Source organism: Melanerpes formicivorus, unplaced genomic scaffold (genome assembly GCF_026170545.1).
Source record: "Melanerpes formicivorus ecotype bairdi unplaced genomic scaffold, bMelFor1.0.p_v2 SCAF_1, whole genome shotgun sequence".
Classification (NCBI taxonomy): domain Eukaryota; kingdom Metazoa; phylum Chordata; class Aves; order Piciformes; family Picidae; genus Melanerpes; species Melanerpes formicivorus.
Window position 1 is genome coordinate 18,303,107 of NW_027142353.1, and position 72,089 is coordinate 18,375,195.

The 72,089-nt window shown below is 42.1% G+C and overlaps 1 protein-coding gene across 1 annotated transcript; it reads right to left on the reverse strand.

The window, feature by feature from the left end:
- Window positions 1-21,272: 21,272 nt before the first annotated feature.
- Window positions 21,273-55,118, reverse strand: RAP2A (RAP2A, member of RAS oncogene family). The gene is made up of 2 exons (XM_068167805.1): window positions 54,632-55,118; window positions 21,273-25,314 (listed from the first exon to the last, which is right to left on the reverse strand). Exons 1-2 carry the CDS (start codon window positions 54,943-54,945, stop codon window positions 25,077-25,079), a joined length of 552 nt encoding a protein of 183 aa, XP_068023906.1. The 5' UTR covers window positions 54,946-55,118; the 3' UTR covers window positions 21,273-25,076.
- Between the last annotated feature and the right edge of the window lie 16,971 nt (window positions 55,119-72,089).

Here is a 72,089-nt window from a genome sequence, read left to right on the forward strand (position 1 = left end):
AATTGACTAACATAGCAGTTGAAGATCATACAGTTCATTTTGGCCTGCACTTTGTTGAACAAGGGCCAAAGTATTTCAGCAGTAATGCATAATGGGATTTGGGGTTGTTGATCAGCTCCATGGAAGTGCTGTGACATACTGATAGTCTCTATACAACTACATCAAGCTGTAAATACCACTCTCAGTTAAGGTTTTTTTGGTAAATAGTTATAAGGCTTGGAAAATCTTTTGTTCAGACTGTCTTGGGAAATTACTATTAAAGCCTCCAAAATGCCTGCTGCCACTCTGTGCAGCAATCGTGGCATGTGGGAGCTGGGAAGGGACTGGGCTATGGGCACCTTGTAAGGACAGTGGGGGCTGACAGTATTTTACCTTCTCCTGTCACTCCTACCTGCCACTTCCCAGTGCTGGTATCTGTGTGGCTTTGCAGTGCCATCAGTCTCACAGGAGACCAGCTAAGAGAAGTGTTTATAAATCTACAGAAGTTGAGTTAAGCAAAATTTTCATGTTAAAACAATGTCACCTTAAATGCTGTCTGCCAGTGGCCTTTGAGAATGAAAGAAGAAAAATCACTCCTTAGAGTGGAGAGAAGGAAAGTGTTGCTAAAATTTTTGCAAAGCTTGCATATAAAATCTGTAGATTGCTCGTGCTGTCAAACACCAAGAATAAGTATATCAACAAAGCTTTTCAAAGTTGAGTTACTGAGAACCAAATACAAAGCAAGCTTCTTGACCATAAAGCATGTCTCAGCCTTTCCTCCATGAGCTTGGACTCTGCAGTGGCACACTTGCTACAAATACAGACCCAGGTTTCCTTTTCTTTTTTTTTTTTTTTTTTGACTCATTAAAAAAAAAAAGAAAGAAAGAAAATAAATTACCTTTGAGATGAGAGTTTTTATAAAGTTTTAAGCAGCACCTTTGCATTTCAGCATTAGCTCAAAATGCTCTTGGGCTTTCTGATCAAATTGCTTCATTTTTTTGGAAGGTGCTTTTTCCAAGCCCAAGTTGACTGGAGTAAGGATGCTGATCATTTGCACAAGGTGGTTAAAGTGGCCTCTCTCCTGCTTGTCAGCTACTAGTTCCTGGCAGGGCCAGTCTTCCTCCCTGGAGTGAGTTATGTGCCACCATGACTCTCTTTCCTTGACACTAAAGCTTAGGAGTCGAGGGACAAGCAACAAGTTTTCTCCTGCATTTACAGCAAATAACCTGTAGTTATCCCTCATCTTTATGGACACAGCCGGTATGACTTCCATCCCGCCCACCTTGATTGGCCTATGCTATAGTTAAGCCTTACTTTCTGTCACATCTTCAAATATTTGTTCACTCCAAATTCATTTTACAAGGTTGTAAACTGATGAGATTGCATTAGTGTGTAAACATCTTGGATCACTGTTTCCTCTCCCAGTTCTTACACTAGCTGGATTCCTGTGTTATGGCACCTATCTTCGATTTGGTAGATCAGAAATCCTTACTATCACACTAGCAATTTCATGGGCCAGTTCCCTCAGTAGTGGGAATGGAGATTATCTGGTCTTTCTAGCTGGAATATATTAAACTCTGAGTTTAGCTTCAGTCTGTAGCAGTGTAATTTCCATTTCTCTGAATATTTCCATTAGTCATCCTGGCTCTAACCCTGCAGTCTAGATAATAATTCTTATTAAATTGCAGAGGCAAGTTAGTCTCTTATTTTGTGAGACCTAAATAAATTGTTACTCATTTTAACCCAAGCAGAAAGCTGGATCTCAGAGATAATTTCATTTAGAAGGGTAAATCAACAGGAGGAATCGAGTGGCTCTGAAGCGGTTTTGTTTGCTTGCTTGCAGGGATGTGTGAAGTTCAGAACAAAAGGCTCTGATGGATTCCTGGCTGCCTGGCCCTAACCCAGATGGATGGTGCCAGAGCTGCCAAGCCCAAGCAGGGCTTCCCACAGAGCTGGGGGCCACTGTCGCTGTGGTCACCACATCCCACCAGCAGCCAACTGCAATGCCTCTGGTCCCAAGCACTCAATCTCCCACACAACATATTGTCTTTGAGAAAATTTGCTTATTAGCATCTTCTTTCAAGCCCCTTAATTGAAACATTAAGCTACTGATTTCAACATGGGTTAAGAAAACCCATAACCCTAGCTTTTCTCTGATCCATCCCTTAGTTTTTCTCTGATCCGTCCCTTGCTGCAAAAGTAGGCCACTTCTTCTTGCCCCCGTTGAATGCAGCATTTACACATTATTAAATACCTCTGGGAGGAAGCAATGGCTTACAGAGGTGTCTGCTATTTCTTTTTGTTTCTTTGCAAGGTCTAACCAGATTCAACTGTGGTTATTTCTTGCATTAGCTGTAGACAATCTGATCTCAAATACATGGTTTCTTTCTTCTCCATTTCCTCTTTTATTTTTTTGTCTCCACTCACAAGGAGTTTATGAGATAGTTATGGCATGTTCTGCTAAACTTGGAGTCTTTCTATACCCCTTTCCCTCCCTGCCTGGGGTACCATATCCTGGTGGCCTCTGGTGGGTTGGCCAGGACAGAACACAGAGGGACAGGCATGGTGGCAATGATGCATTCCCCAGCCACCATGTGCCATTCCTCAACCTCTTCTGACTGTCATAGCCAAGCCAACCTCAACAACTTCTCACTTTCTGCTGAGCACTCTTCTTCACTGTGCTGTGTCTTTGGTCCAGGGCAATGGTGTGACCACACAAAGACCGACAATATGATGGGAGAGGTAGCATACGGCAGGAGCAGGAGACATGTCAGGATACAACAGCCATCACCACAGAAAGTCAAAGTCCCCTTTTCCATGTTGTCTTGTCATAGTCTACTGTTATTTTTCCATTCACTTAAACAAATCTGCTCATGTCCGCTTGGCCTAAGGTCATCTTCTACAATGAGTTTTTCTATAACCAGCTGTATGGCTATCAGAATAAGTTCAGGTAATGTCACCCTTGATTAGCTTAATGGCAAGTGAGCTGCTGCATTCAAGAATACCTGGGGCTGCTGACTATTAATAGGACTATTTTCCAGATAGTAACTGTGAACTTGAAGTATTTGCCATGAGGCAGTTCCCAAGAGCACGTATTTCTGATGAAACTGCAAAGCTTTTTTCCATTTCTGAATCCAGCACTAGGACTGTGCAGCAGAGCATGCTGAACCCCTTTCACAATCCCTATTTCCTTAATCATCACTTGCAAAATTAGCAGATAATACTGCACTCCTCTTTTTGCTTCAGTTTCTCTATTTTCTTAAAAGCCCCCAGATTGGTCACTTGCTCTTTCTATACATCTCTCCATCTGTCTATTATATTCCAGCTACCTGTCACAGATGTTGCTGTTGTTCCACTGTTGTCTGTACAATTTTACTCTGCCTCTTTAGTAAAACCAAACCCATGACTTCCCCTACCTCTGACCTAACATTCTCCTTTGTTGGTTTTTTGGTGTTTTGGTGGGGGCTTTTTATTGTGTTTGGTTTTTTAAATTTTTTTAATTTAGTTTTGTTGTTTGTTAACTCTTCTGTTTACAGAATGCTTGACAGCATTTTGGTAGCTTAGTCATGCAGGTGAAGTCTATTTGCCAAGAGGAGTCCTATTCCTGGAAACCTCTACCATTGCCACAAGAATGTTATGATGTTCAGCTAGTGCCCTGCTGCCCTGAGGGATGACACACCAGTTTTCTTTGTTGTGGATGCCTGGGAAGAAGTGCAACTATTTCTTTTCAATGTTAGATCAGTAACTTACAAGATTTTGCTGTTAATTTTGTGGGAGCTAATCAAGTGAAAAAGTAGATTAACTGTATTAATTCATTTTCATTGAGCTTTTACTGGAATTTCCTTGTTTAGCAGTTATTTGCTGAACTTGAAGACTGCTGTTGTATGTTGAGGACCATAGAGATTTTCCTCCAGAGTACTGGACGGCCTCCAGGAGGTGGACACAGGAAATTGTAATCTTTGTTATTCCATCCCATCCTGCATCTCCATATATAAGGGGAGTTTGCAGCCATTTCTCCCTCTTTATCCCTTCTCTCTGCTACTGGACCTACTGAGGCTTAGTGTGGAGGTGAGGTTTTGGGGAAGTTTGGCCTCGTGAGGCTTGATAGGCCCAGGTAGAGAACTGGGATGAGGCTGATTTTGATCCGTGGATATATTTCCTTTGTGTCTTTATATCTTTTGTATTTTTGGTTGTTGTTTTTTTCTGTAAAATTGGCTTAATGACAAGCTGCTGTTGCACAGAAAAAAAATTCATCAGGAGAGAAGACTCTCTGCTCATGCCAGAGCTTACAGAAGAATAATAGGCTTGGAGTTTGGGTTTTAATTTTTTTCATTGGGAAGAGGCCCAAACCAGTCACAGGGCTCCTAATTTCTGTCACTGAGCCTGCAAATAATGCCCTCTGAGTGATGCAGGCTGGGAGCATAGGCCTTTCCATGGTGCAAACCATCCATTTCCCAGCCACCTGGCAGTGATGCAGCATTATTGGGGAAGGATGGCAGTAGGAACTGTCCCTGGGCACATTCATCTGTCTGGAAGGTTGTCCTGAGGCCACACAGGGACTAGGATAGCCAGAAGTTGCATGTGTACCAGCCAGCTTCATGCTGCTGCACTGAGTGCAGCCCAGGGCCATGTGCCACATGTCCTAGTAGAAGACATCCATCCCAAGGGGCAGTATGTGATTGGCACTTTACCATTTTCATGTGTACCTTAAACAGTACTGATTGCAAATTGACAGTCTTTATCTTAGAGTATTGTCATTGAATAACTGCACAGCACGAAAATTGCCATTGATGACAGGGGAATTTAAAGATGAAAACAAGTGCCCTTTGAAGCAGCATATGTACAGCTACATCTTCTGCAAGCCGATGGCTTTACCAGGGTAGCTCAACCTGGGCAAATAACCACTGATTAAAAACAGGTCAAACTGTTTTCAGCAGATGCTAGAAAGAATAAAACAAAGAAATGCTCAGGATTGTTTGACCAAGCACAGAGCTTGGCAGTATATTCCAGGTACCAGCATGGCCAGTTCTGGAGCCAGGCTGAACTGAGACAATGTGCCTTGGGGCCAGGAGCCAGGATGGAGGTGACTGCACAAGTTATGGTGCTTCAGCCAGCTCTGTGCTATGAAACCACTTCAGGCACCTGAATTTGTTCTTCTGGAGGGGTGTGACAGGCTGGGTGCAAGAGCCAGCCTGTACCCCCCCCCCACTGCCACTGAATATTTCAGGAAGACCCTTATCCCTGCACAGAGTGCCTCAGGAAAAGGGTGAAACACATTCCTCAGAATGCACATCAAGCTCATGCAAAGCACAAAAAGGGGGTGGAGGCAGGAGAGAAACAGCTGCCTCACATAAGAAAAGATTTGCCAAGCTCCCATGGTTAGATTTAATAGCTGGGTGCTGCAAGCCCAGGAGAACAATGTAATTTATGTCATTACTGCTAAAAGGCTGGCTTGATGGCAAGGGCTTCATTTGAGTTGCCTAAAACGTTTAACAAAGGGGAAAGTGAAAACAAACATGAAAGTTGTAATAAAAATGATGAGGATTTTGAGGAGACTGCCAGGCACATTTTTGCAGTGGTACAAAATTCTATCCTAAAAAGCAGATAATTTTGTCTATTTTAACTCTAAGACTTGAAGCTGGAGTTAGAGGTAGAAGACAATAATTAGGTTTGCTGGAACAATAGTTAAGTCACCCTGTTGTGCTTGAATAGAAGAAGAAATGGTCTGCTTTTTCACTCAGAATTCATTTCCTCTTCCTGAAAAACGACTTCATAGAATCATAGAATCAATAAGGTTGGAGAAGACCTCAGGGATCATCAAGTCCAAGCTATCACCCAACACCTCATGACTAACTAAACCATGGCTTCAAGTGCCATGTCCAATTCTTTTTTGAACACCTCCAGGGGTGGTGACTCCACCACCTCCCTGGGCAGCCCATTCCAATAGCAAATAACTCTGTGAAGAACTTTCTCCTCACCTTGAGCCTAAACTTCCCCTGGTGCAGCTTGAGACTGTGTCCTCTTGACTTCTCAAGCATATTTTTAAAGTATTTTGGGGATGGGAATGGAAGGAGACAGAATGGGTCCAACGGGAGGAAATCAGGGTGCCTGTACTAAACCCAGCACATTGAAGACGACAATCCCATCCTTGCAGGAGCAAAAGCGATGTGTGTGGGTAACCTTATTCTTCTTCCTGTTTCTGTACACAGTGCTATTTTTAATGCATCATCTCGTTCAGCATTGAGTGGAACGTGGCAGGAGCTTGAGTTTATAAAAATGCAATCAGCAAAGCTGTAGCCTCATTAAGGCACCACTGTGCTGCCTCCACTTACTTCTGGCTGGTGTGAAGCCATATAGTGCTGAGTGCCACTGGTCCTCTCCCAGTGCCTTGCACTGTATGCTGCAAGGGGAAAGGTACCTCACAGGCAGTAAATTCACAGGTTAATTTGTTGATGTGTTGAGAATGGGTCAGGATGCCTTCCTTGACCACCTGCTCATCCTCTGCCAGTAAAACACACAGGGGGACTCACACAGCCTCATAGTGAAAACTGAGGCAGAATCAACTTGATTTACTGTTAGGGCTAGAACACTTCTCTGGAGCATTTTTGCCCTGAGCAGCCAGTTGGTGCCAGCTGCTATCATAGCCAGTTTCCTCCTGCAGCATCTCTTAAGGTGGTAGTGCTTAAATTAGTCATATGAGGAATTCACTGCAAAGCTCCCCATCCTGCAAACAAGGCTGTGCCTGCCTGTATTTGCCCACCATTTGGTGCTGTTGGGACCACTGGGAACAGGTCAGGTGCTGCCAACCTCTTCCCTGAAGAGATGTGTGCTCCTTACACCGCTATCCACTCTGGCCTTAAAGTCCTTCTCTCTTGCACATACATGGACAAGGAGACATTTGAGATGATGGTCATCCCACCTCGATCTAGCAAGGCTGCTCTGTACTTGCTGCTAGTTGCAACCAAATCGGTAGCAATGAGATTGCAATAGAACTGCCACTAAACCATTCAGATTTATCTGCTCCAGTGTTTTTGAGGGACAGCTGCTAAAGCACAGAGTAACAATCCAGAGAAATAATCTTTATTTGTCTGTAAACACAGCGTTGTAATGTGAGACCCAGACAAGCCTCTCTTTTTGGCATGTGAGGTCACTACTGCCTTTTGCATATGGCATGCATTAGAATAGTCTCAGCCAGACATGTCGTCTCTTTATCAAGAAGCTGTGTTTAAAACTTCGACACATTTTGCTGCCCTTGTCAGAGATCAGCTTACAGAATGGGCTGGCAGTGAGCTTTCCAGTTTTGTGTGCAAATACTTGAATACTTTGAGATGGCTTTTAAGAATACATTCTTTTTCTTGCTAGACTTGTTGATGCATCAGAGACAGTCACCAATTTCCCATGAACTGTAAGGGTACAAGATGAAGGCTCTGCACCCCAGAAAAACCTACCCAATTTTCATGATGTTGTGTATCCCATTCCCTCTTCCTTCCCCCACTCCCCCCCTGCTAATGTTACACAGCATTTTCTTATAGCCAAAAATAAACCTTCTGTTGAGCAAGCCACAGACTCTGAATATTTCTGTAATTTAAAGGTTTGTAATTGGTTTTCTGTGCTTTTCTTTGTACTGGTGTGTACTTTGCAGTCCCATTTTCCTCTGCCACCCAGGTAAATACGGTGGCAGGAGGGGGGTTCTGCAGACAGTACATGCAGGCAGTGATGCAGCTGCCAGGGCACAAGCATCTTCAGCTATTCGCAATGAACCATAACTAAAACCTCTACAATACCAAGGCATTTGTGTCAGGGGTGCCTGGAACACCTCTGAGTATTACCAAGGGCATTTCCCAGCTGCAAGGGCTGTGCAAGGATGGGCAAAGTGCATGCAGCCAGCACTGCGTCAGTCTGCTTGTGAGAAACTTCTCTTTCAGTCAGTAGACCTGCAATCTGTCCTCTGGCTGGCTCCTCCATGGAGGTTTCCAAAAGGAGATGGTTTCAGCATTGCAGCTAGCTCGGAGCAGGCACTGCACAGAGATCTGACTCAGACATGCAGGTTGCCAAATACCTACCAGCCAGCAGAGTATTTCTATCATCCATAATCACAGGATTAAATGCAAAGCAGCAACTGTGCTTGCAGAACAAGCCAAGGCTCTCAGCCTTACTGCCTCTGAAAACAGGTTGTTTTTCCCTAAAGGATCCCTATCCAGCATATTTTAGTGCTCCTGGAAGGACTTCCACTCTCCTTCATGTTCTTGTTGTCACATTAGTACCATACCTGCACTGTTCTGTAATTGGGTGAGTACATCATCAGGAAGGGGCAGAACTATTCCTGGCATCAGCATATAAAGCACATTTAACTGACTCCTCTGGACGATCCCAACAAATACACAGCATTCCATGCACCTTGTGTTCTACCCTTTCCACAGCAACAGGAAATGAAGTTTCAAGGCACTGTTTTGGGCAGCTCTGGAGTACTACGGTGGCATTGCACTTTTATTCCTCTCCATCACCATCCATTTAATTGTATTCATTTTACCATTATGAATTTCTTGACTGTGGTTATCACATGCAGTAAACTCCACTGCCTTGTGTTTATGCTGGCTTCAGATGTTTTTGCCTTTGGTGTTGCTATGAGAAGGTGCATGGACATTGCTGGACCTGCATTCACCATACAACTCACTAAGTGTCACATCTTCACCTCTCAATCTCATTGTGTTAGTCTCATCACTTGATCAAGCAATACTCATTTTATTACTGCTGACTGCAGAAGTTTTGTGTATCACTAATAGCTGTCATTCTTGTCTCAGGCTTGCTGTGCTGTTTCTGATGCATACTATGAAATGGAGTGCTAATGACACTACAGTATTTTGATACATTCATAAAGATGCTCAGTAGTTCATCAGTTTTCAGATTCGCCATCCTCTTTGAGGCCAGGTTATTGAACACAATAAAGTGCAATGATGCCTGGGTCAATATGTGATGAGAGTTTTCAAAACATCCTTTTCCACATGCATCTTGAAGAGCATTTCCACCCACTATGTAACTAGTTTTCCCATTTAGCACCAGACACCCCACCCCCACCCCTCCAGTCTTCCTTGGAATTTGTGAAGCCAAGTGTATACTTTGCTACCAGCCCATTCTGCCCCTGCACTGCTGTTCCAGGTCATTAACAGCACTATTAATCATTGTTGCCAGTTTGGAAGGAGAGCATATCCAATATCTCACCTTTCCCTACATTAAAATGAATAATTGCCCCCTCATCCTTGTTCTCCTGTCTGTTTCAGTTGCTAATCAGAAACATCTTTTTCCTGCTCTTGCCATTTCACTGCCTTGGGTACCTTTATTAAGTGAGCAGGAATGACAGATTTGACAGTGCCAATGAGCTCTTCCACTGCATGGTCAGCAAAAGTTGACCAAATCCCAGAGTTGTTATTGTTAAAGGGGGCTACAGCAGGGCACAGTGCAGAACAGAGTGGGGACTAGCAAGAAGATAAACTCTCCAGCAGATTTCTGCAGTGTAAGTATAATGGCATTTAATTAAGGCACTTGAATGCATTCCCCATCTACCAACAGCAGTAATACCTCCTGCGCTTACACCTGGGCAAGAAGTCTGACAGCCAGACTTGAAGATTTGATGATCATACGCTCAGTCAGGGAAATGATACACCCCATGGCCTTGCATCCCACCACCACTGCCCCAGTGATGTGAATCTCAATTAGCACTGGCAAGGCTCATGGCAAACATTAAATGACCATCTCCTGGGCTGCACCAACTCATTCAAAATCTACTGGGTGGAGAAAGGAGAGAGAGCATGTAGTTGCTAAAACCTAACACCCATCTAAATGCAACAGAGTCTGTGAGGGTTTCGATAGAACTTGCTTTTAGCTTGCAATATGTGCAGAAAAGGAACCTAATGAAAGACAAAGCCCAGCTCCTGTCATGCATTTAAGGAACTCTTTGCTGACTCCAATTGAAAGAGGTCAAATGGGGAGGCCATGTTTTGCTGCTTCCAGTTTGAAATAATTATTACCTGTTTAATAGGTGATGAGCACCGGTTTTTCATGTGGCCTCAGAGGAGCTTGTACATACTCTCTGTAAACCAAAGGTCTCTCTTCACTGAAGAAGAAGGAAGCAAGGACGTGCCAACACACTTTTAAAAAAAGCCAGGTCACTTGCTTAGGCTGCAAGTACAAGACCCATCCTGATCACAATTTCCACAACTTTTACAAGTTAGAAACAAAACTGTATTTGGCAGACAAAGCTTTCATCACAAGTGGCACATTAGTGAGCATCCCAGAAAATGGTGGAGTGATGGTGCAGAGGTCTCACCAGTCTTTCTTACACTAGCAGAGAGGACCCCCTGTTACAGCTCTGTGAATGACCAGTCCCCAGCCCCCCTGCTCCTGGAGCTCTGGCATGGTGGCCAGTGGAAGCAGCTGGAAGCCTCCACAAACATGGTGGCTTTGTCTTGGTGCTCACTCACGCTGGCCCTCTGGGACCTTGCAACTTCAGTGTTTCTTCCCCTTTTGTCTTCTCTGCACAGCCCGAGGCCAAACCCTGCCTCAGGATGATTTGCCATGTCTCACCAGGCCTGGCTTGCAAACATCCACATTCTTTCACGGCCCTTTCTGGGAAGACACTTCTGCATGTGTCTTCCTCTCCCTCACTAAATTCAAAGGTGCATGGATCTGAAACAAAATGGACGGTGTTTTTTTGTTGTTGTTAATTTTACTTTTGTTTGGTTTTTCTCTCCTTGGAGGCCATTTTGCTAGGAGATGTCAGCTGGCCTCAGTCTGACAGTAATTTTTTTAAAAGAATTGTTTGTAGCAGCTCTAAGAAAACATTTCCCTACAGGTATGTGACAGTGGAAACTGCTTTAATCACCTCACATAGATCATTCAGAGCACATCTCAGACGTTGCCAGTTCTGATGGTGAAAACTAGTATTTCAGTTATCGCTTTTGCTTTCCTTTTTAGGAAGGGAGGAACATTTAGAAGGGATATTTGGTGGATTTCATTGGATTGCCATCGTTTCTGTCAGGGCAGCTCACTCACCGACTTCTGTTGCCATTTTCTTACTGCTCCGTATTCAGCTGCAAATTTCTCTACCAGTAAAAGCAGTTACAATTATTAGAAACTTTGTTCCACATTTCTCCTGGGTTTTGCATGGCAAACTAAATCTGTCTGCAGGATCACTTTTACCTCAGTTCATCCAGGCTTTCCCATGCACTCATAAGCTGGAGAGCATCATGTTTGTCACTTAAACAATTGGCTTGAGAGTGCCAGAGGGGCTTGTTATTCATAACCATACTGCCAAATGTTTGGCAAGCTTGCTTTTACATATGTACCTTCCAAGATCTGGTTCATAAAGTACTGCTAAGTTTTTTCCCTTCTTTCCCACCACTTAAAGATCACAGAAAACCTCCAGTGTCCAGAACCAAGACGTATGCAAGAGGCAAGTTCCTTCTTTGCTTCCTCCTTTTCTGTCTGTCAAACCTGAACGTGAAACACCCATTCCCCCCCCAGTCTTATATTCCCTCTGACCACAACAGTTATGAGCAGAAATGGGCAGTTACACAAAAATATTTAAAAGTAATTCTAGCCAATTTACTAAGCCTGGCCTCCTGTTTCCCTGGCATTGCAAAGGCTAGCTCTATTCAGACTGACCTTTTACATGAGAATTCCTATTTGAGTGCTTGAAATGCTTTTTGTCTCTTTTGCCACATACAGGACTAAAAGGACTGGAGCAGAGTTTATGTTTACCCAGACTATTTTTATAAGTACAAGACTTAAAGAGCTACTTCTTACTTCACTGGGATTTTTCAAACATGGGAAGAGGACTGATTGAATCTCTGGGGTTTTATAACAAACAAAATTAGTAAAAACTTCCTTTCCTCCCCTGCTGCCTTACACTCTCTGTATGTTGATACACTTTGAAAGCGCATGGTTCCAAATCAAATATTTTTTTGAGTTCCAAAGTTTTGAGTTTCAGTTTATTTTTTTAATTGTCATTTATTGTTACTACAGGAGGGAATTTCACTCAGAGACATGAGTTTGGGACTCCATTTTGCCATAGAGTGCTCCTTGGGGTAAATAATTGTCTCTACAACTTCCTTTCTGTAAGTGTGAAATGAGGATGTAACATATCCATTTTATTCAAGAGTTTAAAGATCATTGCCTGAGAGAAGAACAAGGAGAAACCAAAAACTTACAGGTTTTTAAATATTTTTTACCATGAGAGATTGTTAGCCTGTTAAAATGAGAGGCTGATGATAAAGGTTAATGAGTCTGTTAAGTATCAGCAGAAGAAAGGATTTCTTATTTCCAGACTTGATTGTGACACATGTGCAAAGGTATCTCCCTGAAACAAGAGGAAAAAGCTGGGAAGAACAGGTCATTTGACTTCCTTTGCCCCTAGGGTCTTAAGTTTAACTCACCTCTGATGCACTCACCTGATAGAAAAGCAAGTGGTACCTTTTAGAAAGTCTTTTTACAATACTTGTGCAGAAGAAAGAAGTCAGAAAAATCAGTTTTAGCTGGAAAATGGCTTTGCTTTAACTCAAGATCTACTACTATCTTCATAGAAGCGTTCAACACACAGTACCAGAGTATTTGATGTTTGTTTTTTTTTTAACAGACTTTTAAGATAAGCCTTCAACAGCTGTTTTTACCATCGGAATCTGACTGGTCCTGGTAGAGCGTTTTAAATGCTCTGTAACTACTAGATGAGGAACTTCGCCAGGTTTCACTCGCTTTTAGTTTGGTTTTTTAGTAGGACCCTCAGAAATCCTCTGGTCGCCATAACTGTTCAGTTAACTACAACAAAAACTTCTGCTCTGCATTCTCAGCTAGTTGCTTCAGTCAGTATTTGAATAGCCAATACTGAGTATTTTGCCAGTGACAGCAGTACCTTGTGCCTATTGAGAGACGAGCAGGGAAGAAATACCCCATCCTATCAAGAACCTCAGATGTGCTGATAAAAGAGACATACAGACAGAGGGAAAACATCCTACATGTTACCCTGACACAGCGTCCTATATTTCCTCCTCTGCCTTCAGTGACATGCAGGTGGATAAGTGCATTTTGCATGCCCTGAATATCTCCAACTACAGAACTGCCCTCTGCATCTTGCTTGATGTGTCTCTGGAGAGCGTTCCTCAGGACTGCAACACACCATTTCCAGCACCAGGACACTTCAGCTCTGGCTTGGACACCCTCAAGGGCTGGGGATTGAGGCAACCTGCAAAGTGGTGTCATTTGCAGCTAGACCATGGGAAGCAGCATATGGATTCTGTTAGGGTTGTTGTCAGGGTGGCATGAAGGAAGCACATTCTGGAGAAATCCAGCTAAAAATATGTCCACAGTACAGCACTGTGGGCATTTTATAGTGCTGGAAACCAACACAAGCAGGCCATCACTCTGTGGGGCATCAAGCTGCTTTGCTCTTGGTGCAACTCAGTGAAATTAATGCATCCAAAAATCCTAGTGAATCTGACACCATGGATGCTGAATTATCACACTGACATAATCATAGAATCAATAAGGTTGGAGAAGACCTCAAAGATCATCAAGTCCAACCTGTCATCCAAGACCTCATGACTGCTAAACTATGGCACCAAGTGCCACTTCCAATCCCCTCTTGAACACCTCCAGGGATGGTGACTCCACCACCTCCCCAGGCAGCCCATTCCAATGGCTAACAACTCTCTCTGTGAAGAACTTTCTCCTCACCTTGAGCCTAAACTTCCCCTGGCGCAGCTTGAGACTGTGTCCTCTTGTACTGGTGCTGATTGCCTGGGAGAAGAGACCAACCCCCTCCTGCCTACAACCACCCTTCAGGTAGTTGTAGACAGCAATAAGGTCTCCCCTGAGCCTTCTCTTCTCCAGGCTAAACAACCCCAGCTCCTTCAGCCTTTCCTCGTAGGGCTGTGCTCAAGGCCTCTCACCAACCTCATTGCCCTTCTCTGGACATGCTCAAGAGTCCCAAGGTGCTTCTTAAATTGAGGTGCCCAGAACTGGACACAATACTGAAGGTGTAGCCTAACCAGTGCTGAAACACCTTTGGCAGCGTGTTTATCAGAGCTGCTTCATCAATCAGGCAACAGCCACACAAAGCTCTAAGGGGATTAGAGGGGATCTCTGCTTAATTAGTCTGAGAGGGCTGATCTTAAAGATTATTTCTTACATAGAACCAAAAGAGTCCCCAAGTGATCTTTGGGCCAGTTAATTACTGCATTTATTGGGTGATATGACAGGAAACAGCACTGGTGAAGATGTTCAATCCAGAAGTCCAGTAGTGTAGATACTTGGGACCATACTAACATGCAGCTGGTCCAGAGGAAGCACAGGCCATAGCCCTCTCACAGGGTGGCAGAGGAGTGACCTCTGAAATCATGGCAGCCCAATTAACCCAGTTTATCTAGAAACATCCTCTGTGGTGGCTTCTGATATCAGACCAAGTATTTAGCACTCACTGCTTGTTCAATTCCTGTCCAACACCTTGAAGAGAAGGATGGCACCCCACCCTGCCTCTGTGCTGTGATGGGAAGCACCTGAAGGTAGTTTTTTAAGGAAAATGTGAACTTAGGAGCAATTACATGATCAGTTACAGTAGCTGTGTGTTTCTAAACATGGTAAGTCTCAGCTGTGGTCTGCAGGGAAGCTTTGCGAAAGAGGGTGAACCCAGCAGCTGCTGCAATGCTAATCCAGCTTTTGCAGTGTTCACAGCACTGCTGGGGAAATGCTGCTCATCACCCAGTGTATATACAATGTAGGAGACTGTTTGAACACTTCCTTGGAGGGAGACTTGTATAGATATAGAACAGGGAACATTTTTTTCCCCCTTGAACTTTTCTTATCATTACTACCATCGAACCCAGTGTGATCATCTCCTTCCATCATCCTTTTATGCTCGATCACAGATCTGTATGGATTATTTTGATATTGCCATCTAAACTTAGTGAGCAGTCATAACCCTCCCCTCCCCCATCTTCCATCATTTGCATTTATAAATTTCTGGACACAGAAATGTGACAGAGGTGAAATGTCAGTAGTTGGCTTATGGGTTTTGGTTTTGTTTTGTTCGAATTGCCAAGATAAGGAAATTGGGCTTGCATTGTTTTGTGTCTTGTTTGCTTGAGTTTTACTGTTTGGTATTTTTTGTTTGTTTGTTGGGTTTAAAACAAAACAAAACACAAAATTATAGACAAACATTCCAAAATTTGGAACAAATGAAAAATCTTAATAAGGAGGCAGCCTTACAAACTTTTTAGGAAGTGTGGTCTTGCAAAATTTTGCCATTATAAACAAACAAACTAGGTTTATAGAATTAGTGATTCATAGGCTCTCTACATTTCTGAGTGAGAATGTCTCTTGAGAGCAGGGGATAAGTGGCTTCTGCCAGGAGCTATTGATTGAAGAACATAGAATAGCTGCTACATGTGAAGTCCCCCCCCGCTTCAGCCTCCCCCCTCCCCCCAAAAGAAAAAAAAAAAGAAGGCAAGAGGAGGAAAAAAAAAAAGTGAAAGAATCTCTTATTCCAAGTGAAACTTCTTATCCCTCCCTGCCCCCAAGTAGAAAAAAACTGACATGAGGAAAGGATGTGGCTGCCTCGATGAAGACTTATGTACCTTGATGAGCAGTTAAGTCTTCCCTGTCACTCTTCCTTCCACACTCAAAAAATATTTATTTCTTATCAATGTAAGTTTCTGGATAAACCAAAGAGCTCCAAAACTGAGGCCAGCTTCTGGTCACAGGGAGGAAATGTTTATTACCACACAATGTAAATGCACACCTATACTTCACAGTCGCTGAATGTTTGAATAAGTATGTTCCCAGAAATAACCACAAATACCATCCTCATCAAGAGGTGGTGCTTGAATTCACCTAATAAAGAGGTATCAAGTCTTATGAAGACTTGTGGAAAGCCTTGAATCCCTCCCTGAAAAATTAAGCAGAACCAGAAAAGGTTTTGTTATCTCTCTCCAACACACAAAGCCATAGATATGTATATAAATACATGAGGGCTGGGTGTCAAGAGGGAAGGGACAGCCTCTTCTCACTTGCACACCCCGTGACAGGAGATGGGGCAATGGATGTAAACTATAGCACAGGAAATTCCACCTCAACATGAGGAAGACCTTCTTTACTGTAAGGGTCACAGAACACTGGAACAGGCTCCCCATAGAGGCTGTGGAGTCTCCTTCTCTGGACACTTTCAAGAGCCATCTGGATACGTTCTTGTGCAACTTGCACTAGATTCTATAGTCCTGCTCTAGAAGGGGGGTTGGACTCGTGTATCTCCAGAGGTCCCTTTCAGCTCCTAACATCCTGTGATAGTGAAATCATCTGATTCAGTCTAAGGGTTGCCTTTCCCAAAACAAATTTACAATAGAACCACACGGGAAAAAAAAAGTAGGCTTTAGTTACAAACATGTTAGAGGAGTACACAGATATGGAAAGAATCCTACCCTGTTACAGCAGCACCAGATACAACTCTTGAGGCATCATGGAGAATTTGAGAAGTATGTTAATGCATATTGCTTTGAGAGTGCTCATCAATTTACCTTCTATGAATAGGACACTTGTGTGTCATTTGTTTTGCTTTGCAGAATCCCATTTTCTTTGGATTAATACATTACTTGTGTTCCTGCAATTAAAATCTCACAGAGCAAATACTGTAAAGGTCAACTTATTATTGCCTTATGTGGAGAAAGAATTCAATGCAAAATTGTATTAACATTTTTGAGATGCTTTTCTTGTGTCACTGCGTTAGTCATAAGCTATCAGGCAGGTTATGACATTCATGCCTTCAGACAGTCCTCTATCACTGGTGTAAATGAAGTCTGCCTCCAAATCTGCTCCTAAAGGACTTCCTTGTCAGCAAAGCTGACTTCTATTTCTTGAACAAGTTACACCAAGATCTACAGTTAGAAATCGTCCCTGTTGAACACTCTCATCCTACTTTAACCCATTGTTTCTCAGCTCCAAGTGTGCACATATATATACAGACACACGCAGACACACAGGACTGTGCCTTGCAACTACTTAGCAGTTACTATATATGAACTACAAAGGGCCAAAAACATACCCAGTGGCAGCCAAAGTTTGGATGACTTCTAACTTTCTTCATACTGGGTAAACCATTTCTTCAGAGGTTTATAGCTGGGCCAAGTTTAGATCCATGTCAAGATTTTTTATTTTCTTTGGTTTTGGCCATTGCCTAGATTTTCAAACCAGGAATGTCCTAGGACTTAACACAGTATTTTCAAGAATTTAGCACTTAGAGAATAATGGTAGATTAATTTTATCCTTAGAAACAGCTGAACCATTAAAAAACACACCCACACCCACCCTCCTCCCCCCAAAAACCCCAAAGAACAAAACACCATACCCAAATATGGGACTGATAGATCACCAAGAGATGGGATGGCATTTAACAAGTCCAAGTGCCGGGTGCTGCACTTTGGCCATGGCAATCCCATGCAGAGCTATAGGCTGGGGTCAGAGTGGCTGGAGAGCTCCCAAACAGAGAGGGACCTGGGGGTACTGATCGACAGCTGCCTGAATATGAGCCAACAGTGTGTCCAGGGGGCCAAGAGGGCCAATGGCATCCTGGCCTGCATTAAGAATAGTGTGGTCAGCAGGAGCAGGGAAGTCATTGTGCCCCTGTACTCTGCTTTGGTTAGGCCACACCTTGAGTTCTGTGTCCAGTTCTAGGCCCCTCAGTTTAAGAAGGACATCAAGACACTTGAACGTGTCCAGAGAAGGGGAACAAGGCTGGGGAGAGGCCTTGAGCACAAGCCCTATGAGGAGAGGCTGAGGGAGCTGGGGTTGTTTAGCCTGGAGAAGAGGAGGCTCGGGGTGACCTCATTGCCCTCTACAACTACCTGAAAGGTGGTTGTAGCTAGGAAGGGGTTGGTCTCTTCTCCCAGGCAACCAGCACCAGAACAAGGGGACACAGTCTCAAGCTGCGCCAGGGGAAGTTTAGACTCGAGGTGAGGAGAAGGTTCTTCACTGAGAGAGTCATTCGTCATTGGAATGTGCTGCCCGGGGAGGTGGTGGAGTCACCGTCCCTGGAGGCGTTCAAGAGGAGATTGGACGTGGCACTTGGTGCCATGGTCTAGTCATGAGGTCTGTGTTGATAGGTTGGACTCGATGATCCTCGAGGTCTCTTCCAACCTTAGTTATACTGTAAAACTGGAGCTTACTTGATACTTCAGAAATCATAAAAACACTCTGATCACCATGTCTCCTCTTGGAAAGTGCCAGGTGACCTTTATTTGATTACCTATTCCATCTGCAAGAACAGAGAATGAATAGTAAAAAGAAGCCTATGTAATAACCAAAAGAACTATAATCTAGTGTATATTCTCAGCTTTTTTTTCGACACTGTGTTGTACAACTGGAAAACTAAGCTGCCGTACCTCCAGTATTTGGGGATGAAATTTGGGAATAACATCCTTCAGTTACTGAACTGTACAAGGATTATGAAAGTAAAAAAACCAAACCAAACAAAACACAACACAAACAAACAAGCACCAAACCAAACCAACAAAACCCAAAACCAAACCCAAAACCAAGCACTGAGGAGCCTTCCCTTTAACATCTCAAGAAGCAGCTTTATATTTCTTCCAACTAAAAGAAATGTAGAAGATATTTGAAATCCAGTTTTGATTTACCTAGTAACTTTAGGTAATAAGCTTTTTTATGTAGCAATACTCTTAACCTTGGTCTGTGATAAAAGCTGTATTTCTCTCGATGTAACACTCTCAGTCTACCTACATATTTTTCTGCAACATTTTTTCAGTTTTATAGTTTCACCTCCTTACCTGGAGCTATTCCCATTCCCCTCTGCTACTGCCAGCTAACCACCTCACTTCTCCATTCTTCAGTGAGATTTGTGTGTGGCTGTCTGACCTTGCAAACACTACTAAGAAAAGCAGGTATGCTCATTATTCAGTTGACTATATATGTGGTCACTACACTGTGAAAAGTTTGAAATAAATCCTCAGTGCTCCCTAAACTATTTCACATTCCAGTCAAACCAAAATGTGTGTGCTTCAACGTACGCAGAAAAACAGTTCTAGCAGAGTGGACTGAAGATTGCTGTTAGCAATTCCAGCATCATACTGGGCTTGGTTCACAGCAACACGGCTTTTCCTTCTACCTGCTTGCTATCCAGCCTGTAGATGCAATCCTCTGAACGCTGGTGTGGGCTCTTGCCTGGTCTGTGCCTTGGAGACAGAACTAGGGCAACGCCACGTTGTGCTTTTCAAACTGGGTTGGTTTTGCTAGGCAAGTAGGCACAGTATTTAGTAAAGCTTGAAGAGGTACAACTCTGTATATTAGGTAGTCCAACCATTAAGATAGTGCCTTTATGGTCACTTTTCAAGTGAAAGTTCCATCTAAAAATATTAGAAGACCACATGATGAATGTAATAATAGGAGCTGAAGAAAAGAAACCAAAACAACATTTAAAATATTAAACTAACTCAATAGTTTTTACTTGCAACGTGAGAAGGCTAGAAAAACATGTTGTGCCGACCATCAGATAACCAAAGGCCAGATAATTAACAACCGGGCTCAAAATCCAGATGTATTCACACAGGCATTAACTGACCTCCCTATGAAGAAAGATGAGAAATCCACAGCTCAAAATGTCTGCAAACCCCATGACTGCAATTAACACAAAAAACCAGAAAGGTTTTATCCAAAGTTTTTACAGCAAAGCAGGAACTATGTGTAAGGCAACTGACTAGGGAACTAGTGCATCCAAACAGTGCCAGTGGAAGCTGAACATTTATGCTTGTTACAAAAGAATGATCAAGTTGGTGCCTGCAAAACGAAGACATGACTACATACTGAGTACATTCATAGGAGCCAGAGCAATAAAAACAGTTGTCAGCAATTTCAGGATAATTCTTCCTGTTCTCAGAAAAAGAATGTTGTTTCAGTGGAGAAGAAAATACAAGGTAGGAAGTAAACAGCAAAGGAGTGAAGGCTATTGAAAGGAATCTGGGACAGAAGATGGAATCCAGGGACTGCCTGGTCAAGCAACAGAAGCAGTGATGAAAGATTGGATACCTGTGGAGGATCAATAAGAAGATGTTTATTTCCATTCAGAATATTTCACAAAGCTTTCTCAGAGAGTGAATGAGTTTCCTGCAGTTGCTGAAGCAGGAAAAAAGAAAATAAAAAAAAAAAGAAGAAGGGGTGGGGAAGGGAAAAAAGGGCCCCAGAGCAAACATTTGTTAAGAGTACAATATTCAGTTTTCTAGTTGTTCACTTAATTGAAAAGAGCATGTTGCACACTAGCATATGTCACTGTTCAGAACAGCCCAAGGAATTCCCATGGTCCATGTATAGGTATCTTCTCAGGCAAAACAAAAGGATATTACTAAATTAATGAGACTGCAAGAACCCGCCAGCAATAGTTCACCTGTAACTGCTTTACAGAATGAATGGGCAAATCAAAACCATAAAATGAGCAGCATGTGTCAGCTTTCCATAATATCCATAGAATCCATAATACCCATAAGATGTGCCAACCTCAGGCTTCTTGCTCATTATGGCATGCATGGCCTGCAAACAAGGGACCACCAAGCAACCATCATTACTGAAAATGGTATTTCAGTGATACTGGCATGAGCAAAATGTAACTGCTGATCAGTTGCAATTAGCTAGAATAATCCTGTTAGCATTAGCTCAACTGTTCATTTATAAATCTCTGCAAGCTAATTGTATTTGAAATTCTTTCTAACACTAACTCCTTTTGTATGGTGGTGAAAGCCTGCAAAACACTCATCAATTGAACAGCTGATATAACAAACAATCCTTTTTTTCTTAACCCTTTGCAATCTCAATGTTATAAAAGCAGTTCTGCGTATCCACTGGATCAAACACTGACCAAGTTAACACATCATTTTGTTCTATTTCACAAGAAGATCTATTCTCTTGCCACGGCAAGAGCCGTATCTTAGCAAGTACTGAGTCTTACTTTTTCTTGTCAATATATATCCCTCTAAGAAGACTGAAGGAAGAAAAACCCCAAATTGCTATGGTTCTTTGTCAAGCTTATAATTTAAATTACAATATGCATCCATCCATAAAATTTAAAGTATATTTTCTTTCCTACTTATTGCTCTTTAAATTGTACCAGATGAGTATTTTGGCAAGAAATACTTAGCTGAACCACAAATAGTTGGCCACGTTGTTTCAAATTACTGGGCAGTCCTTTTCAGCTTTGGATGAACTTTTTGATGAAATTAAAATGGACAATACAGGAAATGCAAAGAAGATTTCATTAAATAAATTTATTTGTTAAAATAATTTAACTCCAAATACAACTGCTGAGTTTGCATTGAGTTCTATGTACAATTCTTGTTTTATTTGAAACATCAAGGTTTAAACAACTGACATCGTTACAAAACAAACTGTTGCCCCATTTTAAGTTGCCAGTTGTATTAGAGCTCAACAATTAACTGTGAAATACATTAATTCACCCCTAGGAAACTCCAAATCAACAGCGTTAAGCCTGATTCCAGAAACCACTTCAGACTTTCTTCAAACCCTGATCAAGAATTAACAGATGCACAACAATGCAGATAAAAGCCTCCTGCAGTTGTCAAACATTTACTTTTGTTGCGGAGTTTCACAATTAAAGCCTAACCAGTGCTTTGACAGCACACTGGCAAAACAAAAAAATTGATTAAAATAAAAAAATAACAAACATGCACAAAACCCCCCAACCAAATGGCTGACATCTTTAGGCAACGTTCTATACAGGAAAGCAAATACCAGTAGTTTTCCCACAGAAAAGTAATGGCAACTGTAGCACTGGGGTTAGGGAGAGGCTAAAACCAGAACAGAAAATGTCACCAAAAGCCTTTTGAAGCTCTGAAGGGGTGGGCGAGGGGATGGACACAAAAAAACCCCCACACCAAACCAAAAATCCCAAACCAAAATCCAATGTCATTATGTGTAAAACCTTTATCAGATTCTGATTTGATTGCTTTGACTTTGTGCATTTTTAAGGGAAGGAGGAAACAGTTGCTCTCACTATCATAGCTTAAAAGAATAAAAGTTGCAACGTTTCTTTAAAAAAATAATAATAGAAACAAAACCAAACAACAAAACTGGAGGAGTGCTGTCTTTGCAGAAAAGTACAATGCTCTACAAGAACAGCCAAAGGAAAAGTGGGTCTTTGGAACAAATCATAATATTTTAAGGCATGTTATAAGAAACTTTCAAAGACTATAATTGGTAATCCTATCAGGGTACAAATGAAACAATGACCCGAGACCAAGGGCTCCTGCAGGGCGGCCACGCAGCTGCCGCGTGGCTCACGCACCTCCCTTGCTGCTACCCCTATAGAATTGGAAAAAATCTCTGTCGAGTGCAACTGTCATTGATTCAAGCTCCACTATCTTCATGTTAGTGGAAATACAAATAGTGCATAACTACTTCCTCGGAACTATACAATGGAAAATATCACTTATGCTTTCCCCCCTGCCACGTTGTGTGGTAGCTTACATATGGCCTATGTTTTTGAAAATAGAAAAGTGTAACGAAGAAACAAGATTCCTGCTAAAAAATTTACTGTGCAATTTCTCCTTATATTGAAAGCCCATCTGTTTTTCATTACAAACTTCATCTTAGGCTGTTCATATTGTACTTCGTGCCACTTTCTTGGTTGAACAATCTGTGAGGCAAGATTTTAACATCTCTGTAAATAACATTGCATAACGTGTGCTTCCATCCAAATCAGTTTCAATTTGGGATTTGTTTTTTGTTTTGCCTTTTTTTTTTAAGTGCTTGTGCAGTGGATCTCACACTGACAAGCTGTTTTACAGATAGGTTGTACTACTCAGAATATCATTTCCCAATCCAGATATTTTAAGCATTGAAATATCATTAGTATGATATCTCACATCTTGCTTAAGCATGGTGGCTGACAGAGTGGGTGGGCAGGGGGTAAGAGAACATTCATACCATCTAGTTTAGGCATATAAGTCGTGTGACTCAGAGGACCAGAATTAAAAGCCTAAGTCTGCTATATAGTCAATGGAAAGAGGTAGGTGCCTCTAGGAGGGCGATTTGGAGCACCCAAAATGGGCATTCAGATGCCAGAAATAAATGGTGTGCCTATCTCCCTAAGAGAACAAAGTACAGTAACGGAAGCTGAGTAAGGTAGATGGGAAATGGGCTACATTGACGTTCCTGTAAGGCTTCATGTTTTGTGACATCTAATGCCCTTTGATACATCAGCTGCGGAAAGGTCTTGAAAGATTAAGGGCAGAGATGGCCAGTTCTCTTCCATTAGTACATGATTTCCTTTACTTGTCATCCACTGAACTGTAATTACAAATGTTAAGGATATTTATGTATGAAAATCTGCAAAGCATTTTGTATTCAAGTTTCCTTTGTAGCAGATGAGAGAGTTTTTAGGCAGTTCTGCAGATGGAGGCAAAACTCTTGAACCTAACTCCAGTTACGGCATTTCTAAGGGCCATATACACGCACACATACACGCTGAACACACATACACACACACACACACCCCAGTACCCCCGTTTGCACTCAGTTAAACACAAGGAACTACACTGTTACTGCACAAGATTGAAAAAACTCATGAATGCATGGTGTTATTTAGACCACAGGCTCAGTGACTCTGTATTTTTATGGCAAATTTTACCTATAAAAGATCCATCTCAAGACAATCTCTCCAGCATTTAAAATCTAAACATTGTGATTGAAAACTTGTCTATACTTTGATTGTAAGACTTCAGAATAGGTATTTCTGTGCCATTAGTCATGCAAATGATAAATACTTCACTGCTATGAAACTAGCAAGTCAGAGCTCGAGCATCCTTTCAAAATAAAACATTTGCTCCCACCATGTAACACTCCAATAATTGGGGCAACCTTTGAATAGTGTGCCAGGCAAGTAAAGAGCCATTTCCACACTCACCTAAGGAATTACAACCATAATTATTTCACCTCTGAACCAAATGATTTCACATGGCTATTCAATCTAAGTTTCCAACATTAAAGCTATCAAATAGCAAACTCCATTTTTCAAAGGTTAGTTAGGGATCACACCAGAGAACATAGCCCTTAAAGGCAAGAAAAACTGTTGTCTTTAATAAACTTAAAAATGCAGGATGTTCACACTGTCCCACGAGGTTTCTGCAGAAGGGAACATATGGATGCAACATGGCTTAATTTTCCTTACAAGATGGTACTAGTTAATCTATTAAAGTGTTCCTTGTTAGTAAGGCTCAGCAATTTTTTTTTCATCACAGTTGCTTCCTCCTGGTTCAGTAAAGTGATAAAGATGCTTCCTGCTTTGTAAACAGAGGGTTTGTTTGGCATTTGCAGACCAAAACCTGAAGTGAGCCTCCATTTCTGAGCAGCAAAATGAAAGATTTAAAACATTACAATGCCAGACTCTTTCTCCACCCGTTATTTGTTTTCAGATCTTGCCTCTCATTCCACACACTGATTCAATGTTTTCCATTTTGAGATGTGGGATAAAGTGTAGAAATAATAGTATCAATTTGGAAAAAAAAACCCAAACTATATAGGTCTCTGGTAGCCTCTTCCTCTAACACTGTCAAAAGTTCTGGTGAAATCAAGGTATTTGACTGAACAAACTTGGCCACAAGTGATAGCGCACATCCCGAAGCACAGTAAGTAGACACTGAAGGACTGGGCTCTCCTTTTGCACATATGCTAGCTGTGAATGGTCTTCAGAGGTATTCTCTCCATCGCTTTTCTTTCCCATTTCCCAAAGTGTTCCAAGCTTCTTCAGAAGTGGTTGATGTTGGTATCTGACACAACACAGGTACACTTGACTGGAACAACCCTGTAGATCAGCTGGCTATGCCATGAAATTGCAGGTGCTCAAAGGGAAAAACTGGGTGAGATGTGGTCATATAATCCAATTATATTCAGAGTCAGTGATTGACTTTCAATGCTCAGCTCTGAGTTAATGTTGCTACTTCACTACAGATGTATTTCAAGTGACCCACAAACCAGGAAGTGAAGTAGACAGTTTTACCACCTTACAAAATCAAGTCCAGGTTAGGTCGTTTTCACTGCTATTGTATATTACATGCAGAACAGCATGGATCATCTTTGTCTGGCTGTGCTGCATAGTTCATTTGTCTAACTATTTCTGCAAAGAGCTCATCCACCATTGTTTTACTTTTAGCAGAGGTCTCCATAAAGGGGCAGCCCCATTCTTCAGCTAAGGCTCTGCCTTCACTCGATGATACTTCTCGTTCACTTTCCAGGTCCACCTTATTACCAACCAGGATTACTGGCACCTTCTCATACCTACAATTTAAGACAAAAACAAAAGCAAAAGCAACAGTTATATTTTAAAGGTAGTAACATCCTAAATGTAATCCTCTCTTTGCAAACAGCATAGACCCAACAGGAAAGATATGTGAATGATTTTACAATTTTACATTGAAATAATGCTTTGCATATGTTGCACACTACCAATTTGTTGCACATCTCTTCCCTTTTCTTAGAGTTCTAGGGAATGCTTCCTCCCCTGAATTTTCTCTCACCAGGCAATCTGTCAGCAACACTTCCACACTACAAAAGTTAGGAATAATAATATTTTACACTGACAGTCTCAGCTAGGGTGTAAGAACCAGATGCACATCTAATCCTCCCTCCAACATTAAGTTTTCCTCCAAACAGGGATGTTGCATTTCCTGCTTGAGATAAGGATGCATCATTCTCCTTTTCAAGGGTACACTTATCTTTGGTTACTATATATGGAACTCTCAGATTAGCAATCAAAAGGAGGAAAGCAAAAGGACTTACTAAATTCGTTGGAAATTTCAGGAAATATAGCCTACTTCAAGTATTGTATACACATGAAAATATTGTTATATAAAAGCATGTATTAGCTAATACAGAACATTTAACACTCCCTTCCAACATTCACATCATTATGCCTATTAAACAAACTGAGAAGGAAAAAAAAAATAATTTCTGGCAATGCTATTATAGCTCTGCTTCACAATCAACTTGGACAGCACAATAGATCATATAAGCTACAAAGGAATGCATTACTTTGCACCTCCTTGTGAGGGGATCCTTGCCAAATGCTGTTAACAATTAAAATGACCTTTTTCTTTTTTTATCATCTTCGCACGCATAAACCTTCAGACATGGAACTAAGTGAATGTTCAGTCAGTCAGGTTTAAAATTTACATATTTGCAGCAGCAGAGGAGAAAACACTGGGCTTATCTCCAAAATACTCTTACATGAGTTTTCTCATGAAAGAAAGCAACAAGGACTGAGACAAAAACCGATCATGGTTTTTAGCACTTAAACTAAAGAAAGATCTAAGAGAAACAAGATGGTTCCCTCTTGACTTAAACTTGATTTTCGACTTCATAGTAGCTTATTAGTACTGCTTGGAGTCAAATCACTTGAGTAAGACTGAGCTGTGGACAGACAACAGTCCTAGTTGACACTTGCATCAGTTGAAAGTGTCACTGTCCTTAAGCCACCTATTACTCCCATTCCATCTCTCCCACTTGCCCTCCCTGCCTCCCAGGCAGGGCAGCAGAGCAAACCTGGTGCATGTTTCTCATCTGATTGAGGAAAACATCCAGCAGCTTGGACTAACCTACCAGGCATGAATAAACTCAGCAGTCAAGATCCTGCACTGGAACAGAGAATCTATGTGTTCCTATTGCCTCTACTGTAGGGCTGGTGGGATTCCAGAGTCAGAGAGGATACAAGGGCAGTAACTTCTCAAACCACCTCAGCAACTCTTATAGTACCACAGTAGTATCAAAAACTGTGCCATAGAATTTCAGCTGCATCTTATATTTTGTTATATCTCTTTGCTAACTACGGGAATATAATTTAATCCACAGTTTAGGGCTGTGGTAAAAATTGTAGAGGATTCCCTGCACTATTTATTCTATCCTCTTTTACCATCTGAAGAGACACAATCCATTTCTTACTGTGGATACACAGTATTTAGCACAATGATACATTTGGAACTCCTGCAAAGCTAAGCTGCCATCAATTAAGTTCCAAAATACACACAAGCATCTTGAAATCTGTCCTCCTGCATTTAAACACATGACAGCATAGTCTTTAATTACATAAAATGGATGGCATTCAACAGATAAGAGATCAATTCAATATTTCTTTTTATCTTTATTGTTCAGATGCATGGGTCCTGTTGTATTTATTGTCCGGCACTAAGAATCCTTCAGTGACAGGGGAATCAGATATGCCCTCACTGTACTTCTTTATATCTGAGGTCCCCAAACTTTCCCTCGTCAGCTCCTTCAGCTATTCTGTACCTTCTCAATTTTACCAGTGGGAAAACTGGACAAATTCAAAACAGCAGTGAAGAAGTAGGTAAGCCAAAATTAAAATGCAAGATTGTCTTTCTACTCGTTCTGCAAGATCACTCCAATGTACTGAGAAGCATCAGGAAAAGAAAAACCCACACTTGCTGCAGATTTATAGCCAGTTCATCTGGAATGTTAGAGTGCTTAAAAAGGTTCAGGAACCCTAAAAAACCTGAGCAAGTAAATATCTGAGGATGTGTCTACTGTAAGTACTCAGCCACCTGGGAAGTGGAGCAGAGGAAATAGTGAAGTTTTGTACCGCAGAACAAGGAACTGATGAGCTGACAGGACAGATATGAAAAGTCTAATTTAATTCATTTGCACAGAAACATCGAGGAACTATCATGTGGAACAGATAGAAGCACTGCCCTATATTGCTTTTTCCTGCTTTGCCTCTTGCATTTATCATATTCAATACCTATTTCACCACCTAAAATGAGATGGGAATTCTACAGTCAATGGCCTTATTCATTTTATAATCTAGATTCACCCAATAACCACTTTACAACATTAAATTGTTTAAGAAAATGTTTCTGCAAAACTCTCATTATGTCAAATACCTCCTCACAGGACAATAATAAAAGTCACTCTTGCAAAATACATCCTTGTATTACCTAAATTTTGAGTAGTCAACTCTACAGAGAAAATACTTTTAATATATGCATATTCTGTGTAACATATATTTTATATTTATACAATTACATATAAAAATATTTATATATATATATATATTATAGGCAGGCATAATGATAGAGAAACTAATATACAAATACATATAAAAGTCAGTATCCACTACCCAGAATAATGGAAGTTGGAATATGTCAAATAATGGGAAAAACTGAGCAGAAGACTGGCTCCAGTATGGTCTACAAGCTCTGGAGTTCAAGATGGCTCTTCAGCCATTACCTCCCAACACTGTCAGAATTTTCTGCCCTAATTAGTACGCTGGACAAATTTATTTTTTATGAGTATGGGCAAGATCCCTAGCTCAACATTGTCCTTGCTATAGCTGCTGATCTTGCCACAGATGACTTCTGCCTGCTTCTGGAGGCTCCAGTTCAATTTGCAGAGCTTTGGACTGGCCAGATACTGGCACACCCATTGCTGAGATGGTGTGGCACAGCACAGGCCCACAATGGGAAAGGACAATGTCTCAGATGATTCTAATGAATTTTGAAGGGAATAACATAACCTCTTCCTCACAGACTCTTTACCCTGTTGAATTGCACTGACTCAAGAGGAAGATAACTTCTGTATGATGGGAAATGGCCTTGCAATGCCCAAGCAGCAATGCAGAACCCTTCCATGAAACCATAAAAATCAAACACACTAATTCACAAATCCCTCCAAAAGCTTCAAGCAGAATTTTAGCTACTCACAAATTCTTTTAGAATAGCAAGAGAGCCTAAAACCTCACCATCCATGCTAGACTCCTGGAAGCCAGACTGTTGCTGCCATCACAGGATGTATGAAAGCACAGCTCAGCCCACTACAGGAACTGGGTTGAGGTCTTGCCCTTCAGTGCAGCCCATTGCCCCCTGCCTGTCCCCTTAGTGCTGGAGAAGTGGTACAGCTCTGCTCATTCTTCCTGCAGCAGAAAGATACAATTTCCTCAGTACCACTGAAAAGCTTTGAGCAGCATGGATCATTCCTAATGAAAAGCATGAGGGACACATGAAAATGAGAACTGCTGCCAGCTTCTTCTGTATCAGTGCAGTGCATATTCTAGGGCAAACATCATAGCAGAGCCTGTAAGAAATACACTCAAATGTAGCACAGGAAGGTTTTACTTTTCAAGACCCCTTCAGGACCAAATTTTCACAAGACCAATTACACGTGTTTGCAGAACACGTTTAGAGAACAACGGACTTCACCCTATTTGAACAATCTGTCCTAAGCTCCAATATGAGAGATACCAAGCAGTGGTGACACCTGAAAAGATAACACAACTGCCCTCATTTACGACCCTGTAAAAGACACTATCTAGGATACTGTACTGGTGCAATACAGTCATTGCTCCATGTATTTCCCAGTCCCAGATAACTATTCAGTGCTAAATCTCACCCTGTTATCCATCTTAAACAAGCCTCTGGGCCCAGCAGGCCACAGTAATCCCTCAGTTTTCCTGAGCATGAACACCATAGCCATGTGGAATCAATAAATACTGACTGTAAATGTTTTATGTGGCCCAGCTATGCACCACTGACCACACAGCCTTTCCATGTCACGCAGCAATAAATAGCTTCTAAATTTTACCCTCATACACCGCATACACCATCCACATTTCTGCTCAGATTACTATGTGTATTTTGAATAACACCTTAAATCACTTGGAAAACCTCAGTGTGAATAGCATGTAAATAATGTCCAGAAATTTTTACTTCTCTTCCTACCTCAGGTTTTCAAACTCAGTCAGTATTTGACATCCTATCTGAATCTCTTTCACAAGGTACTTTTCAGATTTCTGGTTAGAGCTGTCATGGGATAAAGATAGAAATAAAGATGATATGCAGTGAGAACACAATTAAACTGAATAATGGTAAAAACAAAAATGTACACCAAGGCAAATAAAAAGATCCAGTTCCCTTAAACTGTACCAGAGATGGCTCAGCATCCCTTATTTGGGAGTGCAAGGGAAAAGTGAGTTGAGCCAGCACAGAAGACGACATTAGAAAATTTAAACAGGTTCCTACTTTCCCATTTCACAGTTGTATCTTTTCTAGAATTTTTTCCTGAGCTTCCCATCAAAGCCAAATATGTTCAACTAATGTGCCAAAACTTCCTGTGTAATAAAAACAAATTATAAGGAAAAAACAAGTATATACTTAAAGACTACTTCTTATAACTAGCTTAAGTTCCATTGAAAGTTTATGGAAAGATGTATGATTTCTGGCTTTACATGTTAGATACTGGGACCACTGAAATGTAACTATGATAACTATGCCTAATCATCAAAAGGTGTCTCCGGTACTCAACCAACGTTATCACCTTCTTCCACATGCAGGGTGTCTTTTTCTTAAGAATATATTTAAGGATTCAGAGATTGCCTTGGGTTGGAAGGGACCCTTGTAGGCAATCTTGTCCAACCCCCCTACAGTGAGCAGGGACACTTCCAACCAGATCAGGCTGCCAAGGGCTGCATTGAGTCTGAAACTACCACTTTTGATAGCATTTCAAACAGCAAAACAATCTAAGGGATAAATATATTATGGACAATGATGCAAATAATATCAGAAAGTCAGTAAAAATAATTATTCTTCATTTTAGACATTAAAAAAAAATCTTTGTATTTTGGTAGCCTTAAAAATGTCAATATTAGGAGTTAAATTAACATCAGGGGCTCTGTTTACAGAGCTATACCTTCTTCCATGGAGTCTGGCAAATATACAGCAATGAAGATGTGCCTATGCTTGTATACATGTATAAAATGTATCAGGAGATAGATATGCAAATCTAAAAGTAAGTAGGTTTCTGCAAAGTTTGAGCACTTTGCTAATGAAAATTACTACAGAACACCTGTAATCCCCTCACCATTCTGAAGCAAACAAGTCATTCCAGCTTAACAATTAACTGCATTTAATATTCAGTTTTGCAAGCTATATCATGTAAGGATTTAACTACTTAAACCACAACTCAACTAAAAAAAGAGTCTTAAAATAATTTTTATAAATAAGTAGGTGTTAAAGAGCTTATTGGAAGTCCCACTGCAATTAGGCGGATGAGTCACGAATTAGTTTGCTATAAAGAACAGTGTATGGCCTAATTGCAGGACTGGGGATCTAATATTTTGTTCTGAGCTTTGACATGAACTCCTTATACAGCCTTTGGGAAACAAAACTCTTCAAATGGATAGACTGAGGTATATAAAGTCAGGATAATTGAACTTACTCATAGGGCAGCAAATTAAATAGTAATTGTAAACCAACATGAAGACTAATATTAGAATAATAAACAACCACCACAACATATCTCTTTTGAGGAGGTTTCAGAAACTGTCTTTGTTCTTACACATGAAACTTTCTGGAAATAATCACCTTACTTTAAATAAAATACTTGAAAACCAGCTCAGTTCTGTGGTTCTTATAGTAAGCTCACAATTTGCAGTTTGGTTTCAAGGTTTAGGCAAAGCCTCAACCAGTATCAGTTTTGCTGAAATTGTTTGGCAGGCTCACCCTTGGTACTGTGCCTGTAAGAAATTAAATAGTTCTCTTTCAAGTGAAAGCCCAACAACAACAACAAAAAAAGACACCCAGTGTAAGGAGCACTATACATACATACACAAACACACACACATATTAACTTCCATGATGCTACTATAAATAATTTTCAACCCAGGCATTTGACACATTATTTCCAGGCATCTTACAGCTTCGATAATCCAAGGAACAAGAACTGTGTATGGTACTATCCCATACATATATGCAAAGGCCATATAATACACCTATATTTCTTTGCTGTAACAGAGGCAACAGAATGATGCACATAATTTCTCTATGGAAAACACCAAAGAACTCTCCAAGGCATTGCCAATCACTTCAGAAAAAAATCGTATCTATAGAGGATTTTCCACATTTATGATCTCATGGGGTGCCAAGAACAATGATAAACTCCTGTGTTCAACTTGCTTTGGCAATTCACTGCTTCAGCTATGTCACCCAATTAAATGGCACAATAGCAAGAATATCTGAAAATGCAATGGCTCACCTAACTACGGGATAAGAGTTTGCTATTCACTAAAGGGAAGCCCTAAAGAAAAAACCCTGGTCATCAAGATGTTTGGAAGATCTTTGCTCTGAAGGTCTGCAGAGCTCCACGAATCTTTAAACTATGTTTAATGACATTATCAGTTCCCCTCAAAGTAAGGCTCTGGCCTAGGAAGTGACATCTAAACAGCACTTCAAGTGCTGGGGATGACAATAGAAAGCCAACAACATGATTAACAGCAGTTCTCATATACTGGCATTTAAGATACCTTAAAGCCTTCACAATTGAGATTAGCTCTCACTTCAAGCAGGTGTGACAGTTTCAGGCTATGCCTTTAAAAGTTAGCTGCAGGTTTTCGAGCAGAAGAGTGAAGAAGTATAAACAATTCACAGTTGGGTGTAAAAAGGAAAACAAAAGGTTATTCTAAGTGAATTTCATTGGTCAGATGTGAGATGGACCCTTAGAAATATCTCACATCCCACTTCATTCCTCTCTGTCACTGGCTGCTTTCTGCTCTGCTGGGAAAGGATCTTATTGCCACTGACCTTGAGATAAGAGCACTAATGATGCTTTTTGAGCTAAGAGAACTTTCTAACATCTCTTTCTCTTATCTTCTAATTAGACAAAAAGGGGAGGGGAGAAAGCACAGCAGTTACCCCTGCTCCTTTTGGGGTCCCAGAAGGTTCAGGGGGGTTTCCATGCAAGACACCACTCCCTAGTATCTATCATTAAAATTTGTATCTAACACTGAAGTCTATTATCAAGCCTCTAAGTTAGGTATCTATTGGCCTAACAGCAGGTTTGCTGTGAGCATACCCCAAAAAGTATTTTAATACTTGAGTTACCTCTTTATGCCAATCAAAATTCTCATAAAATCAACCACCACATTCACCTTGTTGGAATCCTGAGGTACTTGTCACATTTAGCAACAAAAAACACTGGAATTTGCAAAGAATTTTCTATTCCTTGGTATAGTTTAGTATTGATAGCCACAAGTTTCAATGCTACATAAAATGCAAAGCAAGTGTTTCATCCAACTTTTTCCATCATAACTAATTCTCTTTCTGCTAAGTGCAACAGGAAAATCAGAATGTTCTACAAAACAGAGATTCTTAAAAGTCGACTAATTTTACTTAGTTCCTGACTCTTTACTTAGTTTGCATTTAAAAAAGCTTAGTTGTCAAGAAAACCATGACCAGATTATGAGGCAAAGTACGACTGCTTTCCTATGAAGTTCTTGCTCAAAATTTTCAGACACTGAAGATGAACACCTGATTTATTTTAAAAACTGTTGCTACTGGCTGTAGGAATGGCTGAACATCTTGAAAATTAGGCCTCCTATTTAAGTACTTCAAATTTGTGTCTGTAATTGAAAAACATTTTTAATGACTGTATAGCTTTCAGACCTTCAGTATTTTTTCAGCTGTATGCCATACTAAAGTTTATTCCAATAACATGAGCACAACTGGGTATGTCAAGGTTTGCAGCACCTACCAAATGGAGCCACGGAACACATGGAAAATACTAAAATTAAGATTTTCAAGCCTTTAAAAAGACAATTCTTTAAAGTAACTGCTTTTGCAGACATAAGCACTTACTAAACTTCATCCTCTGAAACACTGCAGAAAACATTAAACATCAAGTGAGAGGAGAGCTGACAGAGATGCGGGCTCAGTTCCATACCCTGGTACAGACTTCCTGTGCAATTTCTAGCAAGTCTCTTGAACTCTGTACCTCTGTTCTCCATCTGAAGAAAACGACCGTTGTCAGCTTTAACCTCTATGACAGGTAAACACTTCTGAGATCTTCCATTCTTAGCAATGGAGACAATCTGAACATCTGTTGTGGGTTTAAGAAACTGGGATGTCTTAACCATAGAGACCAGGGGCTAGAAAGGTCCAGAGATGGACGTCGCAAAGTGTCATCTATGTTATTCCCATCCTGTAATGCCTGCATCTTCCCTTTATAAAGGAACAGCACAAGCTGTTCAGCCCTTTTTATCCCTCTCTCTTCTCCCAGCTGGGTGCAGACAATTATATCTGGGTTTTGGGGGGGCTTGCTGCCTGGCTTGGCCTTGGGAAGGCTAATATTTAGCTGTGCCATTTGGCCTGGTGGGGAAGAAGGCAGGGAGGTATGGGGGGCATTTGAGGCCTGGATGTTGGCCTGGTTTGGAGGGAGGCTTTGGAAATTTTTGGCCTAATGAGGTTCTGTGGTAGGCTCAGATAAGGGAGATGGGCTGAGGTTGAATATGAATTTGTGTACTGTGTATGTTTTTCTATTGTGGTATACAATTGTGAATAGTACTTCCATTTACATTTCCAATTCTTTCCAATCCTGTGTGGAGCATTTTCATTACTCCTCTGGGGAGGCATAAAGCGTATCTGTCTTGCTCCCTAAACCTAAGACAACATCTTCAAGGACACATTAGCAGTTTTGCTTTATTTCCAAGAGAATATTCTGCACACTAGCTATTCTCAGCAGTAACCTCTGTAACACCACAAATCTTAGGTTTTCTTTACAACTATTGAGAACAGAAATGTTAGGACAGATTCTGTGCCAAGACTAAACTTCCCAGCAGAAAGTATAAAGCTATTAGATTAGGCATGTGTCAGACCATAAGCAAGAATACCAGCCTGGGGGACAAAGCTGAGGTTGATACCTCACTTCAATACCACTGGCTTGAGCAGAAGCTCAAGGGTCTACAATAACTTAAAACATATGCTGACATTGAGGGATTTCTCCTCCCCTTGCTTCTCTGTACAAAACTTCTACAAGATCAAAAATCCTTCATATTCTGGCAGTGTAGGAGTGACCAGGTACCTTGCAGAGGCAATGAAAAATGCAGATAACTGTTTAAAGCAATATAAGCCTCTTGCACACCACACAGCAAATCTATGGATTCTAAGATTTTGATATTTTTATTAATTGTTGTATTCATTACCTGTTATCTAACAATACATGCTTTGTCACAGAAAATTTCTCAGAAGCTTATCTCTTGACATGCAAACTTCAGATGAATTACTGCCATATTTTAAAATATACTGTAAGCTTACTGCATAAGGAAGCACTGACAAAGGTGGGAGGATAAGAAGGAAAGCAACCACATTTACACCAATTTGGATACATCAAAGTTTATGCCTCTAGCTGGGTTAAAGAAAAATCTGAGACAAAGATATTACTGATATTTTGTTTGGAAAAGCTTCAGCACCATCCAGCCCTTCTATAAAGCACAAACTTTGGGAAGCAATTTATGAGGACAATGGTAGGTCTAGTTTTTTACAGATTCAGTCAATGTTGATATCCAGAGCTCCATTTTTCTCCTTCTGCCTACAACTCTTCTCCTCACCATAGTCCAGTTCACAATTAGGGGTGAGTACATGCCAGTTTCTTCTACAACTAGAGCACTGACAGGGTGTCTTCCCACCAACAATTCAGACAGAACTTAATTATTGTTTTCTAATTAATTTCAGATGTCAAACTACAGAACCAACGGGGCAGCAAGGGACCTTGGGAGTTCTCTTAGTTCAATCCCCTACCCAGAGTAAGGTCAGCCAGGAGATCTCAACCAGCTTGCTCTGGGTCATCTATAGTTCAGTCTTGAAAACCTCTAAGGACAGACCTTCCACAACCTCTTTGGGGACCTCCAGTAGAATGTTAACTTAGTAACTTTGATAGAATTCAAAACTTACTGGCAGGTAATAGAGGAAGATCAGACAAGCAGATAAATGAGTTGCATAAGGCTTGTTTCCATAGAAAATGGGCTATTAAATAAATGCCAAAACTATACAGATACTTATAGTTATTTGTTTATGTAGAGGAACTGATAATCATACAAGACTCAAGATAGAGAGATATACTAGAATTATGAAAGCAGAGTGAGTTAACCAGATTCAAAAGAATTAACTAAAGAACAAACATAAGTTAATAAGAACTTCAATCTCTTGATCCTTATTTAAATTATGGAAAGCGAAACTTTAGTGGATACACAAAAGTTTGGCTAGCACAAACAGTCAAATGCACATGCATTTTAAAAGGGCCAGAAGGCTACATTCCTGTAAGGTATTATGTCACTCTTCAAAGCAAACACACTCTTGTATTCCTTTAGCCAATTTATAATCACTGATAAAAATCCTACTGTAACACTTATTTAAACTATTCTAATAGGATTTTTGCTAGCTAATTGAAAATACACTTTTACAGTCTTCAAGAATAGGACTAATAATTAATTCAAAACCTTCTTAGCAGCATCATCTGCTTCCAAAGGATTAGAGCTCAGAAATTATTGTGTTGTGCCGTCCAGTCAGAACCACACAGAATGCCACAGGTCCTTCTCCATGTTGAAGTAAGGACCTTCTTACTCCAAGAAGTCAGAGCTGCAGACTTTCAGCAGCACCCAGATCTAGCCTTTGAAAACATATGCAAGCCTGGGTCACAAGATTCACCTCTGACAATTTGATTACCGCCATCTGGTCTGTAGAACTGAGCATTACTTATGGATGCAAACTGCATTTCCATAGTGGCTTTTATTTAAAGTATTTGACCTTTTCCAGTGAACCTTGCTTCAGGTCACTAAAACTCAAGAAAAAGTAAAATAAAAAGAATGGATTAAGAGGCAAACAAGCTGGCATAAGGTTCTGCATTCTTATCAATCCCTGTGTAGAAGCTAAGTCAGGTAGATACCAGAGTTTGTATGATATTGCACAGTCTGAAGAGAATTTGTGTTTCTAGCACATAACAGATGCTTCTTTGTTGCCCTAGTAACCAAAGAAAAATACAGCCCTAATGTCCTTCAAGCTAATAAAAATATCCTACAATGCATGAAAGAAAACTCTGAAAAGAAAATGGTCTGTTGAGACAGCTTTTCCTCACAATGGTATGATTAGGTTTCAGAAGACAAATTACTTTACAGAAACTAAGCAAGTGGCCAGGCTCGTATAAATGAACAAATTTATGAGAAAAACAGTACAACTTCCATAATTTTCTCTTTTACTTCAGAAGTAGTATTATGACTTTATATCCTTTTGACTACAGGCAAGCCTTCTTTTGATAAAATTTGTCATCAACAGAGAAAAACAGAATCTAAAGGCCTTGACTAATTTCATTAGCAGATGCTCTGAAAGTCTCTTCACTCCTGTGGAGTTTCTACCAGAACATTTGACCTGGGAAAGAAAAGCTTTCTGTCATGACTTCGCAAAGTTGTTAGTTCTTATTTTACAGAATAATTTATCTAATTATCATAAGCTTGGTTCAAATAGTTGGAATGCTTGAATGAACAGGTTTTTCCTCCCGTTTTCAGAAGTGACCTCCATCTTTAACAACTCAACTTTGTAACTCCATAAATCGGATTCAAAAAACCAGCACATCAGCTAATTAAATGAAATGGTTTCCATATCTAAAGATGAATATATTAAGATAAGAGCTTCCAAAGGCATTGTGCAGGAGGTGGCTTGTTCATTTGCTGGTTTGAGCCTTTTTTGAAGTATGTTTTGGCTTACCTGAAAGTATAAAATACTGCTCCCAGCATGCAACCAGTCTCTGAGATCAATATAAAATATGATTTACTGATAACCTCTCTATTTTGAGCACAATTTTCAGAAATAATTTTCTTATGAGCTTTTTTCATTCTTCCTACAGTAGGACAAGTTATCAATTAAAGAAAAACTGACCACTTCATTCTAAATCAATGTGGATGACCTGGAACTAAAGTTAATGCTTCTAGTATTCAAGACTATCCTAGTAAGAATTTGTTTATGAAATTACATGAAATGTAGGCTATCTAGTACATACAACAGTAAAATTAAGCATTTTATTCTTCCTTATGTGTGTGTATGTGTATGTCAAATCTAACATTTGAGTAACTTAAAATGAAGACAGCTAAAATGAGGAGCTCAGATATACTCATCATCTCAGATGTTGAGCCACTTATGTTTTAACTACCACGTAAATGTTAATTTCTTTGGGTCTAGGTTAACAAAAGCTACCTTTTCCCAGAATAGTTTTACCAACCTGACAGCCATTTTATTGTCTATGAACACACATTTTGGCACTCAATCACTCTGAAGACAATTTCATCTTGTATACATTAACATAAGCTATTAGGCCACGCCTTGCAACAGCAAGGTTAGCTTCGAGGATTCCGTCACCACACCACCACATGTCTGGGGCTTTGAGCACCTGGCTGCTTTGGTTGGCGCTAAAGCTATGTCAGCAATGGAAAGGGTATACTGGGGTCAGAGTCTAAGCCTCCTGGCTGTTGGCATTCCCTAGGACATGGCAGCACCTCCATACTGGCATTTTGTTGGTGGCTGTATACTAGCTGATGGCCTCTGTCACCCAAAATGCTGGCTACTCAGCTGAACTGATGTAAAGGATGAGCTTTGCTAGCTGGCAGATAAAGCAATGTGTGCATGCATGTTAAAAGTGGGAGAGAGAAAAAAAAAACAAAAAACAACAAAAAACCTTCACAGAACAAGAGGGAGAATAAAAACTGAACCAGGCCAACCTAAATAATTTAATACATTGCAAATTCCCCCATAGACACTAATTTTAATATTCTTAAATTAGGTAGAAAATAAAAATGTGGCTTTACATTTGCTTAGCCAAACTTGTTCAGAAAGTAACTTAGTGACCACATTTTTATATGTGGACAAAGCCTGTTTTAAACTGTTTTAAACAGATACTGCAGGACCTAGTGAAATCCACATACTGATTTTTGTCCTGGCTCCTGATCTCACAGGCTGGAAGACTGAAAAACCTCTCTGCACATATTTATGTATATATACAGACATTTTATCTGTCTCTCTGAGTAAGTAAAGTGGCAGCATTTAGGCAGGTAACAGTTTGTGAAAGATACTAAACTATAGCATACTTTGTTTTATTCTGAGCAAAAAATACTACCCCAATATTTAAATGTCTGTCACATTCTATGTACAGAAAAGATGATAGTTTGCATACTTAACCCTCAAAGCTGACAGTACAAATGTTAAGAAAATATTTGAGATCGATTTCTTTTAAGAAAGTATTTAAAGGTACCACACGCCTTAGTGCCCATTACAACTTCTTCTTTGACTCACTAATTGGTAACTAGAATTTCCTGAAAATAGTCCACTAATTATTTTTTCCACATTAAGTTGTCCTATGCAGAAAGGCCACTTCAATTAATATGAAGGTGTGTATGGGGGTGTGAAGCCCAGACTCTTCCCAGTCCTTTTAATCTAACCACATTTCTTGCTGACAGACAGAAAGTCTTTCAAAGGAAGGCGTTTTGATCATCTCTGGGAGAAGAATGTAGACTTCAATTACCAGCCCAATTATCCCAGCTAGTAAGGTAATGCAATTGCTTAATTTTAGAGCAATAAGGGACTTTAAAGGTGTGCCTTCTCATCTTTCATCTAAGACTAAGCTTTCCATTGCCCCTCTCTGGCAGAGGAAGATACTATGATGGCAATCACTACTTCTGAATAAAAGCCATCTGGAAGAGAATTCAACATATGCTAAGACCAGTGTTTTCACACTTTTAGGTGATTTGTTTTCTTCCTTAAATATGTTAATCTTTTTTAAAAAAGGATGCTTTTTTGTTAAATCCTTTCCTGTATTTCATGTAGGCCACCTTCAGGTACTGGAAGGCTGCTATTAGGTCTCCCTAGAGCCTTCTCTTCTCCAGGCAGAACAGACCCAACTCTCTCAACCTGACTGTACAGGGGAGGTGCTCTAGTCCTCTGATCATTTTTATAGCCCTCCCCTGGACACACTCCAGCAGTTTGATGTCCTTATGCTGGGGACACCAGAACTGAACACAGTACTCCAGGTGGGGTCTCACAAGAGCAGAAGGGGAGAACCACCTCCATCTTCTGTCTGGTCACACTTCCTTTGAGGCAGCCTAGGATGTGGTTGGCCTTCTGGGCTGCAAGTGCACAATGAATAAATTCGTGAGAATCCGTGGAAAGAATAAGGAGTAAACTTTTTCTTCTCCAAAATCCTAGTGTCTTTCCTATGTTGAGTCTGCAAGTAATTCTTGTCAGAGGTAAAAACTTTGTAACCACGTTTTTTCCCTCAGCCATGTCCACATCAAGCCTGGGGATGTATCAATAAACCCCTGCAATGGTATGCAAATTGCCCTCCTTCCTTCTTCCTTATGATCCAGAGCAATCTGTATATTTGAAGTTAAAGTATCCTGATCCTAACTTTCCATACATTTTATTTCCCTTTTCAGACAGTTATATTGTAAACTTTACTAGGTAAAAACTGAACTGTGGATTTGTTCAATCACAGAATTATGAAAGTAGCAAGAGGAACAAAACAGACCACCTTTCCATCATCAGATCAGACAACCATGATGCTTATTGTGATATAACATTTGGCCAGGTAATGGTATTCCGAATGTCTGCTGTAGTTCAGTAGTATGACTGAGGGTTCATATTGTCTTCAAGTGTCAGTCACTTCCTTCCCTTGAGAAAGGGCCCTGATATTAGTTAAACATTTACATTATGTCTCCAGTCTATAAACCATTATAGCTGCCTAGCAGTTGAACTCTTGGCAATTACAAATGTAAACAACAGTGTAAATCAAAAAGATGAAATGAACAGCAGCTGTAGTCCATCAGGAGGCTGTCCAAGGACTGCGAGCAACACCTTCATACAGATGCAGAGCAAGTCCAGCAATCTTCTAATTATGTGGCTAGGGGAGAATTTGAGGCACAGTTCCTGGTGGCAACAGGACTATCTCTGTAGTAATGGCAGACCTTTAAGTAAAAGCTGGTACTGAGAGTGGTAACAGGAACAGCATTCCTTGCCAACAGCTGTCGATGGGTAAGCAAGCATCTGACTTTGGCTGCTATGAAATCTGGTTACAAGAAGCACTAGAAGCAAAAGGGTTACTAAAAACCTCTAGATGGTAAATGGATTAATCAGAAATTTGCAGCAGCTACATAATAAGATGGTGATACTTTTGTAAGCAACAGAGGTTACACAATCCCAGATAGCAAATGATAGTGTGGAGTGCCAAACTAGAGGCAAGAGCATTAGATATCCACTCACAGAGTCCAAGCAAAATTGTAGTCTGTTTTGTAATACTATCTTTAAAGGCAGCAGAAGATTCTTCAAACCTATCCCATCAAAATGCATCCACATCAACAGGACAGCCTAGCTTCTCCCCAATTTGAACCCAATTTGGGAATATTCGAATCGAGTGACATTCCAGAATGCGTCACCATGCCTGAATTTCCTGGAACATCACTGAGGAGCAGAAAGCTGTAGATTCTCTCACACGGCCAACCTATAATAACCAGCAGAGAAACCGATGATAAAAAGATAGCCTGCTAAGCTCCTGTATATTCTAATCATAAGTGAGGCTGCAGACATTCAAACTACTGGAAACACAGAAGACTAAATCAGTCAAGTTTCTTCATGTTTGATATTTCATATTTAAACTGTATGGACTCTCAGCAGGCTATCTTGATATCATCTGCTTCTCCAGTTTCTTCTGAGGGAAAGAGTCAATTATTCCTCAAACAACTGTCTGTGCGAGTATGAGGATAGCTACCCAAGCAGATTTTACTCCAAATATGCTATAATCAGCAATATAATATAACCTGTGTGCAGAACTCCTTTCTAGATAAGGAAGACACCTACAGCATAACTGTCAAGGCCACGCTGTGGACGATATCATCATCAAGTCTTATTATTTTGTTCTAACAACATTCATACAAAGGCATTCAGAAATTAACAGCTCCAAACACAATGAATAACACTGACATGAAAAAGCAAGAGGTAAAGATAAGAAAACACTCCAATGGTAAATATTTCTGAGTCTGAATACAAAACTGAGGTAGGTCAAGATACTAAGACTCCAGAAAAATTTAGGGACTCATGTCCAAGAGACTGCTCTGCAAAATTTCTGCCTACTTAATTTTATGACAGGCCATATGGATCTAAAGTTTTTATCCAAACAAGGTAGCCATTTGAAGGCCTAGAGCTGTGCAAGCCCAGCTGAGACATATATTGGAATGACAACAGGGTCACCACCCTAGGCTCTCTTGGGATTTACAGATGAGGCATGCAAGCAGCCAAATCCCTCAAGAAGCCTAATTCACTAAACATGCCCCTGTGAATGTAGTAAACAAAAGCCACAACAGATATTATGTCCACAGAAAGCCATGGGAATAAAAGCAAGTAGTGGCAACACTGTTTCTTGCATTTAACATAGCAGTACAGCAATTGCGACACTGATCCAGAAGATGATCATCAGACAGCACCACACAGCTTCTTCAGTCATACGAGTTTCACATCTGCTTTTCCTAGAAGACTGCTGTGACCACTAAGCTATAGGTGAGACTGAGAAAATACTCTTCAGTCTTCCTATTGAAGATGTGTCACTAGGAAGCCACATACAAATACATGAAGGCAAAGTAACGAATCCTGAGAAAACAAGAGGAAAGATTAAGCACATAAGCTTAGGGACACTGGGGACTGAAACCTAAGGATTTCTCAGGACTACTTATTCACTGTAGATTAAGAAGTCACTGCAAAAATACAAAATCAATATCCCATACAGTGAATGATCACCAGAAGACTCCCTTAGTCCAGGGGACCACAGTATTTCATAAAAGGTCAGCTGCTGCTTGATGATGACATAGAGGCTGTAATTTGTCTCTCATTCTTTTAGAACGTGCTCTCACCATGGGGAGGGCCTGCCTCAAGAGGAAAGATTCTATACACACAGGGAAATAGTTCAAGTGGTTTTCTGCGACAGGGTAACACATCTTGGAACAAAGCAAATTCCTAAAGAATTGACAGAGAAAAGAAACACTAAGCTATTTTGCAAGAAAAGTCAACAATGACATAGGGGAAAAAAAAAAAAAGAGGCAAGCATTTCCTCCAGCGCTGTTCTGCAACAGGGAAGGGCTGGTGGGAGGTGTGGGGGCAGGAGGCTGTCTAGGGTGCAGCGACCATGAGATAGTGGAGTTTTCAATATGCAGGGAAATAAGGAAGAGCAGTAACTTTGGAATTCCAGAAGGCAGATTTCAGCTTATTTAAGCAACTAATTTAGAGTGCCCTGGGTAGCAGCCCTTAAGAACAGAGGGGTCCAGGATGGTTGGACCTACTTCAAACAGGAGCTCTTGAAGGCACAGGAACTGGCAGTTCCCACGTGCCGAAAGATGAGCCAGCGGGGAAGGCGACCGGCCTGGATGAGCAAGCAGCTCTTGAAGGAATTAAGGGATAAAAAGAGGATGTATTGCCTTTGGAAGGGGGAGGAGGCAACTCAAGATATGTTTAAGGATCTTGTTAGATCATGTAGGAGAAAAATTAGAGAGACAGAAGCCCAGTTAAACTTAAGCTGTCCACTGGTGTGAAAGACTACAAAAATGCTTTTTATTAATATATTAATGCTAAAAAGAGGGGCAAGAAGAACCTCCATTCCTTATTGGACCTGGAGGGTAACATTGTAACTAAACATGAGGAAAAGGCTGAGGTTCTAAATACTTTCTTTGCCTCAATTTTCAACAGTAAAGCAGAGGTCTCCAGTATACCTGGCCTCCTGAACTTGCAGATGGGGTCAGGGAGCAGTGTAGTACCCCTGAAATGCATGAGGAAGCAGTTAGGGACTTGCTGAGCCACTTGGATGCCCACAATTCCATGGGACTGGATGGGATCCATCCTAGGGTGCTGAGAGAGCTGGCATATGAGCTGGCCAAGCTGCTCTCCATCATTTTTCAACAGTCCTGGCTCACCAGAGAGGTCCCAGATGACTGGAAGCTGACCAGTGTGATGCCCATCCACAAGAAGAGCCTGCAAACTACAGGCCTGTCAGCCTGACCTCAGTGCCAGGCAAGATCATGGAACAGGTCATCCTGAGTGAAATCACACAGCACTTACAGGATGGCCAAGGGATCAGGCCCAGCCAGCATGGATTCAGGAAGGGCAGGTCCTGCCTGACCAACCTGATCTCCTTCTATGATCTGGTGACTGTCTGGTGGATGTGAGGAAGGCTGTGGATGTAGTCTACCTGGACTTCAGCAAGGCCTTTGACATCGTCCCCCATAGCAAACTCCTGATTAAGCTGTCAGCTTGTGGCTTGGACAGTTGCACTCTGTGCTGGGTTAGGAACTGGCTGAAGGGCTGAGCCCAGAGAGCGGTGGTGAATGGTGCCACATCCAGCTGGCAGCCAGTCACTAGTGGTGTCCCCCAGGGATCTGTGCTGGGCCCCACCCTGCTCAATATCTTTATTGATGATCTGGATGAGGGGATTGAGTCCACCATTAGTAAGTTTGCAGATGACACCAAGTTTGGAGCAGGTGTTGATCTGTTAGAGGGTAGAAGGGCTCTGCAGAGGGACCTTGACAGGCTGGACAGATGGGCAGAGTCCAACATGATGACATTCAACAAGTCCAAGTGCCAGGTGCTGCACATTGGCCACAACAACCCCATGCAGAGCTACAGGCTGGGTCAGAGTGGCTGGAGAGTAGCCAGACAGAGAGGGACCTGGGGGTACTGGTTGATAACTGGCACAACATGAGCCAGGAGTGTGCCCAGGGGGCCAGGAAGGCCAACGGCATCCTGGCCTGTATCAGGAATAGTGTGGCCAGCAGGAGCAGGGAAGTCATTGTGCCCCTGTACTCAGCACTGGTTAGGCCACACCTTGACTCCTGTGTCCAGTTCTGGGCCCCTCAGTTTAGGAAAGATGTTGAGTTGCTGGAACATGTCCAGAGAAGGGCAACGAGGCTGGGGAGAGGCCTTGAGCACAAGCCCTATGAGGAGAGGCTGAGGGAGCTGGGGTTGCTTAGCCTGGAGAAGAGGAGGCTCAGGGGAGACCTTATTGCTGTCTACAAGTACCTGAAGGGAGGTTGTAGCCAGGTGGGGGTTGGTCTCTTCTCCCAGGCAACCAGCACCAGAACAAGATGACACAGTCTTGAGCTGCACCAGGAGAAGTTTAGGCTCGAGGTGAGGAGACAGCTCTTCATAGAAAGAATTATTGGCCATTGGAATGTGCTGCCCAGGAGGTCGTTGACTCACCGCCCCTGGAGGTGTTCAAAAGAGGAGTGGACGTGGCACTTGAAGCCATGGTTTAGTTAGTCATGAGGTGTTGGGTGATAGGTTGGACTGGATGATCTCTGAGGTCTTTTCCAACCTTACTGATTCTATGCTTCTATGATTTTCAGATGATCAGTGCCAGGATTCCCTGTACAGTCATTACAAAACTGAAACCAAACTCTCATAGCCCCAAAACCTGCAGTGTATACTGAGGTGCTTATCTGTCGAAGAACCCAAGCAGATGAAACAAGCTTAAGTGGTACTACACTGATCCCCGCTACTCCCCTTCCCAAACCTAACACCACACCCAAACGGACAACAGCAAGGTTAGAATTCATTCCAGATTACTGCATGGAATTCAACTGTGGACTGAAGAGTTAACCCTGCAGAAGGTGACTCATGCTTCTCTCTTCCAGGCATTGTAGGGAGTAACCTGCATGTCAGCTATCAAGAATCTAACTGCTTCTGAGACTAATCATGCAGATGCCTACTTTAAGCAGCAAAATGGAGAGCTTAGATTTGGTTGGAGATTGAGAAGCACTCAGACTAGATTTTGGGGTTTTTTGGGGGGGAGGGGAGGGAAGTATGAAAGGTAGCTGATAAAATGCTCCAGAAGTTCAAGGTGATCACCATCTGCCCTCTGAATTATTTTCAAAAAGAAACTGCATTCCTAAAGTTAGAACAAAAACAAACAAAACCCCCACAACAACAAAACACACACACACAAACAAAACAACCCAAAGCCAAACAAAAACACCCCTTAATCCACAAGACACCACCACTTCACTTGTTTTCAGAAGAATTACAAGAAGAGAAGAGGGACAAATTTTAAACCTGGAGACAGAGGATTACTACTAGGAAAACCCTTTAACGGTGTCAAGTTCTGGCAGTAGAAAATAATCCACAAATTGAAAACCTATCACCTTAAAGACAAATAGGAGTATAGAAATAAGGAGTGCTGTCATGTAGTTCAAAAAGTACACATATCCAGGATCCTGCATCTTGGACAAGTGCAACTGAATAGAGAGGTGAGTGACAAAAACAAGCAAACAAACCAACAAACCCCCCCACTAAATCCCCACAAAATCCCCCCCCCCCCATTGATTACTTCTGGAGAAAATGGTGTAAAGCAAAAAACAAACAAACCCCAAAACAACAAACCATATTGTTTTACTATGACAAAAGCAAGGAGCTTCTAAATTTAAAAAATGAAATTAAAAAAGGGTCAGGAAATTTCAGAAGAAAAGCAATTCTTGGGGAAAGGATTTGTGCATTTTTTTGATAGGTCTTGTAAGGTTCCTGGCTTTTCAAAATGAAAAAGCATTCAAATTATTTGCACCTTTCTAAAACATTTCAAGTAAGATTTTGTACAGCAGTTAGAAAGGTATTAAAGCAATATGAGAAACTGCAACCAGACTAAATCTGATAAAAGTAGGCTCATCAGTCCTGGCTTATCTTGTATACTGTAAGATATATTTAGCAGCATGAGGGCCAAGAGTAGAAACATCCTCCTACCAAAACTTTCTTGTTACAGTATATGCACCTATAGCACAGAAGTGATCTGCATGGTATTTCTTGAAAGCATCTTTTCTTGCAGGATGAAAGCTTTTCACAACATTTGGAGCACTTAAATTCAGCACCCTTATTCAATTAATTTCCAGTTCAATTAAACTGTAGTTGAATTGATGCTCACATGGGAATATCAGACATTATTAATTGTTTAGTTAAGGTCACTACCTGCTAACCAAAACTCTTCTACAAAGTAAGATTTATACATTATTGTACCCCAGAACACCTCCTTAAGTTATTACATTGTATTGTTTTTAAATGCTTTGATGTCTGCTTCATTATAGCAGCCTTCCAGTACCTGAAACAGACCTACATAACAGGCAGGAAGGGACTTCTTACTTAGGCTTGTTGTGATAGGACAAGGGGGAATGGATTTAAGCTTGAGAAGGGTAAATTTAGACTGTATGTTAGAAAGAAATTCTTTACAGTAAGAGTGGTGAGACACTGGAACAGGTTACCCAGGGAGGTTGCCATGGATGCTCCCTCCCAGGAGGTGTTCAAGGCCAGGTTGGATGAGGCCTTGAGCAACCTGGTCTAGTGAAGGGTACCCCTGCCCACTGCAGTGAGGGGATGGAACTACGCCAACCATTCTGTGAATCCATGAATTGTCCTGACTTTTAGCAGAAGGTAATAGTAATATTTTTAAGTCATTGAGGCTCTATCTATATGACACTAGTGATGTTTCAAAACAAGCTAATCCACTCTCAAAACACTTACTCCTCCTTTTGTCCTTCACCTAGTCTAGAACCAATCAAGACAAGAATTAAAATACTCCCACCGCTGCATTTTTAAAGAGTACAGCACCAACTAGTTGAGCTAGCCTCACGACACTAACGTTGGGAAAGGATAATGCACACAGTCCTATCACACCTTTAATTCTCTTGTCTAGACTAGGATTTAAGGCAACACAGCTGCTAAAATGCAACCCATTGACAAAAAAAGTGTCTGAGTTGCACTCATCATTGTAAACTCTACCTAGACTATACTGTTTGCCTTAGCGCAGCAAAAACTGAGTACTAGTCCTGTATTGGAAACCTATGAGGAAAAAAAAAGAAACAAACAAAATATCAGATGAGCAGGAAACTAATGAACATGAAGAAGCAGATAGCTGTGGTTCTAGTTACCTTAACAATAACATAAATCTTTGTACAAGTCACTACATGCCAGGATAATTTAGCACCGCAGTCCCAATTGCTTCCCTATTCTCTCTCAAAACGTTATCATCACATACCACCTACACAATTTGCAAGGTGGTGGTGGGGGAAAGTTTAAGCAACACTTGTAATATTTCAGAAATTAAATAACTGGTAAGCCCAGGTTTGTTCTTAGGTGCAAACCAAACAAACAAAAAAATCAAAATCTGACACTGAAATAAGAGGAAAGCTAAAAAAGGAACAGATTTAATGATTAATGGGAGAGCCACCCACTCAGACATATCAAATTTTCATCTAAAAACTTTCAATCACCAAAGAATATCCCGTTTTAACATCTCAGTCCAAAAAGCACGCCTGCTAACATAAGAATTTTAACTAAACATACTGTTAGCCAGAATGTTTTATGTATGACCAAACAATAAAATTTGCTTCTATCCACATACTATCCAACTGAAGAGCAGAGAATCATTTTGAATGAAAGAAAGTCACTGCCAACTGTGTTGGCTATAAAAAACAGTATTTAAAGAATTATTGTCCTCTTGGCAAAACAGAAATTCATGGGCAGAACAGAAATTCTAATGAGCAATGATTTTTTTCTAATACGTTTTCCGAATATTCATTGCAAAATCTATGTCAAAACAGCTTAATGAAGAGTGGGATAAAAAAAAATATTCAACCCCAACCATCGATGCTATATTGTTGTACTAAACTACGAAAGCCATTAAAGCCACTGTTATATTTGGTCTTTAACACATTTAATAGCATTTCACAACACAGACACCATCAAGCAACACTGCACAACTGAAAACGAGTTTAAGAAGTCTTGCCACATACTGTTCCAGTATTTGACAATTGTAGCTATCCGTATTTATTCACACATATCTACAACAACATGAACTACAGCAGCAATTAAGAGACCTGAAAACAGAAGATGATGCTAAGTGATACAAGCGTCATAAAAAAGGTATGTTATACTCTAAACTAGCACAATCTAAACTAAACATGCACACAAAAGGAGCTTGCCTACCTGGCTTTTTCAATAAAAGTCCAAAGGACACCTAAAAAGCAGGAGGGGATAAAAAGATTTATTTTCAGTGCCCACATACAAAAAACTATCACGTCACTTTACCTTACAAAGGAAAATAAATAAATCTTGGAAAGGAATATCTATATGATTAGCTAGGGGGACAGATGGCAGGACAGGGGGAGCAGCCAAAAAACAAAGAAACACATTAGAAGACTCTGGCTATAAGCATTGTCTCCCAGTTTTCATGGTGTCCACACAAAGTAACTCAAATATTTCAGATTAAGAAAGGGGCAATGGCAGGACACAACACCAAAAAGTCCAGAGATCTCTGCAAGTATAGAATTTAAATCAGAAGCTTCTACAGGGAAACTTAAAAGGTAATATGTTCCAAAGATGCACGAGAACCTTGAAATATCAGAGTTTAAGACTAAGCCAAGCAACTTAAAATGATCATCTATAACTTAAAATTGCACACTGTCAGAGACATTTTTCAGAGGATTGTCTGTGTAAGAATTCCCCAGTTGAATCAAGAAACCTACAATTTTGACCAAGAGAACTAGTTCATTAATTTCAAATTAAAACAAAGGTAGATTCACAGAAAAAAAAATATAAAATATAATCTAAACTCTATAGATCCAGGAAAAAAAGTGGTTGTTATTTTCAAATGACCTGTACATTGCACACATCTACTCTTTCTGTTACAGACACTAAGAGACCAGTCTACTCATCAGTTCCACAACAATACATGAAAAATGGTCATACAGCTTAAGGTTCTGATGTCATACACAGGGCTGGTTTCACATGATGGAAGATTTGTGTTTACCACTTCTTTATACCTCTACAGATTTGCATTTTCTTGTCATAAATCAAGATTCTCAGCCAAGAGAGTTATCCATAGGTGTCCCTCAAAAAAAAAAAGAGAAGCCAGCATTTATCTTCTATTCAGGTTCCTATGTTTTCTCAGAAATGTTTGTGTTTGATAGGACTTAAAATTTATTAATCTGTTCTTACAATGAAGTACTAAATTCCATCCGATGGGTGCACAAGAGCAGCTGGAAGCTTGGCCGGAAGCTTGGCCAAGTATCCTACAGAGAATGCTGGCCATGCTTATTGCTTGCCCTGCCTTTTTTTTTGCCTGAAAATGACTACTTTAATCAATTCACTACACTGAGATTATTGCACAAGAGAGAATTCTTGCTAAAAATGACTTTGGGAATTTAGTTCTTATTTCTACAATCCCTACACGTAGCATCTATGCAAGTCCTTAGGGGTTTGTCAAGCTTTTGCATGCAGTACTTCAGAAGGAATAGGACTGTCCAAGTTTCACTTCTACTGAGTACTTCAGTATTTGCTCCTGGAAGGCTGAAGCCATGTTTGGAGGCAAATGTGCTATAGCAGTGTTTACAAAGAATTCTCCAAGTAGTTCTTAAAATAAAGGTAAGAAATACATAGACTTCCAGGAAAGTGGTAAATTCAACCTTGCTTAAAAAGGACTTGTGCTCTTTGAATAAAAATCATACTTAGTTTTCATAGTACTTGAAAAGCAACATTTTCAATCTAGATGCTTGAACAATTTGTAATTTCAGGTATAGTTTTTCAGACTTAATCACCATTAAATCACTAAATACATCAAATTAACATTGACTCAAGATACTGATTTCACAATTCATAAATTTAAATAATTACACCTCCTGTATGATTTAAATTACCACAGAATCCCTAGACTGGGAAGCAGACTTTCATCTTGACAAACAAAGAACATTCTTAACTCAAGAGGCATTTTTCTGTGATATTTCATAGCATACCTACATCCTTTACTCTGCGTTTTCAGACAGTTTGCACTTACAAACTTTCTAGGTTTTGCTTTCTAAAGAAAAAGCAACAGATTAATTACAAATTTTTTTCTCTATTTGAAATGAGGCATTTCTCAAAAATACTATTGTAAGTAGAATCTGTTAGAATCTCCAAAACATGAACACAACAGTCCTGTCTTTCAAGCACTGGTCCGACTCCAGAGAAATTACAGCAAGTGAATAACTCCATGTTAACTTAATATTCATTTTTATTTCTCTGCTTTAGTCTTCCGCTTGAATAGAAATAATAATACTTCTCTACTTCATGGGGTTCTACTCAAAAACATAGATATTAAAGCCTGTAGGGGACAGACAAATCACATTATTGCAGGCTACATAAGCACCTAGAATACATATTCAACAAGCTTTAAATATGCCTTCATGGGAGAAAAACACTGGTAAAAACAAATCCAAAATTAAAAATCACTAGATGTAAGTATCAGCAAATTCCCTTCAGAGAGCTTTCTAATCATACAAACACTAAACACAAAAGTGTAAGAAGTTACCTCCTTTTTCCATTAAAAAAAGAAAAATAACACTGCTTAATCTGCATACTCACTACTTATTTCTAAAGCTTCATATTGAACTGGGGTGTACCACCTTCAGTCTGTTTCATTTGACAGCTTCTGTTCTTCCTTCACTGCAGACCTTTGCTGGCATGGGCCCATTCACCCAGTCTAGCCTTGCTCTCATGAACAAAAGGTTTCTCCAGAAAAAGAGAACCCACTATAGTTTCAGAACAAGCTGTCTGCAGCATAAACAACAGAGTTGCTTGCTGTCAAGCTTCCAAATCCATTTGGAGAGAAAGAAGGGACCAGATGCAGCACCTACAGATGCACTGGTAACATACTTTGTGTACTATCTTACCAGGAGGCAGTAAAGCATCTGATGATGTTTATGCATTTTTCAATATCAAATAGCCATTTAACACGACCAAACTACACTGGCAAGAGTGATCTCAACTTCTTCTAACCACTAAGCTTCAGAATTAACTCTCCTCTCTCTCATTCATGAACATGTCATTCATTCCTATAAAGTAACTCAGGAGTGAAGGACTCTCTTAGCTTAGTTTGGCCTGGTATGCAGTGGTACACCCTGCATACCTGGTATACTAGCAAAGTGTGTATCTCTTACCCAGAAGAAGAAATGTCACTTGGCTTTCCTGATTCTTGGTAATTAAAATTACTCTCTAATTAGGTAACAACATTGGGATTCCTTCATCAAAAAATAAAGTAACAAGGACAACATGTAAAATGCAGAGATACCTACCAGTTAGAGACCTGGTCAACTGTTTTTCAGGGACAATGAAAGTTCAGAGATTTTTACATCATGGTTTGTAGCAATAGAAGCATATAGTTGTAATTTTCAGGTACACCCCATCCAAAACCCCTAAGTAAACATGACTATGTTTGTATCTTTCAACACTGGTTAAACGCATTTGTGAAACTGTAAAACGTAACTCAGAAGTCCCTGTACAGATAAATATCATACATGTAAATATGCATCCTTCCAGTGTCACTAGCAGCATGGATGCAAATTTAAGTCAACAGCACGTAAGTTCACTGGAGCTGTAAGACTTAAAGTCAAGTTCCAAAGAGTATCAACAACAACAAAATTTACAAATACAAGATGAGTTGAGGAAGGAAGATCTCATACGCTCACTGAAACGACATATTTTTAGTACCGCAAATCACAGAATCGCAGAATCACAGAATCAACTAGGTCAGAAAAGACCTCAGAGATCATCAAGTCCTACCTATTCCCTAATACCTAACACCTCATGACAACTAAACCATGGCTCCAAGTGCCACATTTAATCCTTTTATGAACACCTCCAGGGACGGTGACTCCACCACCTCCCTGGGCAGCCCATTCCACCGGCCAATTACTCTTTCTGTGAGGAACCTTCTCCTCACCTCCAGCCTAAACTTCCCCTGGCATACTCCTTTCACCTATCAATGGCATGCAAATCAATGGCAAACTCCTTTCAACTACAGCTAAATGGAAAATTTCAGGACTCACTAAAATTTGCAATATTTCAGTTGCTTTTAAATCACTTGGCAAAAGTTAAATTTAGGATTCAAACACTGCTCATATGTCTCCCACAATGTACTAAAGCAAAAAAAAAAAAAACCCTAACGTTGAAGTCTTGCTGTAGAAGAGATAGCAGAAGGAAAGCAAGAGCAGCATTTAGACCCACTCTCAGCAGTGCTGAGTCAATGTAACTATGGAAGTACAAGTTGCTTTCTATTCCGCTTCACCTATCCACAACCTGTAAGCTAGAGTTTGATTGAAGATGCTCCATGGCAAGACACAATGCATGCTGCAAAAGCCATAGCTAGGCATTCAGAGACTAAATGAATTTTATATCACTGATTAAACAGAGGTAAACCAAAGGAATTTATTAATGAATAAAGTCTGCCATAACTGCTTAAAGATAAAATGTTCTATGAGGTATGTGTGAACAATAAGGAACATTATGCTATGGACAATGCATTTGCCATAATTCATTAAAGATAACTTAATTACATAGGCCTTTAGAAATCTCCAGTGAAAAAGTTAGGACACACATTGAGAAATATCTACTGTGAGAAAGTTGTAAGTCTAAAAATATCAGCACTTTGTCTCCTCCCTCCCCTTTCCCCTACTCACCCTCTTCCCCAATTTCAAAACAACATCTTTCCCAGGCCATGCCCTGGAATGGTAGTTTCTGTGAACAGACCATACCCCACCATACAGACTAGTCACTTTCACCTTTTATGCTCCACTCTACATTGCAAACCCAACAGCTGTGGTCCGACTAAGTTATTAACATGCATTTCCCTTTCAGATGTCCAAAGCCAAAGCTACAACCAGCCCTGCGACATAATTGCAGCCTTTCTTCACGGGCAATAACAGATCTCTGTCAGCAATGATTTGGCCAGAGGCATTTTCTCATCCATGCTGTGGTTCAAACGGTTGCTAAGATTTCAAATGATGCATCTACTATTTTAGCTGTAACTGGCTGCATTTCAGCTACTGACATCTATCTGATTGACATATATCTAAACAACGTAGTGGTTATAACAACAAACTGGCAGTATGCAGCCCTGCTTCACCACTGTGGATTCACTTGTAATAGAGTAGCTGGCAACGCGACCGTGGGAATTCAGAGAGCATACATAAGGCCTAACGCTATCAGTCCTCATCTCTTTACCAAGAACGAAGCTTGTACCCTGCACTTCTAAGAAGTGGGAAGTTCACGTAAATATCTATGCAGGTATCTGAAAAGGCAGATCTCTAGCTGCATTCGAAAACGTGTGCTGCAGGAAAACACCCAGACGCTTCCCCTGCAAATCGGCCACGGCACGTCCACTAAGAAAGTACACTCGAGAACTGACCCGATACAATATTCGGGGAACTGCTTTCTGCCCCCACCCCCGCTTATAGCGCTGGCACGGACTGCTGCCTGCCTGTCTGTGGCCAGCCTATCTGCCGTATTTCACCGAGAAGCACCCCAAACTTACCGCGTCGTAAACGCAAACAGGGGGGAGGGCGAGAGGCAAAACCGCCGGAACCCTGTCTGCCCCCGCTCCGCCACCCTTGCGGCCGGCGGCCGGCACCCGCCCACGGGGAGCTCAGGGTTGCGGGCGAGGCTCCGGCGAGGGCGTGAGGGGGTCCTGCCGCCCCGGGGCGCCACCGGGGAAGGAAGGAGGCAGGTGAGGGAAGGAAGCCTCGGGGCAAGCACCTGAGCGGGCAGCGGGCAGGGCGTGGGCAGCCCCCGGGCCGGAGATCCGGGCACTGCGGGGCGGCCCAGCGCGGGGGAGGAGGGGACGGAAGGGGGGGGGGGGGGGGGGGGGACGGGCAGACCGCAGGCCCCGGCGGGCCGGGCCGCAGGTGGGCGTCGGGCGCGGCCGTCGGAGAAGCAGCCGCCGGGCAAGTCACCTCTTGACGCGGATGATCTGGTCGCGCATGGGACGGATGTCCTGGAAGCTCTGCTGGTTGACCAGGCTGTAGACGAGGATGAAGCCCTGCCCGTTCTTGATGTAGAGGTCCCGCATAGAGGCGAACTGCTCGGTGCCCGCTGTGTCCAGGATCTCCAGGACGGAGGGGGAGGCGTCCACTTCGATCTCCTTGCGATAGAAGTCCTCGATGGTAGGGTCGTACTTCTCGATGAAGGTGCCGGTCACGAACTGCACTGTGAGCGCCGACTTCCCCACCCCGCCCGAGCCCAGCACCACCACCTTGTACTCGCGCATCCTCCCGCCGCCGCCAGCGCGGACCGCCTGCCCGACCCGCACCTGCCGACGGCCTCTCCTCACCCCCCCGCCATGGGCCACCCCACTTTGCCCTGCCCGCCGCCCCCGCTCCGCTCGCCCGCCCGGCGGATGCTGCCGGCCGCGGCGGCTCCTGGGCGGCGCTGCCGGCGGCGGGGCCGCGCTCACGGGCTGCGGCGCGCCTGAGGTGGGGCGCCGACCCCGCCCCCTCCTTCCCCTGTCACCACGGCAACAGCCAACCGGCCAGCGTGCGGAGGGGCGGGGGGACGGCGCTGAGGAGGAAGAAAGAGGAGGGAGGAGGGCGAGCAACTCTCGTCACGTGGTCCCTCCCCGCGTCGTGCCCTCCCTCGCAGAGAGTGCCGGCCAACCGGCGGCTGCGCAGCCGCACGTGACACCGACGGCAGCAGCGACTCGGCGGGTCGCGGCGGAGGCTGTCTGTCTCCGCCCGTCCCTCGTCCGGCGCTGTCGCCGTGGAGACAGCGACCCGCCCCTCAGCCCACTCTTCGGGCCAGCTCTGCGAGACGCTCTTCCCGGAGGGCCAACCAGCAGCCGCGATGCGGTCACGTGCCGGGCTGGATAAGCCAATGGGACTGCGGGCGGTCAGTAACCTCGCGGCCGGAAGTGTTTGTCAGAGGCTTGCGGGTGGTGATGCCGGGGGGCTCGGTGGTGGGGTGGCCGCTGAGGGAGAGGATAGGGGCGGCGCCCGTGCCCCGGTTCCCGGAAGCGGCCTGGATCCCGAGGAAAAGCTGATGTCGCATCTGGGGGGGTGCAGGGCAGTTGGGTGAGGCAGCGGTGGCAGCCCCTGTTCAGCCCCACCGTCCCGGTAGGTAGGCGGGAATGGGAGATAGGCCTTTCAGAGTTGCTCGAAGGGAGGCCTCGTGTAGTTCAGTTTCCTGCTGTGCTGGGTGAGGGGGGAGTCTGGCATGGTAAGTCTTGCTGGTTTAAATCTGCCAGTTCTCCGGAGGCCGAAGGCGACTACGGAGGGCCCGGGGCCACCCTGTCAATCACACTCGTCTACACGAAAGTAAACGGGATGCATAAAATCTAATGCATACAATCTGTGAACGCTCCCTTAGAATACACAGTGATTGTTATGCTGGTGTGTGCTTGCAAGGCGTTCCATTAGGTGTTTGTTACTAACGAGTGCCTTCTCATCCTCTTTTGATAGAGGGTCAGGAAAGATAGTGGTACAGTTTGAGAAAGACACTCCCATCTAAACAGATGAGGTTGCTAAACCCCTCTCTATTATATTTCAAAAGTCATGGCAGTCTGGGGAAGTCCCCACAGACTGGAAAAGGGGAAACATTGCCCCCATCTTCAAAAAGGGTAAGAAGGAGGAACCAGGGAACTACAGGCCAGTCAGTCTCACCTCTGTGCCTGGAAAGATCATGGAGCAGATCCTCCTGGAGTCACTACTCACTCAAAAGAATAGTGAAGAGGTGATTGGGAGCAGTCAGCATGGCTTTGCCAAGGGCAAATCCTGCCTGACCAACCTGGTGGCCTTCTATGAGCAGGTGATGAAATTAATAGCTGAGGGGCGAGCAACTGATGTCATTTACCTGGACCTGAGCAAAGCCTTTGACACTGTCCCGTATCACATCGTGGTCTCCAAACTGGTGACACATGGGTTTGATGGGTAGACCACTAGATGGATAAGGAACTGGCTTGATGGCCGCACCCAAAGAGTGGCTGTCAATGGCTCCATGTCCCAGTGGAGGCCAGTGACAAGTGGAGTCCCTGAGGGATCAGTCCTGGGACCTGTCTTGTTCAACATCTTTGTGGGTGACATGGACAGTGGCATTGAGTGCACCCTCAGCAAGTTTGCTGATGACACCAAGCTGTGTGGTGCAGCAGACACGCTGGAGGGAAGGGAGGCCATCCAGAGGGACCTTGACAGGCTGGAGAGGTGGGCACAAGCCAACCTCATGAAGTTCAATAAGAACAGGTGCAGGGTCCTGCATCTGGGTCGAGGCAATCCCAGGCACAAATCCAGGCTGGGCAGTGACTGGCTGGAAAGTAGCCCTGAGGAGAGAGACTTGGGGGTGCTGGTGGACAAAAAGCTCAACATGAGCTCTCAGTGTGCACTTGCAGCCCGCAAAGCCAATCAGATCCTGGGCTGCATCAGGAGAAGTGTGGCTAGCAGGTCAAGGGAGGTGATCCTCCCCCTCTACTCAGCCCTGGTGAGACCCCACCTGGAGTACTGTGTCCAGTTCTGGAGCCCCTATTACAAGAGGGATGTGGAGGTGCTGGAACGTGTCCAGAGAAGGGCCACGAGGATGATCAGAGGGCTGGAGCACCTCTCCTATGAGGACAGACTGAAGGAGTTGGGGCTGTTCAGTCTGCAGAAGAGAAGGCTCCGAGGAGACCTAATTGTCGCCTTCCAGTATCTGAAGGAGGCCTACAGGAAGGCTGGGGAAGGACTTCTCAGGATCTCAGGTAGTGATAGGACTAGGGGGAATGGAATGAAGCTGGAGGTGGGGAGATTCAGGCTAGATGTGAGGAGGAAGTTCTTCACCATGAGAGTGGTGAAACCCTGGAATGTGTTGTCCAGGGAGGTGGTCGAGGCCCCGTCCCTGGGGGTGTTTAAGAGCAGGCTGGAGGAGGCTCTGTCCAGCCTGATCTAGTGTGGGGTGTCCCTGCCCGTGGCAGGGGGGTTGGAACTAGATGATCCTTGTGGTCCCTTCCAACCCTGAATGAAACTATGAAACTATGAAACTGTTAGCAAAAATAAGTATGGCCAATGAGGTGACATTAACAATTTCTTTTGGAGACCAATATCACTCTGAAATGACACATTTGGATGCTCATCTTCCTACTGTGAGGCAGACTCCTTAACCCTTCCTTCCCAGCCCCCCCTTAAAAATCACTGTTTTGGATGGTTTGATACAGAGACAAAAGGCTTTATTTCCATTAGATGCTTAAGGTTCAGCCAAAGCTTTAGTCAGTTTTTCAGGTACCTTCCAAAATCTGTCAGAAAAGGACTGCAGTCCTGGGATTGTGTTTGATACTGTTCTATTCTTGCATATTTCCAAATCTAACTGCAAATTCTTCACTGGTAGACATAATTCTGGCTTTTTGGGGGACATTTGTCCGCTTGTGAGGCTGAGCACCCTACCATTGCCCTGTTTTTCTGGCCTTCACCCATAGCTGATTCTCATTAATCAGGGAAGAACAAGCTAATAAGCAGGGGAAGCTTAGGCCTAAAACCAAAAGAGCAATTTTTTTGGAGCTACTTCTAATGAGGTGGAGAATGTGCAACTGTTTAGTTGCTGACACACTTTTATACACTTTGCTTATACTTCTGCTTTTCTTTACCAACATGGGCAAGGGGGAAAAGAAGTAAACTTTGAGGGAAGAGGAACTTCCTGCCACCAAAAAGAAAAAAATTTGAATTGGGCAAGGCTTGCCAGGCAAACATCTTGGTCCACAGCATGCTTTCCCAATGTGACTTATTTTGCAGCTTCTCACAAGAGACTTGGGAGTCACTTAGTCCCTCTGTGCTGTATAGCTGTTTTTTGCTGGCTTCCTAGGATTTAGAATTTCAGTCTTATTGCTCACTTCTCAAGTCTTTTTATGTCTTGCATCAAGCTACCTTATTTCAAACTTCAGCAGCCTGCAACTGACCACACTGGTTTATCTGAAGGGGGCCTACAGGAAGGCTGGGGAGGGATTTCTCAGGATATCAGGTAGTGATAGGACTAGGGGGAATGGAATGAAGCTGGAGGTGGGGAGATTCAGGCTGGATGTGAGGAGGAAGTTCTTCACCATGAGAGTGGTGAAGCACTGGAATGGGTTGTTCAGGGAGGTGGTTGTGGCCCTGTCCCTGGAGGTGTTTAAGAGCAGGCTGGATGAGGCTCTGGGCAGCCTGATCTAGTGTGGGGTGTCCCTGCCCATGGCAGGGGGTTTGGAACTAGATGATCCTTGTGGTCCCTTCCAACCCTGACTGATACTATGATTCTGTGATGAGTTTGAGTTTCTCAACACTGAATTTTTATCTTATGCAGAAACCAATATACCTTTTTGTATGTTTATTGCTAGCTATTGTAGCCTCTGACTGTTCATTAGAGTACGTGTGTGAAGGAGGAACAAAGCCTCTAACATCTATTTTCATTCCCAAGCCAGGGTTTGCTAATTCTTCAGTAGTAACAGTATCAGTGGCAAGCACTGTCTCCAGCCTGGTAAAGTGTGGAAATGGAATTAACTTGCTGCTACTGAAAAAGCACATTGAAGAAGCTAGGTTGCATTAACTTCACCACTTGCAGGCAGTTTGGATTTGCTTTTTGTGTGTTGGGTTTTTTTGTGTGGTTTGTTTTTTTGTTTGGGTTTTTGTATGTATGTTATTTTGTTTTTCCCTTGTTGGTTGTTTGGGTTTTTTTGATTCTCAAGGAAATCTAAGCGCCTGGTTTTGAAAGTGTAGTAGATGTGCTTTTGTTCTGGTGAAGCCTAATGTGACCTCTGAGTGAGAGAGACTTTGTGTTTGTGTTAAGCCTTACAGAAATCAGGGGTGCTCCTGCAAAGATGAGATAGCAACTCTCCATAGACCTCTTTGTAAGATCACAGTCAAAATTTTCAGTGATGAATTGCAGTCATTGGTTGAGGTTAACAGTTCCATCCTGGCTTTAGCAATCTAAGCTGGTAAACTAACAGGGGGTGAAGTTCAGATGTTCTACTGAGTATAGTAAGTGTGATAGCAGTCATCATTGCTATGCTTTAATTCTATTACTTGATTCTGAGAAGGCAGTTCACAAAGCTGAAGTAAGAGCTGGGAAATTCTTGGTAAAATTGAGCCTAGCGCTTGGATTCCCAGAAGTCAGGCATGCTGAGTAGGGAGATCTTAAACCAGCTTATCACAAGTGTTGTGTGGGAAACTCTTTTTTTTTTTCTTCAGTTTAAATTACATATAGCCTTCATTTAGGTGTGCTTAAAGTCAGGGAGCCAAAATCTGAAATGGTCTTTTGCACTTCCTGTGACTCCATGTAAGCAGACCTTGCCTGCTTGCCATGTTAGCTCCTCAACTTTATCCAGACCCACCCTGCCTTTGTCTGTCTTACACTTGTGCTGGGCCATATCAACTCACTGAACTTGATTTGTAGAAAGTCAGTCCAGACTAGAAATGCAAATTGGCTTATAACTGTTAGCTGCCAGGGACTCAAGTATGGAAGAGGAACAGAGTTAATGCTGTTCTCAGCTTGAAACAGTTTAAGCCCCCACCTGTAGTGTCCCAATAGACTGTTTTGTGCTGTGAAGGAAAACAAACTAGATCACATTCTGGCAGAATGAGATTCAATTAATGCATTTTACTTTACAACTAGAGAGCACAAGTGTGAACACAACTGCTGTGGCGCCACCAATAGATCCTCATTAAATTGCCATACCTGCCACTTTGAATTGTGTGCTCCAGTCCACAGGGCTGTGGTGGTGTTTTTTTTTGTTTTTACGGTTTGAAAGAGATGGAGACAGTAGAGGTCTTCTCAGGCATAATTTACTTTTCTAAGCAGAAAGGAGCCTTAAGGCTTCAGTCCTGTGGACTTATTTCAGAGGATGACCAGTTTGGTAGCTCTGCAAATTGGGCAGCTTTCTGTTGTTACAATTCCATTAAGGTTCTTTCCTGACATTGCAGATTAACCATTCAAAGTAAGGGGATTATTTGTCGAGGGGTAGGGCTGATTTTTTTTTTAACTACTATGCAGTCAGATAGCCATCCCTGTCACATAATAAGATTGTTGTGTTTAATTGAAGATGGTGGTTAAATTTAAAAAGAATAATTGTTTCTGCCCCCTCTTTTTATTAAGAATGAAACTTTGATTGAACTGTTCCCCAAAGCATCAAGAAATTTAAGTGAAAACGTTAAGACTTAGCTTGTGACCTGATTTTTATTGTGTTTAGGGGTGTTTTTTGTGGACTTCTGTTGGTGTATTGTGGCATTTCACAATGAAGGTTTGCTTCCTATAAAAGCAAGCAGGAAAGCTTGCTGGTGTCAGTAATTTTAATGAAAAGCTTCAGTTGTGTATCTATTTTTGTAAGAAATACTAATCTGCCAATAAAATCAAGTTAAATAGTTGTCATATAGATGCAGGTTCAAAACAGGGGAAATCAGTTTCAGGATATAAAAGAAACACAGTAAAATAAACTAAACCCAGCTAATTTATTATTCCATTTGACTGTTTCTCATGATAATGATGAATACATAAATTCAATTGCAGGACTTCAGTGAAAATGAAGATAATGATAGTTTGGTTTTATTAAGCTACAAAAGTCTTGCAATATCTGTCACAAGTTACAGACTTTTTTTTTCCTGATTGAGACTTGAAATAAGTTTAACTCTTTGTTTTTAATAACCAGAGTATAAGCACCAGGGACTTGTATTTCCTAACCATTAGATTTTGTAGGCATCATAAAAATTACAGTTATAGCATTATTTTCTTTTTACATGGTTATTTTGAGCAAAATACAACTTAATTAAATCAGAAGATGCTTTAATTACTGCTAGTTACACTGTAAATTAACATAAGATTTCCAATGTACTTTTCACATTTATTTCTTTTATATGTGTTTTCTTAAAAGGAGCAGCCTTCCATCTTCATCTTGTGTAATCATATCATAACTTCAGTCAGTTCGGTACATGACCTAAAACTGAGCAGGTCATTTTGGTGAATGTCTGAACAGATGCATTAATTTTGGATGTTTGGATTTACATCATCTGTTTTAGGCAGTAAAACTCATTTCTCTGCAGAGTGTCCAGATTAAACTGTGAAACACCCCTGAAAGATTTCTGAAAAGTGAGAGGTTTTAAGGGAAACCACAGTGTTAGGTTTTAAGACTGATGGCCACTGCGTGGGGAACATGAATTCCCCTGAAAAAGACTTAGCAGTCAGTGTGTTAGCAAACACTGACCCTTCCTCTGTAAGCAAGTAGCTGGACAAATATGCCCGGCTCAAGCATGGGCACACATTCCCTCCCACAATGAATGTGCAGATGTAGATAGGAGGTAACTTGGGGATCTAGGTGTGGGGAGGCAGGTCTCACCTGTAGAGTAACTTGTCTCTTTCTACCTGAAGGTTGTCTTCTGGATTTCCCACTTACAGGAGCTTGTTGAGCCCAACCTCTAATTAACAAAACAGGAAATTTTAACTGAGTGTTTCAGAAATCATGGGCTTTATATATGATCATTATCAACACAGGAGTTGCTATCCACTAGCTTTCAAAGTTAAACATTAAAGGCCTGAAAATCATGAGAGTTTGCATCCCAACACTGACTATTGGATTTGCCTTTTACTCTTTAGATGTTGCTTCTGTTCACTGCTTCCTCATACATTAAATGTTTGGGTTTTTTTTTTAACAGAAGCCAGGAGTCTGTTGTGCTTTAAGAAGACCTAATACTATTATTTTGTGTTGAAATTGGAAGCCTTGGCAACAGTGACTGGAATAAAAATAGCTCAGTAATTCTGATCCTGGAAAGAAGATTCATACAAGGGAAAACCAAAAAGGAACTGAGTTTGTGAAGTGTGCAAAGCCCTTGTACTCTTCCATAGGTCCTCATTGTACATGAATGCCACCCTGTGACTATTGCTTCCAAGAAAACTTCAGAGCTGTGTTACAGTGGGAGGCCTATCCTACAAGTGAAAGATATGCATATGCTACTTTAAAGAAGAGCCACAGTTCATTTGCTTGAGGAAAATAATACAGAGAATTAGCTCTAGCCTCTCTTTGCATTTCCTCTTGGGACTTCTGTGAGGGCTGATACAACTTCAGGTAGATTCTTGCAAAATAATTTGGGTACTACTCAGAAGACACCATGCAAATCCATAAAATCAGATTTTCCAGAAGCATTCATATAGGTCTGCTCTGGGGCAGATTCCATCAAGGTTTCCTCATGGGGTTTGGGAAAGAACATAGTGGGTGTATTAGGTGACTGAATCTGCCAGAACTGCTCTGTGACAGTCTGTGGTCAGTGTTTGCTAGTTTTTCCTCCTCTTTCTGTTTCTCCTTTTGTCTTCCAAATAATGTTGTTCTCACACTTGGGTATTTTTACCAGTTACTCAGCAATGAGGGAAAAAATACATAACACTTTGTATTTACTTAAGGAAAGCGTTTGATGCAGCAGTGCAGCAAGAGGGTTATCTTTTGGTCACTTTTTTTTCATGGTGTTTTAATTCTTGGTTCTGTACGTGCTGCTAACTTCATCATGTGGTGGCTTCTTGCCTTCCTTCTCTTTTTAATGTAGTGTCCTCACAACTCTTCTTCCCCAAGGCCATACTTTCAAGGTATGTTAGCTCTGACAGGGAAACTAGATAGCCTAACTTCTGCCCTAGCTCCTCATTGTATCACCACACAATGTTCTCTCGTCCAGTTAGCACAGGACCGTTGATCTCCAACACACCATCATTCCTCATTTTTCAGTCACTGCTTGTGGGACTATTGCTGCAGTTTGAGGATTTGTAGGAAGGAATTCAGTACTATTCTGTTTTTCAGTTGCAATTTCAGTTACATGATTGGTATTGTGATGGTTTGGCTCTGGCCTGGAGGCCAGATGCCCACCAAAGCCACTCTGTCACTCCCCCTCTTAAGTGAACAGGGGAAGAAGGGAAAGAAAATATAACAGAAGCCAGGAGTAAGATTAGAGCAATTTAATAACACTAATAAGCAAACAGCAATAGACCATGCAGAAGCAAAAAGCAGAGAGAGAGATGTGTTAGTCTCTCCTTCCCCTCAGCAGGATGATGGTCGGTCTTGGGAAGCAGGGCTCTCTAAGCTTGATGGTTCCTTGGGAGGATAGATGCCATGGACGAATCCCCACACTACCTTCTTTCACTTCATTCTTATGTCTGAGCTGATGTGATATGGTGTGGAATACCTCTTTGGCCAGTCTGAGTCAGCTGCCTCAGCCGTGTCCCCTCCCAAGATTTTGCCTACCCCTCAATGTACTCTTGGGGCAGGGAAATGTTGAAAGGACATAGCCTGGATACTTATTCAACAGTAGCCAAAACACTGCTGTGTTATCAACTACTGCTGCAAAAACACAGCACTAGAAAGATGCTGTGAGGAGAATTAACTCCAGCTCAGTTCAACCCAATACAGGTATTTTCTTCATTTTGGTATAAAACCCCCACCAGTGTGTGGTTAGAAGCCTATTATTTGCACATTTTTTTGCCTGTATCCCAGCCCTATGAACACTCACTGCTTGGTATAGCTTTTTGTTTCTGAAATCACATGTGAAAAAGGCTACTTCTAAGCATCTTACTCAGAAATCTCAAAGTCACTGCCATGAGCAGCTACATATGAATAATACTTTAGAGCCACAGAAGAAAAATCAGCTGATGAGTGGATTTCAAGAGATCACATAGGTCATGCTCTCCTGAGATGCAATTTCAGTGCATCAGGCTCAGTCCTGATGGACACCTGCCACTTCTTAACACTTCCTGCAATGGAGATGCCACCACAGCTTAAGCAGTGTATTGCTGTGTGTCACTGTCTGTACTGTGTTAGTTTGAAATTCAGCTTGGATTCTCCTCTTAGTCTACTTCACTTGGATCACAAAGCACCGTGTACCCTTTTCAGCAGACTTTAAGGAACCTTAATATAATGCCCAGGGAGGTGGTGGAGTCACCATCCCTGGAAGTGTTCAAGAGGGGATTGGATGTGGCACTTGGTGCCATGATCTAGTCATGAGGTCTGTGGTGACAGGTTGGACTCAATGATCTTTGAGGTCTCTTCCAGCCTTGGTGGTACTGGTGATAATCTTCCCCCCTTGCTCTTCTCCAGAATTAAAGTGCCATAGGCAATACTATATAGACCTTTGATCAAGTTTTCATCTTCACTGGACTTTTTCTGATTAAAGCCTTGTTTTCCTGAAGCAGAACATCCAGTCTGGACACAGTACCTCAGCTGAGTAGGTAGGATGCGCTTGCTTTCTTCGTAGGGTAGGCCTCTGTTTGTGCCTGCTAGTGTAACTTGGAACTTCTCTTTACAGCAAAACCATGGTGGAGTTAATTTGTGTTAACCTTGTGATCTGTAATCTCTCCCACCCAGCCCCTGCCTGAAGAATTTTTGCTCAGCTTCTTTGTAAAGCAGATCACAGAACCATAGAACATTAGGGGTTGGAAGGGACCTTGAAAGATGATCTAATCCAACCCCTCTGCCAGGGCAGAATCACCTAGAGCAGGTCACACAGGAACACATCCAGATGGGTTTTGAATATCTTCAGAGGAGGAGACTCCACTACCTCTCTGGGCAGCCTGTTCCAGTGTTCTGTCACCCTCACAGTGAAAAAGTTTTTCCGTGTGTTCACATGGAACCGTCTGTGCTCCAGCTTGCAGCCATTGCCCCTTGTCCCGTCACAGGGCATCTCTTAGAAGAGATGCCTTATCTAAATCCAGTACTTTGCAGTTGCCTTCCATGAATTACATTGTGGTTTTCATACTCTTTTTTTCCCCCCACAATTTGTGAAGACAATCTTTAATTCTGATTTTGTCCTCCAGTGTACTTGTGGTTCCTTAGCTTGGTGTCATTCTCAGATCTAATAAGCATCATCTGTTCCAACAGATGTAACACACCAGTTACTGATTGTTTGCTGGATTGTTCTGTAATCCAATAAGTTTCTATTATCTTTACTGTTATTACGTAAGAAAATGGATTTTTAGCAAGTTCAGCAACAGTGTGTATCAGGTTCAGCTTAGAGGTATCTGCCCTGTGATCACAAAAGTGATGGCAATGCAGAGTACTGAGACCTGAGCCAGCTAGCATAGATACAGCACATAAGTATTCACTAAATTTGAAATCAGTAACTTAATCTGCCCTGCTCCATCTGCTTCTCTAGGTAGTGGTGGATTTGGACTTTTTAACCCGAGAAACTCCTATCTGCAAAAACTTGCTGCCTGTTTAGGTATGGCTGTACCACTGATCATGCCCCCACTGAAAAAGAAACACCATGCAGGTAAAACTTGTGACGACTCAGTTTTCTCGTGGGGTGGGATATAACTCACCTCAACAGCCATTGTTTACTGCTTGTTTACTAACAGCCAGGCAGCTGTTAGCAAAAGCTAGGTGTTTAATAAAGAAAGCCCAAATAATAATACCTGTCACTGTATCTATTTCTTATATTTACTTTTGCTTCCTAAAATTTGCATTGCTATGTCATCAGATGTAGCCTGTGATCAAAATTACAGATTGCTTACAAATTAAAGTCTTGATTTGCATCCATGCAAAGGAAAGAAGGCATAAGAAGGAGAATCATAGAGTGGTATGGGTTGGAAGGGACCATAAAGAACATCTAATTACAATCCCCTGCAAGTCTGGAATTGTGTTTACTGTTGTCTTTAGATGCAAGACTCCAGTGTAAATACAGAGAAGCCACAGACACCTACGGGAACCCTGGGGCAGATCCACCTTGAGTCTGAAGATGTGGGGCTGCAGTATTCAGTTCACTGCACTCACTCCATAGCTGCAGTTTTGGGACCTGAAGCCATGCAGTGGTCCTTGCACCTTGCTAAGGGAGTGAGTGAGTTTGCGGAGGTTCAGTGCCACACTGGCATGGTGTTCTTTGGTTGGATTTCCTGCTTAGTGGTCCAGTGTTGCTCACCCTAGTGCTGTGCAGGGACACCTGAAGGCAAGGGCAAGTCTGTAGGCAGTATCTGTTGGAGGCTGCTTAGCTGATCCCTTGCTTTATGTCAGTCATTTCTTTTAAGATGTAAAAAAACCCAAACCACAACATTTTAATGGGCTGTTTTCAGTAGTTTCAGCGGGGAAAGCCAATGTGCAGGCAGCAGCTCACCTGGAGAGTACGTAATTACCCAGGGGGGACTTGTGGAAGGTGGTGGTCCAAAGATACATTGTCATGTGCAAGGCATGTAGCAAATGCTGCTTGCTGGATGAGAGCCGGCAGTAAATCAATCCACGTTTGAGCTGGAAGAGCACAGGGTAAGGGACATTTCATGTAGCCCTAGTGTGGAGGGATTTCCTGCAGTATCACCCCATGGCTCTTTGCCTTCAATGCCTACATCACTTGAGAAGGTGGTTCAGGATCCCCTAAGCTATTCAGGTGTTTGAAAAACATTATCTTACTCTTACATAGCTTTTCAGCTGCAGTCTCTAATGGGATACAGTGGGGGATTTGTATCCCTGAAGTAATTTAAAAGATGTTTGGAACAAACCCTAGAAAATAACCATATAGGTCTCCAGAATAATTTCTTACAAGAAGAAATAGCTGCAGTTTAATGTGGGAGGAAGAGAAACCAAGCCAGTACTAGCTCCAAATCATCCAGGAACATATGTGCTATGTGTCAGATGGTGATACATCCAGAAGAGCACTATACCTTTATGTCTTCACTATGCTGTAGGTATGGCTGCAGTTCTTATTAGGGCTAACTGCACATGTGGGGACTGTGGCAATGCAGCCTCTGTGTCTCTGTGTGTGTGTGTGTGTACAGGGGCAATAAATGTGTCCCCATGCTCCCCACAGGGCTATACTTGGTTCTGGAGCTGCATTGTCTTGTTTGAAGGTGATATAAGTCTGTATGTATATTAGCTATGGTTGTTTGTGTGTAACAACTGTGCTGGCATGGCCCACACCTGTTTCAGATGTGTATTTCAGGTAACTGCACAGAGGGAAATATGAGCAGCAGTTGCTGATCACTGTGGCCCTGTAATGTTCTCTTAACCACACAAATCAGCCTGTTTGAGCAGGAAATATTTTTCTCATGTTATATATTACATAGTCCTGCAGATAAAGATGATGATAATATAGTTAATGCACACAAACATCCCCCCCCCATCCTATTTGCAAAGAAAAGACAGAGCAATATGTTTTGGTTAAACACACTATTTCCAATTCTTTTTGCACTTTCATTTCCTTAATTTTGGTATTGTAGCTGGCACCTAAGAAATTGATTGTCACTGATGCTGATACATTGTCACATAGAACCATTTGATTAGAGGAAACATCCATTTAACAACCTGTAAGGGAAATTAAGAACAAGAATAATCTTAGCTGCAGTATTTTCCATAGCCTTAAAAATCTTCATCCAGAGTCTCAGCTGCCATAAATTGTCATAAACTCCATTATCTAAAAGATGCATTGGTTTATGTGATCCAAGGAGATGACCTCTGGGATTTGTGGGACCACTGCATAAATACCAGAGCTTTCAACCTGCCAGGGTCAATAAATAATGCTTTTGGTGCCATCCTGCTCCAGGTTTACATGTTGCTCCTTGATTTAAGCACCATTGCATGAAACAGCAGAGGGGAGAAGGGAGCCTTCAGCAGCTCTGTACATCTCCCCAGCAAAACCCTAACCAGGGTGTTGCCATTTTTGACTCACAGATGGCAAAACTGCTGAAGGGAGTCTCCTTACTGGCATGCACATTTTTGTAGCCAAAAGAGGCAGTGGCAGAGGTTTTCAATAAGAAGTGAGGAGTAAACCCTTCTCCTGGGGAGCCTCTGGCAGGACAAGCAAACTCTTTTTCCTCCAAGCCCCTCACTTGCCACTGGAGTGATGAGAAAATAGATGAAGAGAAGTGGAATGATGGCAACAACATTCATATGCTCCAGGGGCTAAAACTGAATGGGTGAAGTGCTGCTCTTGGAGTGCTGCAGCACCCTCCTTGTGTCCATGCAGATGCTTCATTTGTGTGAAGACAAACCAAATTAAATGGTAGGTTCCCACCAGCTTTACCTGTCCAGTTGTGTCAGTCTGCAGTGGCTGTGTAGATGGATACACAGGGACAAAAGTGGGCAAGCTAAATTGTTAGGAATGCAAAAGCCTGAGGAATAGGGTTTTAAAAATTACTCTCTTTTTCCCCTGAGATAAAAGAGGAAGTGCTGAACCAAAGCCTTAGAAGGTGAGAACTGGCAAAATGTGCCAATCTGAGTGTTATGCAGAGGAAAAAGGCAGTGGTCTGTGAGTTGCCAGGGATGCTCCTGGCAGCAGCAGCAGAGCACACAGCAATTTCTCCCTGTGGCAGACGCAGCAGGTTTGCTGTGCCAGCAGGCGTAGCTGCAGGCTGCTATCATCACAAACCTCCAGCTATTTTCATTTCATCAAAACAAATGTGCAGTTTGCCCCTGAACGGGTACAAAATGCTCCGAAAGCATCAGGCCTTTCCTAACATGGGAAGAACACAAGCCCTGTTCCTTGTGCCCACACAGCGAGGACATGTGGAGGGACACTGGGAAGGGCTGAAGAGCTTTTGCTGCTGGGGTCCTTGGTGGAGCTGGGTGAGCAACTGAAGACATGAGCCTGTACCACTAGCATTAAGTTAGCAGAGAAGTTGCAAAGCTGCGGGCCTGAGGCACACAAATCCAGCCAGGTCTCACTTCTGAAGGGACAGGAGCTTTGGCAGCACCTTCACTGCCAGGAACAGTAGCAGAGCAGATGCCACTAATAACAAGAAGAGTTCACTGCAGAAACAAGCACATGGCAGGTAAACCTCACCCCACCTCAGCTGCCTTCAAGGTCCAAGCTCCCATGGGAGCTAATGAACCTTTTAGGCCCCCAGCCTTCATAATTTTAGGCTGGATGTTAGGAAGAAGTTCTTCACAGAAAGAGTGATTGCCCATTGGAATGAGCTGCCCAGGGAGGTGGTGGAGTCACCATCACTGGAGGTGTTTAAGAGGAGACTGGCTGGGGTGCTTGGTGCCATGGTTTAGTTGATTAGATAGTGTTGGATGATAGGTTTGACTCATGATCTCAAAGGTCTTTTCCAACTTCAGTTCTATTCTATTCTATTCTATTCTATTCTATTCTATTCTATTCTATTCTATTCTATTCTATTCTATTCTATTCTATTCTATTCATTTGAAAGCAGTCTGGGGCTCCTGAAGGGGCTGCAGCTGAGGCAACTCCTTCAAAACCTGGCTGGTTGAACAGGTCCTGTAATACCCACCCACTCCCCTGGGTCCCTCACAAGGGTGTTTTCCAGAAGTGGTAGACACTTCTACATTTTTGTCTTTGCATGTACTCTAATTCTGCCACAATTTGCAAGAAATAAACACAGTGGAAGGGAATAGCTCCAGGGCAGCCAGCACTAGCATCAACCAGAAATTTGGCAGAAGAAATCCCAACACAGAGTAGGCAACAGGATTTACTGCAGAGACCACAGACTTCATAGTAACTTCTCAGGGGGATCCTGCTACTGCTGGCCCCAAAAGTTAGTGGTCTTTAGGTTTATTTTGAACAGTGATACTATTTTGCATGTGCAGGAACAGGGTAGCTGGTGAGACCATTTGGATTCTGCCACAGGAATCATAGAATCAGTGTTTTAGGTTGGATGGGACCTTTAAAGGTCATGTAGTCCAACCTGCCCTGCAGTGAGTAGGAACAGGTTGCTCAGTCTCCTGTCTGACCTGACCTTGAATGTTTCTAGGGATGGGGCTTCTAACACTTATCTGGGCAACCTGTGCCAGTGTTTCACTTCCCTCATCATGAAAAAAATGTCTTCTGTATATTTAGTCTAAATCTACCTCTTGTCCTGTCACACCAGGCCCTGCTTTTAGATTGTCCCCATCTTTCTCATAGGTTCCCTTTAAGTCCTCTAAGGCCACAATAAGGTCTCCCCAGAGCTTTCTCTTCTCCAGACTAAACAACCCCAATTCTCTCAACCTTTCTTCAAAGCAGACATGTTCCAGCCTTCTGATCATTTTTTGTGACCCTCCTCTGGAGGGTTCATGTATTTCTTGTGTTGAAGGCTCCAGAGTTAGACACCTCCTCCAGGTGAGGTCTCACCAGAGCAGAAGGGGAGAATCACTTCATTCAACTTGCTGTTCATCTTTTCATGAAGGCCAGGAGATGATTGCCTTTCTGGGCTGTGAGCTCACATTGCTGGCTCATGACTAGCTTTTCATCCAGCGGTATCCCACATTCTTCTCGGCAGGGTTGCTCTCTAATCACAGTAAGCCCCAGCCTGTGTTCATACTGGGGGTTGTCCCAACCCAGGTACAGGGCCTTGCACTTGGCCTTGTTTAATGTACCAGGCTGCTCAGGATGACCTGGGCTGTGGAGGATGTCCTCTCCTTGGGAGCTTCCTAGTCTCCAGCTCTGCCAATAGACTGTAGAACATTCCTGTAGTACCAGAGCTGATTTCACAGAATGTTAGGGATTGGAAGGGATCTCAAAAGATCATCTAGTCCAACTCCCCTCCCAGAGCAGGATCACCTAGAGTAGGTCACACAGGAACACATCCAGGCATGAATATCTCCAGAGAAAGAGACACACCATAACCCCTCTGTGCAGCCTGTTCCAGTGTTCCATCACACTCAGAGTGAAAAAAAGTTTCCTAATGTTTGTTATCAGTTTTATTGCAAATTGGCTCAAGTGTATGGACTCCTGGAGCACAAAAACATGTTAGAAAGACACTAAAAAATAAGAGAGACACTTGTTTCTCTCTGCAGTATTTGTGAGCTAGTAATAGTAACAGCAAGGGGAGGTAAAATAGAGCAGCTTCATTGGGTTATTTTGTTTAAAGGATTCAACTGAGTATAAAATGATGATTGATTTTAGGCACTTGGATGGACTAATGTTTAGTTCTAAGGGAGCCATTTTCTGAGAAAAGCAGAAAGCTTTGTCGAGGAGACAATTTTCACTTTGCATTAGAGAGATGCTGCTGAGTAGCACCACCAGAGTTCTTTCTTCAAATAAGAAAAAATATATAGCACAGGAAACTTGGATTTGGAAACAGTTCCTCTGGTAGTTACCAAGAGGAATGTACCTGCTTGTGGTAGTTTTGGGTTATGCCTTTGAAAATTTTTCACAGATCTTGAACAGAAAGCAGTAAAATGTAAATAAATCACTACTGGGTGTCAGAAGGAAAATAATGACAGTCCTAAACAATCCCATTGGAAGAGATAAGGGACTTAAACTAGTTGTTCCAAAACAATCCTCCTCTCTTCTGGCTTCTTTGCTCTGGGAGACACTAACTTGCTTCTGCTTGACCTTGGCTGCACCGCTTTTGTTGTGACTGGTAGTAACTTCTCTGCTTCTGTCTCTTGTCCCTTGTGTACAGGGCGGTAGGGGAGGAGGCAGGGAAAGGAGAAGCTGTTGTAGCTTCCCCTGGTCTTTGGCCAGGGCAGTCCTTGTGCTGTTCATTAATTGTAAATACCTGTAACTATTGTAAATCCTGTATATTTATACATAT

Bases quoted from the DNA above. Each gene is read 5' to 3' on its own strand.
- RAP2A (XM_068167805.1), bottom strand. From the start codon at position 54,945: ATGCGCGAGTACAAGGTGGTGGTGCTGGGCTCGGGCGGGGTGGGGAAG. The intron at 25,315-54,631 runs GTGACTTGCCCG...CTTAAATTGTAG, and splicing joins CAGATCATCCGCGTCAAGAG to GTATGAGAAGGTGCCAGTAA.